Below are 72,089 nucleotides of genomic sequence, written 5' to 3' on the forward strand. Positions count from 1 at the left end.
CATTAAGCTGCATGTGAACTAACTCTGTTGGATCAAGAAGGAAAAGGCAGTTCGAAATCTTTGACATTTGGAAACCTGAATCTCTGTTCCAAGATTTCCAGAACAAAGGTCCACTAGAAAACCCAGCAGTCAGGCTGAATAGATGGCTCAGAGTTTGAGACAACTGTGTGCTCATCTAGACATCTGAGTTCAATTCCCAGCAGCCATATGGTGATTCACAACCACCTATAATGAGATCTGGTGCCCTCTTCTGGCCTGCAGGTGTACATGCAGGGAGAATGCTGTATACATAATAAATGTAAACAAACAAACAAAAAACAACCAACCAAACAAGAAAACCTGGCAATCGGTATCTGTAAGGACAAGCATATGCCTAGCCACCATCTCAGTCCTTCACTCTTCACCATTTGTCTTCCACCTTCACCACTCACCCTTCACCTTTACCCCTTGCCCCTCACTCCTCACCACTCACCCTTCGTTTTAACCCTTCAGCCCTGACTCCTCCTTCACCCTTCACCCTTCGCCCTTCATCCCTCATCCTTCACCCTTCCCCTTTACCCATCACACTCCTCCTTCACCTGGTCACCTTTCACCTTTTACCCTTCACCCTTTGTCCTATGCCCTTCGCTCCTTTCCCTCTCTAAGCTCTACCTAGACTCCTTCTCTGGCTGCTGGATTGTTTAGCTACCATTACTTTCTTGGTGACCTTTCCACTGGCTGAGATTTTCTTCCCTCTCTTCTCTTTCTGCCTTGGAAACACATACCCTTCAGTCAATACAAATTATCCTATTGAAACTTGTTCTGGAGAGAAAGGGAGGGAGGGGTGAAGGGGGGATTGTATGTGTTTGCAGGTGGATATGTATGTGGCTACGCATGCAAGTGTATGTGCATGTGCACATGGAAGCTAAAGGAACGTTGGGACTCATTTCTCAGGCGTTGTCCACCTTTTATTTAATTTGAGATTGGTTTGGTTGTTGCTGGCCAGTTACCACTGGGAATCTGCTCATCTCCATTCTCCCAGTGATAGAATGTAAGTATTCACAGCCCACTCTGCCCATTCCCTCTTTTTACATGGATTCTGAGAATCAAATTCAGGTACTTGTGCTTTCAAGTCAAGTGTGTCTCCAAATGAGCTTGAGATTATTAAATGAAATTAAATACTAGATGTTGAGTGCACAGCTACTCTTTGCATAAAAATTCCTCTGATTTTTTTTCACTTTTTAAATAGGAAAACACTTCATGAGTTATACTTTCTTACAGCTTATTATTTCTGTGTTTTTAACAAATTTTAAGGAATGGTGGCTTTATTTATAAGTCTTTCAAGACTCTCTGACCAGACAAACATGAGTGAGGGCACAAAACCGTGCTTTCAGATGCCAGGAATTGAATGATTTAGATGAATTAGATAGACATCTTTGTAAGAAGTAGTAGCTGTATTGAACATTTGTTTAATTTTTAAGTGAATAATAGATTTACATGGTTCAAACAAAATTAATGAGGGTAAAAATAAGCTCAAAGTTCCTCTTTCATTCGCCCATCTGCTGGTTTCCATACCAACAGTAAAAAAGATAACCTGTGTTATTAGTTTCTTTGGCAGACTTCTAGAGATCTAAAAACCGTTTATGTGATCAAATGCTACACATATTTTCCCACTCTTAAGACCAATGCAATACATAAAAAAGACTTTTATCTGAATCTTCCATATCTTTAAGCACTAATGTACAAAATTTCCTTATTTTCTTTCCTTTTATTGTTTTAATTCTATTAATTGGATGTGCCATAGTTTCAACAGTTCTATGAACTGTTTGATGAACTTTTAGACTGTTTAATTCTATGCTATTATAAAATGTGCTGCTGATTTTCCCCATGTGTGAATATATCTGTAAATATTCTCCTAGATTTGGAACTGCTGAGTCAAGAGTGTATGTATTTGTAATTTCAACAGATATTGCCAACTTGCCTTGCAGCATGATTACACCTATTTACACGCCCACCAAAATGAGTCACTGTTCTCATTTTTCTTAAGGGTTGTCAAATTTTTGGGGTTTTACCAATCTGATAGTAAAATATGGTATCTTGATGTAATTTCAATTTACATTTTCCATGTAGATGTGATTTGAACATCTTTTCATGTATTTATGAATCATTTTACTCCCTTTGCTATAAATGCCTGTATTTACTTTTTAATAAGTTTTTCTCTTTGAATTATTTTTAAATATATGTTAGAGAGCTCAAATATTTTTTCTTTGTCTAGGTTATTCTTATGCTCTTCTTATTGAATATTTTTATTTATATTTCAAATGTTATTCCCTTTCCTGGTTTCCAGTCCATAAACCCACTATGTCCTCCCCCTCCCCTTCTTTTATAAGGGAATTTCCCTCCCAACCCACCCCGCCTTCACACCCGTCCCCCTGACATTCCCTTACACTGGGGGTCCAACCTTGGCAGAACCAAGGGCTTTTCCTTCCTTTGGTGCTCAACAAGGTCATCCTCTGCTACATATGCACCTGGATCCATGGGTCAGTCTAGACATAGTCTTTGGGTAGTGGTTTAGTCCCTGGGAGCTCTGCTTGATTGGTATTGTTGTTCTTATTGGGTTGCTAGACCCTTCAGCTCTTTCAATCCTTTCTCTAATTCCTCCAACAGGGGTCCTATTCTCAGTTCAATGTTTTGCTGCTAGCATTTGCCTCTGTATTAAACATACTCTGGCTGTATCTATCAGGAGACATCTATATCTGGTTCCTCTCAGCATTCACTTCTTAGCTTCATGCATCCTATCAAGTTTTACTGAAAAAAAAATATATATATATGCCAAATGTGGAGCAGGCTCTGAATGGCCATTCCTTCAGTCTGTACCCTAAACTTTGCCTCCATATTCCATCCTATGGATATTTTTGTTCCTCGTTTTAAGAAAGAGCGAAACATCTTTACCTTGGTCATACTTCTTGAGCTTCATGTGGTGTATGGATTGTATCTTGGGCAATTTGAGCTTTTGGTCTAATATCTACTTATCAGTGAGTGCATACCATGTGTGTTTTTCTGTGATTGGGTTACCTCACTCAGGATGATATTTTCTAGTTCAATCCTTTAGCCTATAAATTTCATGAAGTCATTGTTTTTGATACCTGAGTAATACTCCATTGTGTAGATGTACCACATTTTCTGTATCCATTCCTCTGTTGAAGGGGTTCTGGGTTCTTTCCAGCTTCTGGCTATTATAAATAAGGCTGCTATGAACATAGTGGAGCATGTGTCTTTGTTCTATGTTGGAGTATCTTCTGAATATATGGCCAGGAAAGATATAGCTCGGTCCTCAGATAGTGGAAAGTCCAATTTTCTGAGGAACCTCTAAGAATGATTTCCAGAGTGATTTTACTAGTTTTCAATACCACCAAAAATAGAGGAGTGTTCCTCTTTCTCCACATCCTCACCAGCATCTGCTGTCACCAGAGTTTTTGATCTTAGCCATTCTGACTGGTGTGAGGTAGAATCTCATGGTTGTTTTGATTTGCATGTCCCCAATGACTAAGAATGTTGAGCATTTCTTTAGGTACTTCTTAGCCATTCAATATTCCTCAACTGAGAATTCTCTGTTTAGCTCTGTTTCCCATTTTTAATAGGGCTATGTGGCTCTCTGGAGTCTAACTCAGTGAGTGCTTTGTATATTTTGGATATTAGCCCTCTATCAGATGTAGTATTGTTAGACCGTTTCCCAACCTATTTGTTGCCGTTTTGTCCTAATGACAGTGTCCTTTGCCTTCCAGAAGCTTTGGGGTTTTATGAGGTCCCATTTGTCGATTCTTGATCTTAGATCATAAGCCATTGGTGTTTTGTTCAGAAAATTTTCTCCAGTGCCCATGTGTTCAAGTTGCTTCCCCACTTTTTCTTCTATTAGATTGAGTGTATCTGGTTTGATGTGGAGGTCCTTGATCCACTTGGACTTAAGCTTTGTACAGGTCCATAAGAATGGGTTGATTTGCATTCTGACTGCCAGTTGAACCAGCACCATTTGTTGAAAATGGTATCTTTTTCCCATTGGATGGTTTTAGCTCCTTTGTCAAAGATCAAGTGACCATACGTGTGTGGGTTCATTTCTGGGTCTTCAATTCTATTCCACTTATCTACTTGCCTGTCTCTGTACCCATACCATACAGTTTTTATCACTATTGCTCTGTAATACTGCTTGAGGTCAGGGATGATGATTCCCCTAGAAGTTCTTTTGTTGTTGAGTATAGTTTTCACTATCCTGGGTTTTTCATTATTACAAATGAGTTTGCCAATTGCTCTTTCTAACTTTATGAAAACTTGAGTTGGAATTTTGATGGGAATTGCACTGAATCTTTAGATTGCTTTTGGCAAACATTGCCATTTTTACTATATTAATCCTGCCAATCCATGAGTGTGGGAGGTCTTTCCATCTTCTGAGATTTTCTTCAATTTCTTTCTTCAGAAACTTGAAGTTCTTATCATACAGATATTTCACTTGCTTGGTTAGAGTCACACTAACACATTTTATATTATTTGGGACTATTGTGAAAGGTGTCATTTCCCTAATTTCTTTCTCAGCCTGTTTATCCTTTGAGTAGAGGAATGTTACTGATTTATTTGAGTTAATTTTATACTCAGCGACTTTGCTAAAGTTGTTTATTAGGCTTAGGAGTTCTCTAGTAGAACTTTTGGGGTCACTTAAGTATAGTATCTTATCTTCTGCAAATAGTGATATTTTGACTTCTTCCTTTCGAATTTGTATTCCTTTGACCTCTTTTTGTTGTCTGATTGCTCTGACTAGGATTTCGAGTACTATATTGAATAAATAGGAAGAGAATAGGCAGCCTTTTCTAGTCCCTGATTTTAGCTTCAAGTTTCTCTCCATTTGGTTTAATGTTAGGTACTGGTTTGCAGTATATTGCTTTTACTATGTTTAGGTATGGCCCTTGAATTTCTGATATTTCCAGAACTTTAATCATGAAGGGGTTTTGAATTTTTCAAATGCTTTCTCTGCATCTAATGAAATGATCATGTGGTATTTTTTTTTGAGTTTGTTTATATAGTAGATTACATTGAGGGATTTCTGTATATTGAAATATCTCTGCATCCCTGGGATGAAGCCTACTTGATCATGTTGGATGATCGTTTTGATGTGTACTTGGATTCAGTTTGCACAATTTTATTGAAAATTTTTACAGTGACCTTCATAAGGGGGACTTTGTCTGAAGTTCTCTTTTATTGTTGGGCCTTTGCATGGTTCAGGTATAAGTGTCATTGTGGCTTCATAGAAAGAATTGGGTAGTGCTCCATTTGTTTCTATTTTGTGTAATCGTTTGAACAGTATTGGTATGAGGTCTTCCATGAAGGTCTGATAGAATTGTTCACTAAACCCATCTGGCCCTGGGTACTCTTTGTCGGGAGACTTTTAATAACTGCTTCTATTTCTTTAGGAGTTATGGGGTTGTTTAGATGGTTTATCTGATCCTGATTTAACTTTGGTACCTGTTATTTGTCTAGAAAATTGTCCATTTCCCCCAGATTTTCTATTTTTGTTGAATATAGCCTTTTATAATAGGATCTTATGATTTTTTTTAATTTCCTCTGATCCTTTTGCTATGTTTCCATTTTCATTTCTGATTTTGTTAGTTTGGATATACTCTCTGTGATATCTGGTTAGTCTGTCTAAGGGTTTATCTATCTTGTTGATTTTCTCAAAGAACCAGCTCATGGTTTTGCTGATTCTTTGTGTAGTCCTTTCTATACTTGGTGGATTTCAGCCCAGAGTTTGATTATTCCTTGGCCTCTACTTCTCTTGGGTGTATTCCTTGTGTTCTAGGGTTTTTGGGTGTGCTGTCAGGCTGCTAAGGTATGCTTTTTCCTGTTTCTTTTTGGAGGCAAGCAGAGTTATGAGTTTTCCTCTTAGCACAACTTTCATTGTATTCCATAAGTTTGGGTATGTTCTGCCTTCCTTTTCATTAAATTCTAAAAGTCTTCAATTTCTTTATTTCTTCCTTGACCAAGTTGTCATTGAGTAGAGTGTTGTTCAACATCCATGTATATGTGGACTTTTTGTCATTTTTTGTTGATATTGAAGATCAGCATTAGTCTGTGGTCATCTGATAGGATGCATGGAATTCTTTCAAATATTCTTGTATCTGTTGAGGTCTGTTTTGTGACTGATTATATGGTAAATTTTGGAGAAGGTACCATGAGGTGCTGAGAAGAAGCTATATTCTTTTGTTTTTGGTTGAAATGTTCTGTAAATATTTGTTTAGTTCTTTTGGTTCATAACTTCTGTTAGTTTTTCTATGTCTCTTTTTAATTTCTGTTTCCATGATCTGTCCATTGATGAGAGTGGGGTGTTGAAATCTCCTACTATTATTGTGTGAGGTGCAATGTGTGCTTTGAGCTTTAATAAGGTCTCTTTTATGATTGTAAGTGCCCTTGTATTTGCAGCATAGATGTTTACTTTTGAGAGTTCATCCAGGTGGATTTTTCTTTGTCTCTGAGTTATATTTCTTGTATGCAGCTAAATGCTGGTTTCCCTTTATGTGTCCAGTCTTTTAGTCTATGTCTTTTTGTTGGGGAACTGAATCCATTGATGTTAAGAGATATTAGGGAATAGTGATTGTTGCTTCCTGCTATTTTTGTTGTTAGAGTTGAAATTCTGTTTGTGTGACTCTCTTCTTTGGGTGTCCTGGCAAAGAGATTATTTTCTTGCTTTCACTAGGGTGTAATTTCCTTCCTTTTGTCGGGGTTTTCCATCTATTATCCTTTGTAGGGCTGGATTTGTAGAAAGATATTGTGTAAATTTGAATTTGTCATGGAATATCTTGGTTTCTCCACTTATGTTAATTGAGAGTTTTGCTGGATATAGTAGCTTGGGATGGCATTTGTGCTCTCTTAGGGTCTGTATGACATCTGTCCAGGATCTTCTGGCTTTCATAGTCTCTGGTGAGATGTCTGCTGTAATTTTGGTAGGTCTGCCGTTTTATGTTATGTGACCTTTTTCTCTTACTGTTTTAAAATTCTTACTTTGTTTTGTGCACTTGATTTTTGACTATTATGTGACTGAAGGAATTTCTTTTCTGGTCCAACGTATTTGGAGTTCTGTAGGCTTCTTGTATGTTTATGGACATTTCTTATTTTAGGCTAGAGAAGTTTTCTTCTATAATTTTGTTGAAGATATTTACTGGTCCTTTTAGTTGGGAGTCTTCATTCTCTTCTATCTCTATTCTTCTTAGGCTTATTCTTCTCATTGTGTCCTAGATTTCCTGAATGTTTTGTCCTAGGAGCTTTTTGCATTATATATTATCTTTGATGGTTGTGTCGATGTTTTCTATGGTGTCTTCTGCCCCTGTGATTTTCTCTTCTATCTCTTGTATTCTGTTTGTGATGCTTGTATCTATGACTCCTGAGCTCTTCCCTAGGTGTATTGTTTCTATTTATATTTTTATACCCTGGATGGTTTTGTCCATTTCCTTCACCTGTTCATTTGTGTTTTCCTGTAATTCTTTAAAGGATCTTCAAGGGTTTTTGTTCTTCCTCTTAAGGACTTCTATTTGTTTACTTGTGTTGTCCAGTATTGATTTAAGAGTTATTTATGTCCTTCTTAAAGTCCATCATCATCATAAAATGTGATTTTAATTCTAAATCTTGCTTTTCTAGTGTGTCTGGATATCCAGAATGTGTTTTGGTGGGAGAACTTGGCTCCGATGATGCCAAGTAGTCTTGGTTTGTGTTGCTTAGGTTCCTGTGCTTGCTTCTTGCAATCATGTTGTCTTTGGTGTTGGCTTGTCTTGCTGACTCTGAAAGTGACTTGGCCCTCCTGTAGGCCTGTGTGTCAGCACTCCTGTAGACCTGTTTTCTTTCAGCCGGAACTGAGAACAGAGAGCTCTGCTTTCAGGTGTGTATATGATCCTGGTGACTGGCTTTCAGCTCTAGGTGTAGGCAGAAATGGAAGGGTCCTGCTCCTGACTGCTACTAGGTTCCTGTGCCCAGGGGACATAGATGGCACTAGGTGATTTCCTCTTGGGTCAGGAATGTGGGCAGAAAGTATTTGTCTCCTTTGGGTTCTCAGGAGTGTCCGGTTTCTGCTGCTGACTGTTCCTTTCCTCCTGTTTCCAGAGGCACTATGCAGTTTCTTTTTAGGCAGGGAACGTGGGCAGAAGTGGGCAGAAGTGGGGGACTATCCTGTAGTCTCAGGATTGTCTGCACTTCTGGGAGTTCAGCTCTCTCCCAACAGGATTTGGGTGCAGGGAGCTGTTGGATTGGTTCAGTTCAGTTCTGGGCACAGCCAGAAACTGGAAGTGTGCTGTCCCAGAGGACCTCTGCCTTTGTGTGTCCTGGTGCATGAGGCAGGTCACTTGGAGCAGAACATTTGGTCTTACCTCTGCTCTCAGGTGTGTAGGCTCTCCCAGCATCTGGCTTTCAGCTCTCGGGTGCAGGCAGAAACACAAAGGTCCTGCCCCTGAAAGAGAGAGAAGAGGGACAGAGAGCTGAAAGATTGTAAATGCATACAGAATACTCTTAATGTCTTTTTTTCAGTATATACAATAATATGCAAATAATTCTCACAACCATTTTGAGGGTTATTTCTATGGGCAAAGGGAGAATGTAAATGTGTTATATAATAGAAATGTTTATTAATTCACTTATTATGCACAATGTATGCAAAATTCTCTAAGGAAAAGCTTCAACTATAAATAACACTAGTCACAAGGTGCATTATTCTTCTTTAGGAAATTCAGGGGCAAAGAATGGAGTAGAGGCTGAAGGAAAGCCCATCCAGAGATTGCCTCACTTAGAGATCCATCCCATATACAGACACCAAACCCAGACAATATTGATGATGCCAAGAAGAACTTGCTGACAGGAACATGGTATGGCTGTCCCCTGAGAGGCTCTGCCAGAGCTTTACCAATATAGAAGAGGATGTATGCAGTCAAACATCAGACTGAGAGACCCCAGTGGAGTAATTGGAAAGGACTGAAGTAGCTGAAGGGGTTTACAACCTCATAGGAAGAACAACATTATCAACCAGATCTCCCCAAAGCTCCCAGGAACTAATCCACCAACCACAAAGTACACATATGGGGAACCCATGGCTCCAACTGAATATGTAACAGAGGATTGGCTTATCTGGTATCAGTGGGAGGGGAGACCCTTGGTCCTGTGAAGGCTCGATGACCCAGAGTAGGGGAATGCTAGGGCACTGAGGCAAGAGTAGGAGAGCACCCTCATAGATGCAGGGGAGCAGGGAGGGCATAGGGAGTTTGTGGAGGGGAAACTGGGAAGGGGGATAACATTTGAAATGTAAAGAAATAAAATAACCAATAAAAATATGAAAAAAAAGAGTCTTAAAGAATAATTGGTTTTAGTTCAGTTACTGTTATTTAGAAATCACACTACATCTTTTTCTCTCTTCTAGTCTTGGTTCCTCCTTTTGGACTTTCTTCCCTGTATCTTCCTGAGCAACTATCACACGCCAGACTCATTCTTGAGTGGTTGAGATAGAACCCTTTCTGGAGAGGCATCTGCCTTCAAACTTTTCTGGTGTTTATTCAGTAATGTTTTCATGATGTGACACACATCTCTCTGAATTCTAATTTGAGCATGGGGTCTATGGGGCAGCAAGCTCCTTTTATTTCTGTCCATACAAAGAGCCATGGTGTAGGTCAGTTTTATCCACGAGGCAGAATGTCAAGCAGACTCTCAGTGTCTGAGGCAGTCAGCTTGGCTTCCATGTTTTGTATAGGATTGTTCACATGTTCACAGGCCTTAGGATTTCACGTCTGAGAAAACAAAACAAAACAAAACAACCCCTAAAAATCAACCAACCAGCCAAACAGAAAAAACAAACTGCAAGGCTAGCACTGGCTTTGAATTGCTCTGGGATATTCAAGTGAACCTAAGCACATTAAGGGGACATGACATTTTCCTGAGTGGAGGCTGAATGCCTGGTTCTAGATTGTGCCTGCCAGTGATTTTTGTGGAGCTAATCTAAGTTTTCAGGACACTATCATGTTTTAAAGTTTTCCTAATGAATTATAATAAATTTTCTGTAGTTTACATCAAATTGTGTTGAATGGCATTTTTAGCAAATTGTGTCACATTGTGATTTTCCCCCAAAATTTACAAAATTTCTTGTGCCAAAAAATAATCAGTGAAAATGATTTTGTGTGAAACTTTTTGAAAGCCAAATTTAGCTGATTTTGCTAAACAGCACCAGCAAACAATTTACTCAATCTTTCTCCAAGCCCCTTTACTGCGCCTTGTACTGTTTCCAGGCCCCTCTGCTCCCCGTCAACTTGCCTCCTTTCACTGTTTTCTGGCCTTTGTTTCTGCTCAGAGTTCATCTTTCCCTAACATTATCAGCCCTCCTTACATTCCCCCAACCCCTAACTATTCCAAGCCTTGGGCTATAGTTTTGGGTTGAAGGTCAGAAAGGTCATGGATTTTCCACTGAAAGGAAAAAGAAACAAAGGGGGAGGAGGGACGATTACTTTTGCTGTCTCTTTTGCGCTTGGTGCTGAGGAATTTATTCTCCAGGCCCACGGCAAGGGTGGGTTGGTGCTGTGGGATTGGATTGGGAGGGCCAATTCACCATAAGAACCACAACAGTGCTGCTTTAGACAAAGGAAGGGCTCATTTACATATGCCTGACACCCGTGTGCAGCTTTCTGCTTGTGGGTGGGTAGATTTTTGAGACTGCTTTTTTTTTTTTTTAACTGACTTGTTTCTCTGAAAGAAAACACAGAAAGCAGTAGCAGAGACTATGGTTTTAAGATAGAATTCCTGGGTTTAAAACTGACCTTTCCAGGCATTTAGTCTTCGTGAGTGTGTTATGAAAGGAAGTAATCAGTATTTGATATGGCAGTGATTAGAATAATAGTTATCATTAGCAACTACTGCATGCTACTATGAATTTATATACCCTACATTTGTCCCTTTACAACTCTGTCAATTCTACTGTCCTCATATTATGAAGGAGATTGTTTTAGGGGACTTGGCTAAGCAGCAGAATGGAGGTGTTTTATTTTTGTTCTGTGATTTTTATTTCTGATTTCAAAGCCCACTCTCTGAATCACTCTACCAGGTAGACACGAGTATTGCATGATATAACACACAGCACCAAATATAAGGTATTATTCTCCTGTTTTAAAACGTTTTAAGGGTAGAAATTGTAGGTGGCAGAAACACAGCCCTGCATCCTCCCTTGACTTCGCCAGAAGTTCTTCCACATGATATGAACACATAGGATACCAGATATGCTGACTGAAGTTTATGGCTTTAACCCTGAAGTCACTGAGTCATGGCCTGCCTGCTTCTTTGAAAGTTGTAGAGGACTTGCTGAACTTGTAGCAACATGCCACACCAGACTTTAACTGGGAAGTTGTCTGGCCTCTAATTGGAGGAGAATGGTGTGCCCAGTAAGATAAAACGGACTGAGGAGTGAGAATGAATCCAGACAACCCCTTATCACTACTTGTCCTCTCATTGCAAGACACTAAAACTTACAGTGATCATCAGGAAAAGCCACGTAGTTATAGAACAGGATTCAATGGTTTCCATGCGTATTTTGTGAGTCTAGCTCGAATCTAGACCATGTGCTAATGTCTACCTGCTGAACACAACTTGATTTGCAATAAGTGATCTTTTCAAGAACTTTCTTGGCAGTTCATTTGTGATCAGGGTTTTGAGGTAAACCTTGACAAGCAAGAAAATGCTAAAGAACATCTGACTGGTAATTTCTGCTTAACAGTATAGAGTCTTTTGCAGGAAAGATCATAAAAGCCTTAATGTGTGACAAATACTTTTAGGTATGTCTTTAAATTTGGGCCTTTGTGAATTTAGCTGTCTCGGTTAGATCACAGTTTGTGAAATCAGTGTTATTTTTGAGGTTTCAAACGTCTATTTTTTCCATTATTTTGTGACCTTTCCCTAAATAGCACCCATTACTTTGATACATGAATTTTTGAAGTGCTGAGAAGTCTCTTGCTATTCCGGATGTCTAGGCCAACACTCTTGTGATCTCTATTTTAAGATGAAACACAGAGACTTTAAGTGAGTTGTCTATGGGGTCCCAGCAAGCCAGCGTTTGCTCGGGACACAGACTTCTCAAGCTTTGGGCTTCGGATTAGTTCACTGAGCCAAGTATTTCCCCCAGCAATTATTTATACACATTATGCATCTGACCTGGATATTCTGCTGCCTCTTTCCCATTTGCATAATGAGCAGTACATCAAGCATACAAGAAGAAAGATGTTCTTACCACAAAGAACTGAGTCTCAATGTGACTCTTCCTTACAGATTTAGGAAGAGTCAGAGAACAGACTGACTCTCTCCTTGGCACACACATGGAAATGAGGGTTCTTACATGGGGAGGTAAGCCAGGGAGCTGACAGCGCCTCATGGAAGAAAGACAAGTGCAGATATATTTTTTTTGTTTGGGCCTCTTTAATTTAGCCATGAAATGCTGGCTTACTTTTAGGTAGCTTAGGGATTGTCAAGAGATACTCTGGATAATGGAGATGTGTTCAAGTACAATGGGATCTTGGAAATGAAGAGACTTTCCTCCTCCCACTGTACTCAGGGCACAGAGAATGAAGTGTATGTGGAAAAATAGTGTGTGTGTGTGTGTGTGTGTGTGTGTGTGTGTGCCCGCGCGCATGTGCACGCGCACGCACATGTGTTTGTAACTAAATATTTTTGAGCTATTTCTTCAGAAGTAATTTTTATTTGAAATTAAAGCAACATAGTCTTATTATGTGTAGTCAGTAAGTTTTAGAGAATATAGAAAACCAAAGGAAGTAAAATCATCTGCAAACACTACTTAGGGACAAGCTTCATTAAAGTCAAGATATATTTCCCTCATCAAATTATGGGTTCTCTCTATCTCTTCAAAAGATATTTGTTATACATTTAAATGCACTCTGCAATTTTTCAGTATGTATTTTATAAACACAGCATTATTTTATATACATATTAGGCACATTACCTTATAATCTCCTTTTTAAACTTTAATCTGTTTTGAACTTCTCTGGTCGTTATTTTTTGCATATCACCCTTGACCGTTGTGCAGCAGCATCTCATTGTGAGACGGTATCATCAGTTATTTAACCAATCCCCCATTGCTAGCCATTCATATTGTTTCCAATTTCCTTTGTTAGAAAAGGGCTGTGATGACGATGTAAATCTTATATATAAAAGCATTACATCAAACACATTTTATCTGGATCACCTGGAAGACCTAAACCGAAGGACAGCAAGCATGTCACTGATTTTTAACATCTTTTAATGGCAAAACTGGAAAGGAGAACTAAGGTGGTAATTCATCAAGCTGTAAAGTGCTAGTTCACTAGAAATAAAAGGAAGAACAGTAGTCAAAGATCAGTATTGTTGTGTGTGGCTGAAGACACATTTACCTCATACAGCATCTACAGTGGTAGAATAGCATTTAATGAAGCCCAAAGAATACAAAAATCTGAAAGTGTTAAAAGGTAAGAAACACTTCTGTAAAGTCATCTGTAGGTTAAAGTAGTTTTCCAGGGACATGAGTGTGTTTGTCTGTAGTTTTTGGAATAGCCTTCCCAAGGCACATGTTTGGAGGAAAATAAAATGCAGCCCACCAGTAAGCCTGTCCCTACAGCCCAGCTCACCTTTCATTCCATATTTTACATTAACTACATCTGCCTCGCCTCGACTTTCCCAAAACCTGTGCATTTCACTGGATGTTTGTAGGAAGGTCACACTGTCTCACATGTTTTAGCTTATGTGGACTTATAATTGTAAGGACACAAACCTAATCTTTTTGTGTTTTTGCTTTCCAGTTATAAAATCAAGTAGTTAACAAACAAAATGCACAGCTTTTGAAGACATCAGAAAGCACAACTACTTTATAGATTTTTGTTGTTTAAACTCTACATTTTTCTGTGATGTTTTAAAGGAACAGTGATAGGAATTTGGTAGACAAGGATGTCTGGGCTAAAGGAACATGTGGTTCTTAGCAAAAGGCTGTGATTCTATAGACTGAAGTAATCAAAACCATTCTCTCTCTCTCTCTCTCTCTCTCTCTCTCTCTCTCTCTCTCTCTCTCTCTCTCCTTACAGATTTACAGTTTGTATCTCCTATACCAGGATCTGGTATATAATGATGTTAGCTTCAGATGGCTCTGTGAACAAGGCTGAAGAATAACACGTTTTGTTTTCCTTCTCCTTGGGGTGACCATTGTCTCCAGCTAGTCCTGTGCTCAGTGAGTCATTAATTAAACCCAGAGTCTTTATAAGTGACCTGTTGCGGCATTGGGGTTTATTCCCAACTTATTCTGCTTCACTGCATAATGTTTGCCTAATGGGCCTAGTTTTTATTTTTCTCATCCTTCTGCACACCATGAGGATTCATTTCTGAGATGAAGAGCAAAGACTAGGTTAAGAAAAACACAAGTACCTCCAGAGTGTAAAAACTGCAATAAACCCATCACCTTTAACAACAGCAGAGTATGAAAAGATAAAAAACAGCCTGCCAAGAATGTAGTAACCACCCATTCACTTTTAAATGCTCACCACACTTCAATGCACAGACCTAATTACTTTTCTGCATTCCCAAATCCACTTTGCCCGAACTGCAATCAGAAACCTGGCTTTAAAATATTTTAGACTTGGAGGCTCAAGACTAATTATGGGCCTTGCTGCACCTTTGGTTGCTCCCCGCCCCCTCCTTCTCTTCACTCGCTTACTTTAAAGCACGCTCCACTGGAAGCAAGGCTGCCCAGTCCCAGTTGGGGGTGAAACAGTGGGAGAATAAAACAAAGAACAACTCAACTCAATTCAGTAAGCTTCAATGAGGCTGGGATATTGAATGTGAGCCCAGGGTTAGCCCACAGAATTGTGGCAGAATGCAATATTCTCAACAAAAAAAGATGTGTTGAAGGTCGGGTAAGGCCCCATAAGGCTGTTGTTGGTGTTTAAGCAGTCCACTGAGGTATTTAGCACTGAGGGTTTCTAAACATTCCAGCTGAGAATTAAACTGAAGCTTTACAGTAGCTGCTTAAAGGTTTTGGGGGCAGGGAGCGTCCCCTCCCCTCGTATTGAAAGGTCAACAAACAGTAGGGAAGATCATGTCATAACAAAGATGAAGTCACCTATTATGGAGTATAGTGACAGCTAATAGCATTATCAGAGAAACTAATCCAAGGTGTTAAATAGTGTAATTGTTCAAATGATATCATGGTTATTAGAACACCCAAGCATGAGACATTCTTCATTTCATGCAACATGGCAGAATTGCAGGTGAGCTTCCTACCATGACAGTCTCCTGTTATAAATATGTAAATATTAGAAAACCGGCTCAGTACTGCAATTTTCCTGCTTCATAAAGAATACATTTTTGATACACAGATGCTACGTTTCATGCATTTACTGAGCTACTTTGGGATAATTTTTCTGAGAGTTACACTCTTAGAAAGCTTTCATTCATGTGAAATATTTTACTGTGGAAGTTGATGCTAATGTTTGACTTAGTTAGGAATTTGTGAGTTTCATGGACTTAATAAAGACAAACCTGAACACTCACAAAAAGCATCATTTCTCAAAGGTGCATTCCTGAAACAGACAGAGGAGGCTGAATTGGAGAGAGTTAATGTCAGGTCCAAGTTTGCGTTGTAGTGTTAGGAAAGTGTATCCGAGCGTGCGGATCTTAGGCTCACAGAAATCTTATTTATATATTAGATTGTATTAGAAATAGGCTCTTCTACACGGGGGTCCAAATATCTCCCAAATGGAACCTCACCAGACTGTAGAATTACTCCTTGTTTTAAAAAAAAATTTTTTAATGGTCAATAGTCCAAACCACAAACTATCCTGTAGGGGGTTCAAACTTGAAGAAGTTTCAGATGGTCAGACAATAATACAGGAGCACGTCTGTTGGCTCACAGCTACCAATTAGCCGTGCTTCTTAGGTAATTTATTCCACTCAGAGGCATCAAATATCACAGAAATCATGGGCCAAAACAGTAATTATCTGTAGGGAATTCAAAAGCTTGAAAGCCAATGATCCCAAAGAAATGCAAACAGAGTTCTTTTCATTGTATAGACTCATCTTAAAACAAGTAATAGGAGGCAGGCCCTGGCTGTGAACCTTTACACTTCAAGGTGAGACGTGGGGCTGCCTAGGAGCAAAGACAAAGCTCAGAGCTTTTCTGCATTAAACCCTATTGAAGGAGGAAGCCAAAGACCAAAGGCTGAAGGCACTCCTCGTGGAAATGAAGGGCTCTGCAGGCTGACAGGAGGAACGGGGGACAATATCAAATCATAGTGCTAAGCAGAAGGACAATAAAAGGCCTGGCAGTTTAATTTGAAGTTTAAAGCCCGAGTGAAATAAAATAATCTTTCCAAGGATAAAAATGTAATCACGGAATTTCTTAAATTCCATGGCAAATTCTTCTTAAGAAAAGTTATACTTGAAATCTCATTTCCTTCATGCTACATTCATATTTTATAAGGCTGGCTTTGGAAATGTGGAGCTGCTGGATCTGGCCTTTGAATCTGACAATTAAGCTCTTCCTCACTTACATTCTCACTTAGTTTCTTTCTATTTTTTTTATTTTAACCCTTTATATTTTTTGCTATGTTAAAAAGAGAAATAAATATACAAATGAACAACAGAAACAAACACCAACTTAAAGCAATTCTATATTGTCTAAGGTGTATATATTCTGTGGGTTGGGAACTGGGCATCTGGTACTGGTATTTCTAACTTTTGAGAATTCTACCACTGAGCCACCCATGCCCTTATTTCTAACTTTTGAAACACTTGACTTCATAGTATTGTGTAGGGACCTTGACTCTTATATTATACATGCCCTGCAAATTTCATAGATAGTCATGGTATAACACTGACTTTTCTTCATGTCTAATTTAAATGATCCCCACCCCTGTATCATAAACCAATCACAGGTGTTAGAAGGAGGAGCATAATTCTCTCACATTTTTCTTGCTCTGACCTCTGATGATTCTGCTGTGGACTGAGTAAAACACATTTGCATATAATGTAGCCGATTTTCCAATAGTGACCAGCTTCCCATATTTTTGTTCTAAGTTAGGCTAATTCTGCAACTAGCATAGCAGGATTATTTAGGACAAATCCGAGCACTGTGAACTTTGATAAACTAATTAGAAATATGTGGTGACTATTGATAAGATCTGTGCATTGATAATTACGTAGCCCTGTAGACATCTAATAGTGGCCTTGTGAGCACCTCCAGGGATATCTAAGGGATTCCAACTCGAAGAAGCTGGATCAGATATTTTAATATTTCCCTTCAATTTCTAGTGTATTATGTCCAGTTCAAAGTGTGACATATTATCCTACTTAAGAGAGCATTTTGTTTTCTGAATTTATGTGTGCAAGATCTTAAGAATTATATTTATTTTAGAAAGCACATATAAAAGTGCCTGTATTTGAGCTGGCAGGAATATTGAATCCTTACACAGTCAATGCGAGCATGCCATTTTTAGCATTTCAAATTACTTAGCACATTTTAATTCTCTCATGTTCCTTTTTCAGGGGTTTCAATGAGGAAGTAGTGGTGACTCCTTTCCAAAAGTGGAAGGCGAGGGCACAGATGATGAGAGTACCCCCACTTTTGCCTGGAGCTCAGAAGTCAGATGCCAAGATGCCTTTTGATGTATTAACTGTCTTTGTCATATTAATTGAGAAACAGAGAGGAAAGAATGAGAGTGGGCAGGGGCTGAGAGTAAAGTGAATGCTATACATTTGTGAAATTGTCAAAGAACAAATTTAATCAACAATCAAAACAGAGGAAAAGATGAGCAAAATGAAACCTGCCTCTTGGTGACACAGACAGTAGAACATTGTGGTGACTGATTTAATAACTCACTTTCTGCAGTTTTCTTCTGATCACCGTCTTCTACGTTGGTGTTTTCATGACCGATTACTTGGCAATTATTAATTGGTCAAATAATTATTTACTTTATTAGTTGGTTAACTAATTAAATGGCCATTAATAATTAATTCTCTCGTGCAGTTCAAAGCATGACCTATTATTCTATTAAAGGGAGCAATGAGTTCTGTAACTCATTGGTGTTTTCTTTCTATTAAAGGAGCTCAGGGTTAGAAGTAATCTTAGATGGTCCCTTCTCTTTCCTGTCTATTCTCTCTCATTTTTCTCCATTCCAAAGGCTTTATCCCGGTCTTTCTAGGACCTGTTTGTGCCTGTGTCTCCCTGTTTCTGGGTTTCCATTTCCAACATTATCCCGATTGTCCATATTCTCTAGACTCACAGCCCAGAAGGCGTTTCTAATGCAGTGCTTTTCTTCATGCTTCTTAATTATGTCCTTTACATTTTCACTAGGTACTGGTGGCGTTAATTTCTTTGTATCCCAGAGCACACTGTACTCTAGTGAACTCAGGAACTCTCCTGCCATTCCACTCACATCCACTCTTTCTGATTCTGCTTCTAATCAAACATCTGTAAGATCCCTTGTCAAGCCTGCATTTCCCCGAGTTCCCTATAAGCACACATAGACTTGGACTTGGTGCTTGCAGCGGAACAGCAGGGCTATCGTTCTGTCAATCCCACGGTTAGCCTGTCTACCTTTGCAGTCCTGCTCACTGTCCTTCTCTTCAGCTTTGGCCTCTGGCCCTTTCTTTTGCTCAGGTCTTAACCACTTTCATTCTTCTCTCCATGAGATCTTTCTCTCTTTGTCCACATAGATCCTATTCCTTTGAGCAAACCATGCCGTAAACCTTACTTTCTCTTGGTATTGTATGATTGCCTTGACACTTTGGTAGAATGGAAATCGTCCTGTATTGCATAAGGTAAATTTGGTTCTTAAGTAGTTCTAACAACAAATCAATGCTGAATCTGATCTCTGGAGAGTGAATGTTTGTCTTATGTCCAGTCCCTCCAAAGCCTTCCCCCAGGCTCTCCTGTAGGACTTTGCTGCCAGTAAACACATATGGAATAAAATTTCCATTGTGAAACCTTGGTCTTGAATGTTCTAAGCATGCTCTAATCTTAAAGTTAGCTCAATCTCAGGCTTTACATATACCCAAAGTATAAACCAATGAGCAAACTCTGACTGCCTGAGCTGCTGTCTATAGAGAAATCTCAGCCACACTGAATTATTTAAGCAGAATGTTTCTTTGCCTAAGATATTAGACCTTGCCATAAGTATAACTGGATTGTTCACTTCTGTTTCTCATAAACTAGATCTATTAGTTTTAAAGGAATAAAGATTTGAAGATTCTCTAACCCACCTCTCCCTAGGACAGTTGCTCATGAATAGTAACCATTTCTTTTGATTATTTTTATTTAGTTATTCAGTTACCAGTTACTTTTGTTTGTTATTTAAGAAAATACACATTGTTACAGTGCTTTATTAATATTAATTCATTTCATTGTCTCTTTCCCCTATAAAGTAGGCAGTGTACTATTCATCACCATCATCACCACCACCACCACCACCACCACCACCACCACCACCACCACCACCATCATCATCATCATCATCATCATCATCATCATCATCATCATCATTTTTCTAAGGAAACTAGTATGTTAAAGACCACAGAGGAGAAGGGCATTTGGAGAAGAATATAAAGCCAGGTAAGTAGTTAGCTCCCTTAGTCTAGTTCTCTTAGGTAACACGCGGTCTTCCTCTGAACTCATTTTGGGCCCACTGTTGTGGCTTCTGTGAGTGTCTATGTTCAGCTTCCTCATTGTGAGCAAAGGACTCTGCTCTTTTAGGTGCTTGCACTCTTTTAGCGCCCTCTTCCTCTGTGATTCCCCAAGCTTTGGGTGACAGCATGGGATACAGGTATCCTGCTTAGGGCAGAGAATTCTTCAGAACCTTCTCTGCACTTTAACTAGCCTTGGGTCTCTGTTAGTCACGGAATACTGCAAATAGAAGTGTAAAAGAGCTGGCATTCCTAGAGCAGTGTCACTCTTGGGAGGGCTTCGCTACAATCCATCGATATAGATTGCATCCCTTTTTATGTTAGGCCGCTTCTGCATGCTCTGTTTCTTACTGTGATGGTCATTACAGAGAAGTTCTGAGCACTTCTGATCTTTGTACAGCTTAGCAAGTTTGCTCCCCCAGCTCTGTGGTATAGATAAAGGGTAAGCTGGGTTATTATTGTTCTGTGTCATATTTATATATTCACAAAAGAACATTTCTTAATCAACTATATTTTATATAAGGAATTTCATAAATATAAATAATTATAATTGTAAGGATGACTTTAAGACAAGATTCTAACTTTGTTAATGTTTGCAAATGTAGACTAAAAGTTTGCTAGCTGATATTTGCAAAATCCACTTGTTGTGACAAGTTCTTGGAAGATTTTCAGCGAGGCCCTTGTGTCACCCCCTTTGCTAAAGAAGTAGGCTGACACCTCCTGTTCTGCACATGAACAGGCCTTTATGTTCATTAACTAAGTAGGATATAGCTACCTTAATTCAGAAAGTGAGGTGGGTGTTATGGCAAACATAGAAGGTGTGATTATCATTGCACGCACTCAGCTATGTAAGACATGCCACATTTCTTTCTTTTTCCATTTTCTAAAGATTAATTTATTTATTTTTACACTCCAGATTTTATTCCCCTCCCAGTCCACCCTCTGTCTGTTCTACATTCCATACCTCCTGCCATCCACTATCTCCCCTTCTTCAAGAGGATGTTACCACCATACCTCAAACTTCCTGGGTCCTCCAGTCTTTTAAGGATTAGGTGCATCTTCTCTGACTGAATCCAGACCTGGCACTCCTCTGTTGTATATGTGCTGGAGACATCATCTCAGCTGATCTATGCTGCCTGGTTGGTGATCTAGTGTCTGAGAGATCTTGGGGATCCAAGTTACTTGAGACTGCTGGCTCTCCTACAGAGTTGCCCTCCTCCTCAGCTCCTCCTAACTTTTCCCTAATTCAACCAGAGGGGCCAGTAGCTTTTTTTTGGGGGGGGGTGCACATAAATGCATCTGACTCTTTCAGCTGCTTGTTGAGCCTTTCAGACAGCGGTCATGATAGGTCCTTTTTTATGAGTGCCCACATAGCCTCAATAATGGTGGCAGGTCTTGGGGCCTCCCAACCTCCTTGAGCTGGATCCAACTTTGGGTCTGTCACTGGACGTTTTTTCCCTCGGGTTCTTCTCCATTTCTATCATTGCAGAACTTGCAGACAGGAAGAATTGTAGTCAGAGTTTTGATTGTGGGATAGCAACTACATCCTTTGTTTGATATCCTGTCTTTCTGCTGGAGGTAGACCCAACAAGTTTATTCTCCTCACTCTAGGGCATTTTATCTAAGGAGTGTTGAGAGTCTCTTACCTCTGGTACATTCTGGAGGGTCCTCCCAACCTCCTTCCTCCAAAAGTAGCCTGTTTCCATTCTTTCTGCTGGCCCTCAGGAATTCAGTCCTTTCCCCCCACCCAATACCAGATCATGTTCCCCTCTCCCCCTACCTGTCCCCTTTTCCTCCCAGGCCCCTCCTTCCCTTCCCCCTTGTGGTTCCTTTTTCCTCCCTCCCAAGTGGAACTTAGGTGTCCTCACTTGGGCCCTTCAGCTTGTTGACCTTTCTGAGTTCTGTGGACTGTATCTTGGGTATTCTGTACTTTTTTCCTGGCTAATATCCACTTAGTGAGTACATACTGTACATGTCCTTTTGAGTCTGAGTTACCTCACTTAGGATGATATATTCTAGTTGTATCCATTTGCCTGCAAAACTCAGGATATCCTCATCCTTAATAGCTCTGTAGTGTTCTGTTGTGGAAATTAACCACATTTTCTGTATCCATTCTTCTGTTGTGGGACATCTAGGTTATTTCCAGCTTCTGGCTATCACAAGTAAGGCCCCTATGAATATAGTGGAAGATCAATCACAAAGCCATCTTGATGGTTTGGTGATACATTAAGTTCCAAATATAAGGCCTCTTATAAGCCTCTGAAGTAATTTTAGGTTCCTGCTCTGCCCATTAGGATGCTTATTTCTGGTCAGGAAGTTTGGTTACTTTTTCTTTTTCTGTTATTGGATATTTTATTGATTTATATTTCAAATATTATCCCCTTTCCCAATTTCCCTTCTGGAAAGCCCCATCCCTTCCTCCCTCCCCTGCTTCTATGAGGGTGCTCCCCACCCACCAACCTACTACTGCCTCCCTGCCTTGGCATTTTCCTACACTGGGGCATGCCTTCCCAGGACCAAGGGCGTCTCTTCCAATTGATGTCCAGCAAGGCCAGTCTGCTACATAGGTGGCTGGAGTGATGGGTCGCTCCTTTGTGTTCTTCAGTTGGTGGTTTAGTCCCTGAGAGCTCAGGGGGTTCTGGTTGGTAGATATTGTTGTTCTTCCTGTGGATTCAAAACCCCTTCAGCTCTTTTAGGATTTTTCTAAATCCTCCACTGGAGACTCTGTGTTCAGTTCAATGATTGTCTGCGAGCATCTGCCTCTATATTTGTCAGGCTTTGGCAGATTTTTTTCAGGAAACAGCTATATCAGGTTCCTGTCATCAAGCACTTCTTGGCATCCGCAATACTGTCTGTGTTGGGTGGCTGTATATATATGGGATGGGTCTCTAGATAGGTCAGTCTCTAGATGATCTTTCCTTGAGTCTCCTCTCCACCCTTTGTCTCTACATTTCTTCCTGTTAGTATTTTGTTTCCCCTTCTAAGAAGGACTGAATCATCCATACTAGTCTTTCTTTTTCTTGATCTTCACCTGGTCTGTGAATTGTATCTAGGGTATTCCGAGCTTTTGGGCTAATATCCATCTATCAGTGAGTACCTACCATGTGTGTTCTTTTGTGACTGGGTTATCTCACTTAGAATGATATTTTCTAATTCTATTTATTTGCCTAAGAAGCCATTGTTTTTAATAGCTGAATAGTACTCCATTGTGGAAATGTACCACATTTTCTGTATCTATTCCTTTTTTGAAGGACATATGGGTTCTTTCCAGCTTCTGGATATTATACATAAAGATGTTATGAACATAGTGCAGCATGTGACTTCGTTGTATGTTGGAGCATCTTTTTTGGTATATGCCAAGGAGAGGTATAGCTGGGTCTTCGGGTAGTGCAATGTCTAATTTTCTGAGTAACCTCCAGATTGATTTCCAGAGTGGTTGTACAAGTTTGCCATTCCACCAACAATGGAGGAGTGTTCCTCTTTCTCCACATCCTCAGCACCATCTGCTCTCATCTGAGTTTTTGATCTTAGCCTTTCTGACTAGTGTGAGGTAGAATCTCAGGGTTGTTTTGATTTGCATTTCCCTAAGCTATGTCCCTCTCTGAACTTGGAGCTCACTGATTCAGGTACTCCATCTAGTTATCTTGTACAAATCATCTCCTGTCTCCACCTCTCAATTGCTGAGATTTTAGCTGGGCCATGCCTCAGCCGATACCTAGTTATTTACATGGGTTTTGGGGTGATCTGAATTCTGGTCCTAGTGTCTCAACTGCAAGCATTTTGTCCTCTGAGTCATCTTTTCTTACTTTTTGTAAGTACTCTATTTCTTTTAGGTGCAAATTTAAATAATATCTCCCACCATATTACTTTAATTGGCAGAACTCCCTTTAATATTTATTAGAATGTAGGTTAGATCTCTGTGTCTTTCTTTCTGTCTTTCTGTCTGTCTGTCTGTCTGTCTGTCTCTCTCTCTCTCTCTCTCTCTCTGTAGAATTAAAAGACTTTATATCTCTTTTGGTTTTGAAAAACATTTTTCCTGGAGCTATGAAAGTGTTGGTTGATTTAAAACTTCTCTTTGCTGATGCCTCACTTATTCCCTAGATTTGCCAATTTCTGAAGGGAAGAATATATTGTTCCTAACTGTGTAATGGGCTTTTTCCCTCTGGATACTTTTGGGATTTTATCTTTGATTTTGATGGTTTGGCCTTCCTCCTCCTCTTCCTCCTCTTCCTCCTCTTCCTCCTCCTCTTCTCCTTCTCCTTCTTCTCCTTCTCCCCTCCCCCTCTCCCCCTCCGTTTCCCCCTCTCTCTCTCCCTCCCCCTCTCTCTCCTTCTTCCTCTTCTCCTTTTCCTTTACCTTCACCTTTCTCTGCCATTATCTTCTTCACTATTGATTTCCAAGTATCTCCTTTGCATTATGTATGAGCATGTATATTACATTTGAATCTGTGGTTTGTTATTATTTATTCTTGGGGAAATTCTGATCTATACAGATGCTTCTCTGTTTTAGTCTCTTCTTTTCATTAGGACTTTATGTTACATATGTGTGGGACTCTGATCTTTCCTCACAGCTCCTGAATCTTCACTGTTAGGTATTTCCTCCTTTCATTCATATTTTTCCATCTGTTTACTTCTGTTTACTTTGATGGAAACATTTTTCCTGGTGCAAACACTGAAAGTATCTGTATTTCCACGTATTTTAATTGAATCTTCAAAAAAGGTATTATTATTTCACCTGAAGTTTCCATGAGTCCATAAAAATTGTTTATCTTTTCCAATAGATCTTTAAACTTGATAGACATTGTTTTAAAGTTCTTATCTAGTGGTTCCCATGCTTGAGTCAACTCTAGGTCTGTTTCTGAATCTTTACTTCTTGACAGTGCATTTTTAAACTTCAAAAGCTTTTAATCCACTATGTTTACTATATACAATAATGAGTTTCTAGATAAGATTGATGAAGCTAAAAGGTCCATGCTGAAAGTGACTGGATATGGATGTCTCCTGAGGGACACAACCAGAGCAGGTCAAATGCAGAGATCAATGCTAGCAGCGAACCACTGTACTGAGAATAGGACCACCTTTGGTGAAATTAGGGGAAGGATTGAAGGAGCTGAAGGGGCTTGCAACCCCATAAGAGCAAAAATGCCAACCAACCAGAGCTCCCAGGGACTAAACCAATACATGGACTGACCCAGGGCTCCAACTGCATATGTAGCAGAGAATAGCCTTGTTGGGGCACCAGTGGAAGGAGAACCCCTTGGTCCTCCATGGTTGGACCCCCAGTGCAGGGGAATGTCAGAGGGGGGCTGTAAGGGGGAGTGGGGGGAACAACCATATGGGGGAGGGGGAGGGGAGGGGAGTTTATGGACAGGAAACTGGAAATGGGGATAAGATTTGAAATGTAAATAAAGAAATAAAACTAATAAAAAAATTCAAAAAGAAATGAGTTTCCTGGTGGCACTTCCACATATCTATATAACGTAATTAGTCATATTCATCTTGTTACTCTCTCTTTTTCTGGAGGCACTGCTTCTCTTAAACACCTTCCTGCAGTAGCCTGTGCTTTTGTCTGGAGTCAGGACAGGAAGGCTGCTCTCCACTGATGTGATGATGGCATTTTACGGGAAGAGTTTCCTGTTTCTTCCTTAGAGACAGATAGCTTTTGGTTCTCTCTCTCCATTAATGACAAATCAAACAACCAAACAAATCAGGACTGGGAAATGCACATTTTGGGCATCTGTCCTGGAAGCCAATGGGAGAGATTTTTCTGTCACCTGAGGGAAGAGAGAGTTTTTTGTCTCTTTATCTAGACACTTGATAGTTTTGATTCTCAAAAGAAAGAGGGTCTGGGGAAGGGGTGGGCTCACAACTCTACATCAGGATGTCTTACTCTGCTTTCCTATTTAGTCCTCAGTCTCTTTGTGAGCATGAGGCAGGGAAATAATCTTCAAATGAATGCTGACCCCTAAACCTTTGCACCAGTCACAACCACATCTTTACTCTTTAAATGCTGTTCTTTCTTTACTCAGCTTTACAGTTGCTATGACTTTCTCTTTTATACTGCTGACATGTTCTAGTTACAGCCTATCACCATTTGTAGGTAAATCATCCAGCTGGATCTCATTAGACAGGAATACTAGTCATCTTTTCTTCATGGTTTTATGTATCAACTTAGACTGTGGATTGAGATTTTGAAGACTGGGATCACTAAGTAGTTGGGAGTAGGGGGAAGAAATTGGAAAGGCAGCCTAAATAGAAGAGTAATGTATGAAACTGGAGGTCAGCATGAGCATGTCTGTATATACTTGTATGAGTCTTCTTTCTAATCTATTTTGAGATTCTATAGCAAAGTAGAACTTATTTTATAATTATCTTCCCAATGACTAACTTGACAAGTCCATAACTATTCTGTCATGAGAGAGAAGGCTGCAAAATTTTTACTGGAGAGTCTTTTAATTTAAACATACCTGATTTTGATTAATTTTGGGAACTAGGTGATTATGGAGTAATTAACTTGATAGCTGGGTATGACTTATAGAATCAGTCTTGCAGTTCTGAGCAAATAAGTTACACTCTGAAAACTCTCCCAAGCTTAAACAGAAGTTTTGACAAGGCAAATTCGCTTCCTGAAGTGAAGTACAGTGTTTAGCTATAGTCTTTGGTTTAATGGACTGGTACACTCATGTATGAACAGAAATCACCAATTTCTAATGCCCCTTCAACAAACAAAATAAAATCAGTATCTGAATTCTTCCAATAGAATTCTGAATTCTGTTGTTTTGTTCAATTTACTTTTAGATTGGTATCAGGGTATATATGTTCCATATATACAGTTTGTTCCTGTATTTAGGTTTTTCTGTCTTCTATTGCTATCCTATATTTTATTGGGAGAATAGAAACTGGTCCAAAAATGAAAAAAATTTTTTTAAAGGATGTGGAAGAAATTCTTCCTACTGAGTGGTTGGTCTATTTCTATTGGCTTTGCATGTGGCTGAGTACTTTGACTCTTTTGACTACCAGAACTTGCTGGAGCATCAGTCTTTACATGTAGATAAATGTAAACAGTCTTTACATGTAGAGGTGTGGTTTACACTGGAAAGCATACCTTGGGGCATACTCAGTTCTGGAGGTCTGCTCCTAACTAAGAAACCAGGATGCCTTGCGAATGCTCTGCTACAAGCAAGTCTAGGTTAGACAACTGGGAGATAACAGAGAGAGAGACCAGTGCTGGCCACTATCTATTATCCCTTTCCAGACTCCATGTCTCTGTGTGAAAAATCCAAACAAGTTCAGCTTCTAGCTATAAATTACCATATGACTCCAGATAACTCTAGATAACTCCAGGAACAGATTGCCCTGGGTGAAACATGCTTTAAATCCCAACTCACGAAACATGAAAAAAATAGTAAAACGGTAAGTTATACTTCAGTGATGCTTGGCTACCTGGCAGTGGAGAAATGGAAATCTTAAAAAGTTTACTTTAAGGGTTGGGTAAATATCGATCTTGAAAACTATCTAAGATCATATAGCATTAATTTCTCATAAAATCTGCAACCTTCTAATAGTGACTTATAAATTTAGCATTCAGCTTAAATATTTTAAGCTATCTAAGAAAATAAATTTCTTCACTTATATCAAGAGTAAATACTGAATTTTTTCAGTGAAAGGATATTCTTTGATGTCTTTTTGAAAATAAACTAAATGTATTTTAGATATATTATTTAAATAAAAATTAATACAGTTTTCACAAAATTAAATGCAATTATACTGTAAACACAGATCCTTAAAATCTATAATATGTTTAAATAAAAAATTGTATAATGAATAGCACATGATCCATGTGGATAATAAGAAAATGTTGCATCTCATTTGTAATGTTTTTGACTCAAAGCAGATAATTTTTCCATTTTTGTATGATCATTTTATAAAGTAAAATATCCAGACATGTGGAGCAGAGAAAATAATTCTCCCTAAATCTCTATCTTGGAATAGAAACATGAAGTATTATAGATCAATTGATGTCATATGTCTCTACCAGTTATTGTAAATTAAAATGTTCTTCATTATAGAATTGTGATTTTACAAAACATAGAATACTTTTCTCCTGTGAATTGGGAAATTTCTACATTCTTTATTTGAAAAATTATTAAGCATATGAGAGCTAATGAAACAGAATGTTTAATAATATATATTTTCTTTTCTGATGTCTTACATCACTGGAAAGACCCCCCTCCAAAATAAAAAGCAGCCCCCTTTATCCTGCAAACATGATTGCAGGGCACACTTCCCAGTCTTAGTCACTAAGTTCATGATTTGATTTTCATCCTTTTTACACTTCACCATGATATTGCTCTGGCTTTGAAAACATTAAAATGATCTTTGTTTGATACTCGACATACAATTTCAGAAAGCTATGTTCACTTTAAAAATTGAAACCAAGTGTGAGAAAGAAAGGAGTTTCTTAACAAGGCTTAGGAACACAGCCATAGTTTCTAAGGGTTGGATAAAATGGAGTGATCGTTAACAGAGCTCAAGCCTCTGTCTTTCCATATGGGTGTGAATGTTTGTATGTGTGTGTATTGTAGAGGGATTTTATGTATGCACACCCAATCCCACTCTCTTCTATGGAGTAGTGATAAAATATTACTTAAAAGCCAAGACTATTGTTAAATCTTTGACCTCTTATAGCCTCTTATAACAATAATCTTTTAACTTTGATATACTGGAAGACAATTTCTTCCAATAGGCTGTTTCCAATAAAGAGATATCAGCCCATATGTTCTATGACAAATCAGACTTGTTTTGGCAATGTACATTATGTGACCTGTTTTGAGAGTGTCTGAACACCAGGAGATTAAATACCACCTGCCCTCGGATAACCTACCCCTTCTGTGGGGGAGAAAGTTTCTAATGCTAAATCCATATAAGAATAACACAACTATGTTTTCAAAATAGAGATGAAGTTAACCTTGTAATAAGTGTGCCTGGATATCATGCTGCTTTCTGACATAGCCAGTGAATTTTTGTTCAATTTCTATAGATAACTCCTGCTGTAGAACGAGCTGCTGTCTTTATTTGATTTCTTGCTGTGGGTGTTATGAAGCATGCTGGTCTGATGTGTCTCGTATAAGTTTCTGATGGCAGGGGTTAGGGACCACTTGGATGAGATGCTAGAAATCTCGATGGTCATGACAGAATGTTTAATGGGAATTAATGTTTTAATGTTTTAATAGGAAAAGTTTGTTTGTTTGTTTGTTTGTTTGTTTGTTTGTTTTAACAGGAAGACAATCTAGACTCACCTTGTAGGAAAGACACCCCATGCTAGAGGTTACCGTGTCGATTGTATAGAACTTAATCCACATGAGCAGCATCAATTCTTTTTTTGGGTGGGGGTGAGTAAATAATCAATTTAACAACATTTTGAAATACAAAATTGATGTTTACTATTCCTACAGAAAGTCATCACATACAAAAGTGAAATAGATGATCACCTTGAACTTTCTTAGAATTACCTAGAATTTCTTAGAATGATACTGGCATTTATGAAAAACCCCATTTATTGGGAGTAAAAGTCTTTGTTATCAGGTATCTTTAATAAGTTGGTGATCATTTTCAATAATTCTGCCCTGGACTAAGAAGTTCTTAGAAATATCTTGATGACATATCTTTGAGAAGCCCACAGTGAAACTCCTTGGTTTTTAATCATATTAACCCAATTTCCTCCTGTTCTCACTTTGTGTCTCCTCTGAGTGTACCCCATAACTTTGTGCTGGCAGGATCAATCCTGGCTGTGGTCATATAGTCAGATGGCTGCTGCCTTACCAGCCTTCCTTGTCAGGACTTTGCTCCAGGGACCAGTAGCAATGAAGAATTTGGAAGGTCATCACCGCTGACCTAGAAAACCAAGAGGTTCTAGATTTTGCCCGTGGCTTCAGGCTGTGTCACAACTCTGGTAAGCTAAGCTATGTGTTCGCAGCCCAGGACTGAATACATCAAGACTAGTATTAGGGTGCATAGTCTATAGTCTTCAGTTTTATATAAATGACCCAGGTAACACATGGATGTTACCCCCCACACCCCCTTATTTTTCATTTTCTTTTTCAGTAGCACAGCTGAACACAGGGATTGCATTGTGGAAATAAACAAGCCAATTTCAGAAATTATTTTACTGGAGGTAGAATTGAGCAAATGCCACACATTGCTTAAAGGAACACAGCCATTGAATGTGGTTTCTTATTTTCAGTTTTCCACTTTGATAGAAAAATCAACTAAAGAAACACAGACAAGTTGGTTCTCTTGTGCCGCTGAGCCGCAATCCTTCCTGGCTATGGTTCTCTATTGAGTTTGCACTAGCTGCTGACGTTTTAACGTCTTAATGAAGGGACGGGGAAAATTGCCACTCACTGATTTGTGTTTTTAAATTTGGAGTTTCTAAATTAAGACTACTTAACGATACAGTCATGCCCATTTCCAGGACTGGGCCTGCAGCTTCTTACTTGATGTGTAACCTTAAGGGCTTCCTGTGAGGTAATTATCGTGCTGGGATGAGCTAATCTCCCATCGAAGAGTACACCTGCCTCATTCTGCTAACAAATAGGCCCCTGCCTTCTCAAGACTGTCTGAGCTGACTTATTATATCTCCCCATCAGCAGAAAGACTCATATCATCACTGGGCCAAAGGTGAATTGCCTAGAGACAAACTCGGAATGAATTTTTTGCAGTCCCATTTCACCAGACATTCAAACCACTTCATTCTGAAGAGTGGAGACCTTTAACTCTGTCACATATTTATATATGCTTATAATGCCAGAGAAGGGTCTTACTACAGATCTGCTCTCTATGAATGTTTCAAAATAGAGTTCTGTAATAAACTGGCTGCCTCGCAAGCCTTTGTTTTCCATTATTATTACTCAGTGTTGACGGGGCTACAGCATTGATTTTTAAGCTTACTTGGAAGTTGAGTGAGCTTACATCTGTCATGCAGTAGTCAATGGGCATGAGATTCTCAGTCCAAACATGTATAGTATTGAACCAGAGTAGGAATCAGGGGTACATACCTTTCAGTTTAATCCCAGGGGTAGGGGGCGTTTTTAGCTACTGTCTGTTTTCTGCATAAAATTTGGCTTTAAAAAAATAGTTTTTCTTATTCCTTACAGCAAAAGAGGGTGATATTCATTTAAAGTCCAATAACAATTTAAACCCCCAATAACAATTAAAACTTACAATGAACAACTGCTCTAGCTTTATCTATTGCATGCATGCATAATCATACTTCAATGAACATGTTAGTATCTATGATCTCTTCCCTGATAAGAGTGGCCTCGAGACTGCTTGCTTTGGCTACTGTAAATGTGACATGAATTATGCTCAGGAAAATGTGTCTAACATGCTGGGTTTGAAGTAAATTATTTTCTTCTAATATACCTACACAACTGTCACAAGGAATTACACTGCAGATTTACTGATGTTAAGTGTCAATTGTAATTTGGTGACAGCCATTTTATTGGCTATGCACACTGCTCTGCTAGAACTGTTTCTCAGTATGGAGGCCACCGTATCATTAAAAACCAGTGATCCTTCACTGATGACATAATTTGACTGGCAGAGAGAGGAGCAGAGAGGGGCTTGCTTCCACCTGCACAGAATCTGCTGTGTGTCAGAGATGAATTTGCCTTCAAATTAGAAACAGCACTGCAGATGAGGGCTGTGATTTTGCTTGAGTTCTTTTGAGGCGTGTTTCTGGAATGGTTACCAAGCAGCTGATAGAAGTCTCCTTTAATATGTCAAACATATATATTATGCAGCCTGTAAACATTTCAAATATTTTTAGTCATAGCTTACAGTGAGGTATCAATGAGTTACTATCAACTGAGCAGAGCCACATGCTTTTCTTCACATTCACCCACCCGTTCTCATGTCTGTAGCTGTCTTGGCATATGGTCCAGAAACACAATTAGTGTAATAAAATGTCAACAACACCATTACCAAGAACAAAAAGTCTAACCATACAAAGGCACACACACACACACACACACACACACACACACACACACAAAACATACCCCCCCACACACATGCACACTCCCTACCCCAAGACACCAGCCAAAGTCTAATATGAGCCAGTATTTCCCCAGGTAGAATAAATCATCAGAGTTATGTAAAAATTTACAGTAAGAACAGAAGTATAGCCATACATTCTGAAAATTTTATAAACTGACAATTCAAGTTATGTGTTTTATGCTAATATACATTGTGGTAGGTTCTAATAAACTATGACTTCTCATAAATAGTAGAAAGCTGACAGCACTCACACGCCAGCACATACACAGACTCACACACATTCTGCACTTATGCAGGAAACAGGAAATGGGTTCCAAGACTTGCTTAGTGAATTTAAATCAATATAGCTGCATTCCATTTTCAGTATTTAAATTAACTTTTTTGCTGCAAGGCACCGCAAGGAACAAAGCACACTACCTTAAAAGAAAGTGTATCACTCATAATGCTAGCTCATTTCACACCTATTTGACACCTTCTCTTAGCCACTTGGTTTCATTGAAATGCTGACAGTGTTCGCCTATTAGAGGTCTGCCTTTCTAGGTGAAGACCATGCCTCTCAGATATCCATTATTAGCTTCCAGAATGCTCTTACTACTGTCCCTGCCACAGTTTCCCCTTCTTTTACACAGCTTTATTTACTTAGTGTAACCTTCCAGGACAATAAATTGGATAAATTATTCAGCCACATACATCATGATGAAGCAGTCAAGTTATTTCTGTCCTCTTTCTCTCCTTGTGAAAGTAGTGTGAGCATTTTTGTCCACCGTAGAGAGAAGAATATTCATAAAAGCATACCTTTCTGAACTAAAATTTAAGAGCTTGGCAGATGTACTCCTGAAATTATATCTGACTGTTGATCTCTTAGTAAATGTTCACACAATGAACCACAGACTCTTATTTTTTTTAGTCTGGTCAGAGTGTCTCCCCATTGATCCAAACTAAACCATTTGACAACAGGTAAGTCCAGTCAAAGTAGCAGATGGGAAGCTACTTCCTGACCTAGCATTTATTCTTCAGGTTTCTGCAACTTGACATTTTTTTATTATTTTTAATTTCAGGTATCCTCTTTTACTTTATTATTGATATAAATGGGACTCATAAAAATGTTTTATTACAGCACAGTAGGCTAAAATATGCCCATAAAAGACTTTTTCCTTTTTTTTTGTTTTTGGTAAGCTTTAAATAAACGTAACTTTTGCTCCCAATAAGGAGACTATAGTCTTAGTTTCTCTAATATTGTAACTGCTGACATTTTAATTTTATCTTTATTTTTTCATGGTATAGTTTTTGCTTTTGGACAATGGAAGGCTTGCCACATAGGGAAGATATTTGGAAATGTCTTCAGTGAAAATGGTCATGATTGAGTAAGGAATACTAGTCTCCCAACTTGGGTTTAGTGGGGGTGTGGGTGGAGGTGTATATTCTCTAGTTAAAATTACTGGGGATGTTCAAGAAGATAAGATAGCTAAGAATGACCAAGAACTTAGGCATTGTAGTCTGAGATCTCAGAGGAAGGTTAAATGTCACAGAATTGTCTGTCCCTCCAGCTTCATTTCTGCTGCGAGTCTCAGCAGCCCAGTTCACCCCAGGATGCTAGTGAAGCCGGAAGGAGGGGAAGCTTGATTTCTCTCAGGGTGTGTTTGCTGAAATAGCTTCTGGTCTCAGTCTTGCTTACCTTACATGCTCTGAGTGAATTGTGGCGCAAACAGATGTGGATGTGGCCACGTGGCAACATATTCCTTCTGATATACATGTGGTGTTTTGCCATAAAAAGGAACAGCACATGGACCTCCTGAGGAACATGCATCAAATTTATTTTCTGACTAGTAAATGAATAAATTTTTCTGACTCAATTGGGAATGAAAGAAAATAACCTGCCTTTGGAGCTATCCCAGGATATTATTCCTTTGGATTGGTTCATGTAATTTAACAACAACAACTCAGTCCTCAGTGAACTCTGGTGTAAGTCTATAGTGAACCATAAGCCTTAAAGATGAGGGAACTGTGAGCCTCTTAGGACTCAGGCAGAGGGAGAATTGAACAATTCTGAGAGAATTTAGTGTAGACAATGCCAGTCTGGTTCTTGGTGTCTGTTCTGGCAGGTTCATTCATTCAATTTTCTAAGTTTTGAGCTGTGAAGGTGTGCTACACTCAGAGATAGTTTCATTATGATCAGAGCCTACTCAGGACTTTTGGTCACTAGTTGGATTTGTCAACCATGTTCAAGTGCTGTAGTAAACGGATAAGGACTTGAGACTATTCTCCAGAAGCCTTGAGAAGAAGCTGAGGTCTTCAAGTACAGGACTGAGGCCTCACACCAATAGCATGGCAGAATTTCTAGATAAAAAGGAGATGCAAAGCAGTATAGATTTTATGATGTTCCTAGAGAATAACTGCCAATCTGAACCTACATTTTCTTGGACCAATTGTAATTTCCTGGATGTAGTGCTGATCTTGGTCCTAGTGTGTTCACAACAACTAGTTAGGATAGATGGTGGAGAAGACATAATGGTTAAGAATACTAACTATATTTATCCTCAGAAGTATTTTAATTTGGGAGGTAAATTGTTACTTTAACCATAAGTGAATCTTCTTTTAAAATACATAAATTAGAATAAAAGAGGAAGGCAGACGTATTTGACATGGGCTACATGTCTAGTTTTCTTTTCTTTTTTTTTTTTTGTTTTTTGAAGTTTAAATGTTTCTTTATTCAGAATTCCTCACGATTTATTAAATCAACATCCAAACAGACTTTTAAGATTCCGGTTAACTGGACCATGTACAAGAAGTTCAAACTGACTTTCATAGTGGTGCACCAAGAATAGATTATTAAGATTTTGTAATTGCGGTCTGTTGTTCTTACCAAGGCTCAGTTGTGCACATGTCTGGGGTTTACAGACTTATGCTGACACATTTGTAAAGACTGTTTAAGACTGTCTTGTTTTGAGTTTGCTTAAAGCAAATTAGAACTGTAGAGATCTCACTTTTTCTTTAAAAGTGAAATTGTTCCTTTTTTCCTTATTCTTTTTAAAACGAAACATAATCGATTGATAATTTCATACATGAAAGTCAATATATATACATATATACATACAGATACATACATACATATGCATTCACACCTCTCTTACCTCCTCCCACTTCCTCTTGACAATTTCGCGGGATATTTCCTATTTTGACCTCATCTCTCTGCCACGCCTCTCCCTTACCCCCTCCCTTTGGAAATCCCCTTCCCAAAATATCCTTCCTCTATTTTCATATTTATCTTAGAAACCTGCTGAGTGTAAGCACAGTTGCTTTCTTGTACACCGTATGAAGCTATTCACTGGATTGTGGTCAACTTACCTGTCTCTACCCTTGTAGATAAATAACTCCTTTCCCCCAGCAGCTACTAATTATGAGTAGCACATCAGCTAGGGAGGGATCCCAAGCGTTCCTTCCCCATCTGTGCTCAGATGTTGACAATGTAACCTTGTTCGTATTCAATCTCCTTCTACTACCCTCTTTCGTCCCTTCCTCTCTCCAACAAGCACTATTGTGTTAGAATGGTGGCTTGCATCCTGACAGATCACACCAGGCCAGCACAGTTCCACGGGAGGGGTTTACTGGGGGAGAAGAGAAAAAGAGAAAAGGACAACATGGGTGTGTGATGAGGAATAAGAAGGAAAGAGAGTTAAGGTTGGGGGAGAGTTCTGCCTTTTATTTGGGCCGTGATGTAATCACACACACTGCTATGCACAGGTAAGAGCAAGCTAGCAGGTGAATGCCTGGAATGCATGGCGGTTGCCATGGCAAAAGGTGTGCTTGCTCCTGTACATGTCACTATGGGTGACGTCATCACTGGATTCAGAGGCTGTAGGATCTGATGCTTCTAATTAAATGATCACATGGTTTTTATCTTTCAGTTTGTTTATATAGTGGATTACGTTGATGATTTTCTATATATTAAATGATCCCTGCATACCTGGGATGAAGCCTACTCGATCACGATGGATGATTGTTTTGATGTGTTCTTGGATTCAGTTTGCAAGAATTTTATTGAGTATTTTTGTGTCGATTCGTCTGAAGTTCTCTTCATTTGTTGGGTCTTTGGGTGGTTTAGGTAGAAGAGTAATTGTGGCTTCATAGAAGGAATTCGGTAGTGCTCCATCTGTTTCAGTTATGTGGAATAGTTTGGATAATATTGGTATGAGGTCTTCTATGAAGGTCTGATAGAATTCTGCACTAAACCCGTCTGGACCTGGGCTCTTTTTGGTTGGGAGACCTTTAATGACTGCTTCTATTTCCTTAGGAGTTATGGGGTTGTTTAACCTGTTTATCTGTTCCTGATTTAACTTTGGTACCTGGTATCTGTCTAGGAAATTGTCCATTTCCTGCAGATTTTCAAGTTTTGTTGAATATAGGCTTTTATAGTAGGATCTGATGATTTTTTGAATTTCCTCTGAATCTGTAGTTATGTCTCCCTTTTCATTTCTGATTTTGTCTATTTGGACACAGTCTCTGTGTCCTCTGGTTAGTCTGGCTAAGGATTTATCTATCTTATTGACTTTCTCAAAGAACCAGCTTTTGGTTCTGTTGATTTTTTGTATGGTCCTTTTTGTTTCTACTTGGTTGATTTCAGCTCTGTGTTTAATTATTTCCTGCCTTCTACTCCTCCTGGGTGTATCTGCTTCATTTTGTTCTAGAGCTTTTAGGTGTGCTGTCAAGCTGCTGATATATGCTCCCTCCTGTTTCTTTCTGCAGGCACTCAGAGCTATGAGTTTTCCTCTTAGCATAGCTTTCATTGTGTCCCATAAGTTTGGGTATGTTGTACCTTCATTTTCATTAAATTCTTAGAATTTAATTTCTTTCCTTACTTCTTCCTTGACCAGGTCATCATTGAGTAGAGCATTTTTCAACGTTCATGTATCTTCCCTTATTGTTATTGAAGACCAGCTTTAGTCCTTGGTGGTCTGATAGGACGCATGGGATTATTTCTTTCTTTCTGTATCTGTTGGGGCCTGGTTTGTGCCCGATTATATGGTCAATTTTGGAGAAAGTACCATGAGGTGGTGAGAAGATGGTATATTCTTTTGTTTTAGGATATAATGTTCTATAAATTTCTGTTATGTCCATTTGGTTCATAACTTCTGTTAGTCTGTCTATGTCTCTTTTTAATTTCTGTTTCCATGATCTGTCCATTGATGAGAGTGGGGTGTTGAAATCTCCTACTATTATTGTGTGAGGTGCAATGTGTGTTTTGAGCTTTAGTAAGGTTTCTTTTACGTATGTAGGTGCCCTTGTATTTGGAGCATAGATATTTAGGATTGAGAGTTCATCTTGGTGGATTTTTCCTTTGATGAGTATGAAGTGTCTTTCCTTATCTTTTTTGATGACTTTGTGTTGAAAATTGATTTTATTTGATATTAGAATGGCTACTCCAGCTTGCTTCTTCAGACCATTTGCTTGGAAAGTTGTTTAGTAGCCTTTTCCTCTGAGGTAGTGTCTGTCTTTGTCTCTGAGGTGTGTTTCCTCTAGGCAGCAAAATGCTGGGTCCTCATTGTGTATCCTCTTTTTTAATCTGTGTCTTTTTATTGGAGAATTGAGTCCATTGATATTGAGAGATATTAAGGAATAGTGATTGTTGTTTCCTGTTATCTTTGTATTTGGAGGTGAGATTATGTTTGTGTGCTTGTCTTCTCTTTGTTTTGTTGCAAAATGAGTAGTTTTTTGCTTTTTCTAGGGTGTAGCTTGACTCCTTGTGTTGGTCTTTACCATTTATTATCCTTTGTAGGGCTGGATTTTTAGAAAGATATTGTGTAAATTTGATTTTGTCATGGAATATCTTGGTTTCTCCATGTATGTTAGTTGAGAGTTTTGCTGGATAAACTGACCTGGGCTGGCATTTGTGTTCTCTTAGGGTCTGTATGACATCTGTCCAGGATCTTCTGGCTTTCATAGTCTCTGTTGAGAAGTCTGGTGTAATTCTGATAGGTCTGCCTTTATTTGTTACTTGACCTTTTTCCCTTAGTGTTTTTAATATTCTTTCTGTGTTTTGTGCATTTGGTGTTTTGACTATTATGTGATGGGAGGATTTTCTTTTCTGGTCCAATCTATTTGGAATTCTGTAGACTTTTTGTATGTTTATGGGCATCTCTTTCTTTAGGTTAGGGAAGTTTTCTTCTATAATTTTCTTGTTCATATTTACTGGTCCTTTGAGTTGGGAGTCTTCACTCTCCTCTACACCTACTATCCTTAGGTTTAGGTTTGATCTTTTCATTGTGTACTGGATTTCCTGTATGTTTTGGGCAAGTAGCTTTTTCCGTTTTACATTATCTTTGACAGTTGAATCGATGATTTGTATGGAATCTTCTGCTCCTGAGATTCTCTCTTCTATCTCTTGTATTCTGTTGGTGAGGCTTGTATCTATGGCTCCTTGTCTCTTCCTTTGTTTTTTTTTTATATCCAGGGTTGTCTCCCTTTGTGCTTTCTTCATTGTTTCTATTTCATTTTCAATTCCTTCATCTGTTTGATTGTGTTTTCCTATAATTCTTTCAGGGATTTTTGTGTTTCCTCCCTAAACGCTGCTACTTGTTTACTAGTGTTTTCCTGCATTTCTCTAAGGGAGTTCTTTATGTCTTCCCTGTGGTCCTCCATCATCATGATCAAATATGATTTTGAATCTAGATCTTGCTTTTCTGGTGTGTTCGGATATTCAGTATTTGCTTTTGTGGGAGAATTGGGCTCTGATTATGCTGTGTAGTCTTGGTTTCTGTAGCTTGGGTTCCTGTGCTTGCTTCTCACCATCAGGTTGTCTCTGGTGTTACCTTGTTGTACTATTTCTGACAGTGGCTTGACTGTCCTATAGGCCTGTGTGTAGCAGTGCTGTAGACCTGTTTTCCTATGAACTGCTTTCAGCCAGTTAGGGAACAGAGTGTTCTGCTTTCAGGCGTGTCGTCATTCCTGTCCACTGGCCTTCAGCTGTCCCTGTGGATGGGAACCAGAAGGGCCTGCCCCTACTTCTCCTGGGTCCCTGTGCACAGGGGGCCTAGACGGTGCTGGGCGGTTTCCTCTAGAATCAGAAATGTGGGCAGAGAGTAATCTCCTCTGACTTCCCAGGTTTGTCTATCCCTCTGAATATCTGGATCTCCCTCCCACGGGATTTGTGTGCAAGGTGCTGTTTAACTCTGTCCATTCAAATTCGGGTGCAATCTGGACTGCAGGGCTCCCACAGCTTGACTGTCCCTATCTTCTTGTGCCCAGAGGCCCTATACAGTTTTTTCTTGGGCCAGGGATGTGGACAAAGGTGGGCAGAAGTGGTGGTCTCTCCTGCCCTGCAGTCTTAGGATTGCCCACACATGTGGGCGATCAGTTTTCTCTTTCACGGGGTTTGGGAGCAGGTTGCTGTGGACCAGGAAGTGTCAGGTCCCAGAGAAATTTTGCCTTTGTGTGTCCTGAGTCTACCAGGCAGGTCACTTGGAGTAGAAAAGTTGGTCTTACCTCTGCTCTTGGGCCTGAAGTTGCTCCTTGGGGCTCGGTTTCTGCTCTCTTGGAGGGCAGCAACCAGAAGGGCCTGTCCCTACTTCTCCTGGGTCCCTGTGCACAGGGTGCCCAGATGGCACTAGGCATATTCCTCTCTGGTCTCGGGCCTGAAGTCGCAAGTCTAGTTTTCTAGAGATGTGAGGTAGGTGGACAGGACCATGGAAACAAGTGTAGACTTGTTTAAATGAGGAAGTAGAGAGAGCCTTCTGATTTTACTTTACTTCACGACTAGAATTACCTAGTACAAATTATCCTTTGCATCTTCTGAGGTCAATTCGCAATTGGGTTTGACCAAAACAGTGCACTGAGGGCATTCTTTGTTCTGTCCAAGTCAAAAGAAGCACGTAACACTGACATGCCCTGTAAACACGGACAATTCTCTTCTTAAAATATCTAAGTGAGATTTTTTCTTAGCATTTTAGATTTTAGCTAATCATATTACTTATGTTAATTTAGAAGTTAAAAATGACACTTCATTGCTTGACAGATTTTTATGATTAAACACATGCTGACTAAAGTGAGGTGAATGTGAAGAATGATTTTTTTTGGTATTTTTCTTTGCATAGCATGCATTAAATTAATTACTTTAAAATGTATACATGAAATGGTATACTCAAGGTCTTTGGGAAAATAGGAAATATAGAGAATTGCTCTGTTTTGCTAGGAATATTATCTTCTATTTTGACTTACTTATTTTCATGTAACAGAAGTCTAAATTGTTAATTGAGGAAACACCTGTTTTACCTGACTTTCTTAAGTGAACTGAGTGGATGTGAGATGCCTGAAGGAAAACTCTCATTAAACCAAGGATTCCATGATGGGGCTACAATGATTGCATTATTGTGTCTAGGAGAATATTATCCTAAAATTTCACTGCACCAAGGTCCTCAGGGCTTTGCTATAGAATTACTTCTAAATGGAACCGTTTTATAAAAACATCTTTTTGATGCTTCAGAATTTCACAGAAGTAAATGAGAAGAGATACTTTGGTATAGAAAAATGATTTGGAGAAGAAATATATTAGAAACAAATGGCTTTCTTGGATTGAAGAAAAGTAAATATACGTGATATAGAGTTGATTTTATTTAATCCCTATAAACTACCTAGAGAAACTTAAGTAATAGGTTAAAATTGTGCTATTGCTTTCCTGGCTTATTCAGTGTGGTTTTCTCCTCTTACTCCATTATTGGGGCCCAGGCCAGCCAGCATGACTTGATCAGCAGGCTGCAAATACTTTTTCTTACAAGTCTGTGCCTTATTTACAGAGGAAACCATCCTATGCTTCAAGGGAAGACAATTCAGCGAAGTTTTAGGCACTGTTACGATAATAATACTGACAGGGCTGCTGTGCTAATTAAATAAGGAATGGTACAATGGGAAAATTTCAAGCTTTGTGATGATTTTCACATATGGATTTCTGGTCAGTAGAAAGGTAAGCTGGAGCCCAGACCCCGTGGGAAAGAGACCTCACCGCCTGGTCAGGTGGGCACTCCTGAGGCTGCAGAGCAGAAGAGACCACCAACACTGCCCACCCCTGCCCACATCCCTGGCCCAAGAGGAAACTGTATAAGGCCTCTGGGCTCCCGTGGGGGAGGGCCCAGGAGCGGCAGGACCCCTGCCTGAGACAACGCCGGAACCTGAAGGAAACAGACCGGATAAACAGTTCCCTGCACCCAAATCCCGTGGGAGGGAGAGCTAAACCTTCAGAGAGGCAGACAAGCCTGGGAAACCAGAAGAGACTGCTCTCTGTGCATACATCTCGGACGCCAGAGGAAAACACCAAAGGCCATCTGGAACCCTGGTGCACTGAAGCTCCCGGAAGGGGCGGCACAGGTCTTCCTGGTTGCTGCCGCCACAAAGAGCCCGTGGGCAGCACCCCGCGAGCGAACTTGAGCCTCGGGACCACAGGTAAGACCAACTTTTCTGCTGCAAGAAAGCTGCCTGGTGAACTCAAGACACAGGCCCACAGGAACAGCTGAAGACCTGTAGAGAGGAAAAACCACACGCCCGAAAGCAGAACACTCTGTCCCCATAACTGACTGAAAGAGAGGAAAACAGGTCTACAGCACTCCTGACACACAAGCTTATAGGACAGTCTAGCCACTGTCAGAAATAGCAGAACAAAGTAACACTAGAGATAATCTGATGGCGAGAGGCAAGCGCAGGAACACAAACAACAGAAACCAAGACTACATGCCATCATCGGAGCCCAATTCTCCCACCAAAACAAACATGGAATATCCAAACACACCAGAAAAGCAAGATCTAGTTTCAAAATCATATTTGATCATGATGCTGGAGGACTTCAAGAAAGACGTGAAGAACTCCCTTAGGGAAACACAGGAAAACATTAATAAACAAGTAGAAGCACATAGAGAGGAGACACAAAAATCCCTGAAAGAATTCCAGGAAAACACAATCAAACAGTTGAAGGAATTAAATTTGGAAATGGAAGCAATCAAGAAAGAACACATGGAAACAACCCTGGATATAGAAAACCAAAAAAAGAGACAAGGAGCTGTAGATACAAGCTTCACCAACAGAATACAAGAGATGGAAGAGAGAATCTCAGGAGCAGAAGATTCCATAGAAATCATTGACTCAACTGTCAAAGATAATGTAAAGCGGAAAAAGCTACTGGTCCAAATCATACAGGAAATCCAGGACTCAATGAGAAGATCAAACCTAAGGATAATAGGTATAGAAGAGAGTGAAGACTCCCATCTCAAAGGACCAGTAAATATCTTCAACAAAATCATAAAAGAAAACTTCCCTAACCTAAAAAAAGAGATACCCATAGACATACAAGAAGCCTACAGAACTCCAAATAGATTGGACCAGAAAAGAAACACCTCCCGTCACATAATAGTCAAAACACCAAACACACAAAATAAAGAAAGAATAGTAAAAGCAGTAAGGGAAAAAGGTCAAGTAACAAATAATGGCAGACCTATCAGAATCACACCAGACTTTTCGCCAGAAACTATGAAAGCCAGAAGATCCTGGACTGATGTCATACAGACCCTAAGAGAAAACAAATGCCAGCCCAGGTTACTGTATCCTGCAAAACTCTCAATTAACATAGATGGAGAAACCAAGATATTCCATGACAAAACCAAATTTACACAATATCTTTCTACAAATCCAGCACTACAAAGGATAATAAATGGTAAAGCCCAACATAAGGAGGCAAGCTATACCCTAGAAGAAGCAAGAAACTAATCGTCTTGGCAACAAAACAAAGAGAATGAAAGCACACAAACATAACGTCACATCCAAATATGAATATAACAAGAAGCAATAATCACTATTCCTTAATATCTCTCAACATCAATGGCCTCAACTCCCCAATAAAAAGAAATAGATTAACAAACTGGATACGCAACGAGGACCCTGCATTCTGCTGCCTACAGGAAACACACCTCAGAGACAAAGACAGACACTACCTCAGAGTGAAAGGCTGGAAAACAACTTTCCAAGCAAATGGTCGGAAGAAACAAGCTGGAGTAGCCATTCTAATATCAAATAAAATCAATTTTCAACTAAAAGTCATCAAAAAAGATAAGGAAGGACACTTCATATTCATCAAAGGAAAAATCCACCAAGATGAACTCTGCATCCTAAATATCTATGCCCCAAATACAAGGGCACCTACATACGTAAAAGAAACCTTACTAAAGCTCAAAACACAAATTGAACCTCACACAATAATAGTGGGAGATTTCAACACCCCACTCTCATCAATGGACAGATCATGGAAACAGAATTTAAACAGTGATGTCGACAGACTAAGAGAAGTCATGAGCCAAATGGACTTAACAGATATTTATAGAACATTCTATCCTAAAGCAAAAGGATATACCTTCTTCTCAGCTCCTCATGGTACTTTCTCCAAAATTGACCATATAATTGGTCAAAAAACGGGCCTCAACAGGGACAGAAAGATAAAAATAATCCCATGTGTGCTATCAGACCACCACGGCCTAAAACTGGTCTTCAATAACAATAAGGGAAGAATGCCCACATATACGTGGAAATTGAACAGTGCTCTACTCAATGATAACCTGGTCAAGGAAGAAATAAAGAAAGAAATTAAAAACTTTTTAGAATTTAATGAAAATGAAGGTACAACATACCCAAACTTATGGGACACAATGAAAGCTGTGCTAAGAGGAAAACTCATAGCGCTGAGTGCCTGCAGAAAGAAACAGGAAAGAGCATATGTCAGCAGCTTGACAGCACACCTAAAAGCTCTAGAACAAAAAGAAGCAAATACACCCAGGAGGAGTAGAAGGCAGGAAATAATCAAACTCAGAGCTGAAATCAACCAAGTAGAAACAAAAAGGACCATAGAAAGAATCAACAGAACCAAAAGTTGGTTCTTTGAGAAAATCAACAAGATAGATAAACCATTAGCCAGACTAATGAGAGGACACAGAGAGTGCGTCCAAATTAACAAAATCAGAAATGAAAAGGGAGACATAACTACAGATTCAGAGGAAATTCAAAAAATCATCAGATCTTACTATAAAAACCTATATTCAACAAAACTTGAAAATCTGCAGGAAATGGACAATATCCTAGACAGATACCAGGTATCGAAGTTAAATCAGGAACAGATAAACCAGTTAAACAACCCCATAACTCCTAAGGAAATAGAAGCAGTCATTAAAGGTCTCCCAACCAAAAAGAGCCCAGGTCCAGACGGGTTTAGTGCAGAATTCTATCAGACCTTCATAGAAGGCCTCATACCAATATTATCCAAACTATTCCACATAACTGAAACAGATGGAGCACTACCGAATTCCTTCTATGAAGCCACAATTACTCTTCTACCTAAACCACCCAAAGACCCAACAAATGAAGAGAACTTCAGACGAATCGACACAAAAATACTCAATAAAATTCTTGCAAACTGAATCCAAGAACACATCAAAACAATCATCCATCGTGATCGAGTAGGCTTCATCCCAGGCATGCAGGGATGGTTTAATATACGGAAAACCATCAACGTGATCCATTATATAAACAAACTGAAAGAACAGAACCACATCATCATTTCATTAGATGCTGAGACAGTATTTGACAAAATTCAACACCCCTTCATGATAAAAGTCCTGGAAAGAATAGGAATTCAAGGCCCATACCTAAACATAGTAAAAGCCATATACAGCAAACCAGTTGCTAACATTAAACTCAATGGAGAGAAACTTGAAGCAATCCCACTAAAATCAGGGACTAGACAAGGCTGCCCACTCTCTCCCTACTTATTCAATATAGTTCTTGAAGTTCTAGCCAGAGCAATCAGACAACAAAAGGAGATCAAGGGGATTCAGATCGGAAAAGAAGAGGTCAAAATATCACTATTTGCAGATGATATGATAGTATATTTAAGTGATCCCAAAAGTTCCACCAGAGAACTACTAAAGCTGATAAACAACTTCAGCAAAGTGGCTGGGTATAAAATTAACTCAAATAAATCAGTTGCCTTCCTCTATACAAAAGAGAAACAAGCTGAGAAAGAAATTAGGGAAACGACACCCTTCATAATAGACCCAAATAATATAAAGTACCTCGGTGTGACTTTAACCAAGCAAGTAAAAGATCTGTACAATAAGAACTTCAAGACACTGAGGAAAGAAATTGAAGAAGACCTCAGAAGATGGAAAGATCTCCCATGCTCATGGATTGGCAGGATTAATATAGTAAAAATGGCCATTTTACCAAAAGCAATCTACAGATTCAATGCAATCCCCATCAAAATACCAATCCAATTCTTCAAAGAGTTAGACAGAACAATTTGCAAATTCATCTGGAATAACAAAAAACCCAGGAGAGCTAAAGCTATCCTCAACAACAAAAGGACTTCAGGGGGAATCACTATCCCTGAACTCAAGCAGTATTACAGAGCAATAGTGATAAAAACTGCATGGTATTGGTACAGAGACAGACAGATAGACCAATGGAATAGAATTGAAGACCCAGAAACGAACCCACACACCTATGGTCACTTGATTTTTGACAAAGGAGCCAAAACCATCCAATGGAAAAAAGATAGCATTTTCAGCAAATGGTGCTGGTTCAACTGGAGGGCAACATGTAGAAGAATGCAGATCGATTCATGCTTATCACCCTGTACAAAGCTTAAGTCCAAGTGGATCAAGGAACTCCACTCAAACCAGACACACTCATACTAATAGAAGAAAAACTAGGGAAGCATCTGGAACACATGGGCACTGGAAAAAATTTCCTGAACAAAACACCAATGGCTTATGCTCTAAGATTAAGAATCGACAAATGGGATCTCATAAAACTGCAAAGCTTCTGTAAGGCAAAGGACACTGTGGTTAGGACAAAACGGCAACCAACAGATTGGGAAAAGATCTTTACCAATCCTACAACAGATAGAGGCCTTATATCGAAAATATACAAAGACCTCAAGAAGTTAGACCGCAGGGAAACAAATAACCCTATTAAAAAATGGGGTTCAGAGCTAAACAAAGAATTCACAGCTGAGGAATGCCGAATGGCCTAGAAACACCTAAAGAAATGTTCAACATCTTTAGTCATAAGGGAAATGCAAATCAAAACAACCCTGAGATTTCACCTCACACCAGTGAGAATGGCTAAGATCAAAATCTCAGGTGACAGCAGATGCTGGCGAGGATGTGGAGAAAGAGGAACACTCCTCCATTGTTGGTGGGATTGCAGAGTGGTACAACCATTCTGGAAATCAGTCTGGAGGTTCCTTAGAAAACTGGACATTGAACTGCCTGAGGATCCAGCTATACCTCTCTTGGGCATATACCCAAAAGATGCCTCAACATATAAAAGAGACACGTGCTCCACTATGTTCATTGCAGCCTTATTTATAATAGCCAGAAACTGGAAACAACCTAGATGCCCTTCAACAGAGGAATGGATACAGAAAATGTGGTACATCTACACAATGGAATATTACTCAGCTATCAAAAACAACGAGTTTATGAAATTCATAGGCAAATGGTTGGAACTGGAAAATATCATCCTGAGTGAGCTAACCCAATTACAGAAAGACATACATGGTATGCACTCATTGATAAGTGGCTATTAGCCCAAATGCTTGAATTACCCTAGATCCCTAGAACAAACGAAACTGAAGACGGATGATCAAAATGTGAATGCTTCACTCCTTCTTTAAATGAGGAAAAAGAATACCCTTGGCAGGGAGGGGAGAGGCAAAGATTAAAACAGAGACTGAAGGAACACCCATTCAGAGCCTGCCCCACATGTGGCCCATACATATACAGCCACCCAATTAGACAAGATGGATGAAGCAAAGAAGTGCAGACTGACAGGAGCCGGATGTAGATCTCTCCTGAGAGACACAGCCAGAATACAGCAAATACAGAGGCGAATTCCAGCAGCAAACCACTGAACTGAGAATAGGTCCCCCGTTGAAGGAATCAGAGAAAGAACTGGAAGAGCTTGAAGGGGCTGGAGACCCCATATGTACAACAATGTCAAGCAACCAGAGCTTCCAGGGACCAAGCCACTACCTAAAGACTATACATGGACTGACCCTGGACTCTGACCCCATAGGTAGCAATGAATATCCTAGTAAGAGCACCAGTGGAAGGGGAAGCCCTGGGTCCTGCTAAGACTGAATCCCCAGTGAACTAGACTATGGGGGGTAGGGCAGCAATGGGGGGAGGGTTGGGAGGGGAACACCCATAAGGAAGGGGAGGGGGAGGGGGATGTTTGCCCGGAAACCGGGAAAGGAAATAACACTCGAAATGTATATAAGACATACTCAAGTTAATAAAAAAAATTAAAAAAAAAAAGAAAGGTAAGCTGGAGAGACTTGAGAAATATTTTTATAACCTAAGCAAAGAATCTATTGCAACAAGGGCTTAATAAATATTTGTTTTGTTACTCCATTGCTGTTCACTGTAAGATAACTGATTATATCTCCATCCTTTCACAGTTTTTATATAAAGGATAGTTTTTTTCTCTAATTCCATGGCCCAAGAATGTCTTAAAGATCAAGAGCCATGGGAAAAACCCATTATTAATCTGTGCACCTTCTGTGGTTGGTGGGTGAACAGAACCTGTCTATCCCATGCCATTACATAGGGATTTTTGTTTTGTTTTGTTTTTATTGTTGCTTATCACAGAGTAGTAGCATACACATTGTAGCTGGGCCCACATTGTAGCCTATCTAAAATGACACAGTATTAACCAGGTTCAGGGCACATGCTGGTTATTGAAAATAACACAGTAATATTTTCATTTTAGTATGCTCTTATGCAAATTTATCTCAACAAAAAGTAGAGTCTGTTTCTTCCACATGAAGCTTTCTGTCTTGATTGTTCATGACTGTCTTAATTAATAGAGTCTGGTGCTCTCAGGTAGTGGTCCTCAACCTTTTTAATGCTATAACCGTTTAATAAAGCTCCTCATATTGTAGTGACCCTGCCAATCAAAAAATTATTTTCATTACTACTGTTGGAAATTGTAATGAAAATATCTGATATGCAGGATATCTAATATGTGATATTTGTGAAAGAATCTTTCGACTCCTTTAGTGATACATAGATTGAGAATCACTATTCTAAGGTTTATAGACCTGAGATTAAAGGAGAGGGATAGTTTCCATGTAACTTACTCTTTGAGGATGTTTTCTTTTAGAACTCTGCTGGAGTGCTGAGAGGAAGCCCAGACAACTGGCACGGAACTAAGTTTCTTCCCAGCAAACAAACTGTATTGTACGAATGTGTTACTCCCTTCCAGTGCATTATGGAATAGAAATTGTAGAGGAATTTTAATCCAACAACATGGCTGCTCTGGCAAGGTATGATACTCAAAAGCCTTCCAGGTCTATATGACCCAACCAGAATGCAGGCATACCTTGCATTACAGTAGGATCTTGTTGGAATACAGACATGCTCTTAGTATGCCTCTTTAATCCCTAATGATGATGGTAAAGTTAGTTTGTAGAAGGAAGCAGCCATGTTAGAAAACTATGTCTAACTGAGGGGCAGACAAAGTGGTGAATCAGAAAAAGATTTAACAGAATGAATCAGAGATAGTATGCCCAACTTATATGAGAACAGCACAGGAAAGAGAGGCTTCTTATGAGCATGGGAGAAACAGGAAAATTGTGTGTATGGTGTATGGTGTGTGTGGTGTCTGATGTATGTGGTGTGTGGTTTGTGGTGTGTGGTATGTAGTATTGTGTGGCAGTTTACCAGGATGACTTTACAGAGGCAGGTGGTAGAGAGAACAAGTTAGACACATATGAAGACAGAAAGAGTCAGAATGAGTAGGAGCCAGATGATTAGAACAGATCATAATGGTTAGTTTTTGGTCAAGCAGAGCAATTCAATCAGCATCAGGAAGAAGCTGGATTGAATAAGTTAGCTTTGAAGATTAAACTGTATGGAGGCTAGAAGCTTCCTGACTTAAGTTTAAGGGTAATTAGAGAAGGAAATGATCTGTGCTCAGCGCAAGCCAAGTATTTGAACATCTCCAGTATGTCTTTCATCTCATCAGTTCATCTCAGGAAATAAAGGTGACATTTCTAAGAAATGAGCTTTTTTCTTGCTAAGTGTTGTTCAAATTGATGACTTGTAAGCAAAAAGCAAACACTTGTTATTTAAATAATTATTTTTGGTAGCCCCTCATAGGCTTTTTCTCTCCCTTGGTGACACAGATATAGGACAGATTAGGCCAGATTAAAAGTAGATAAAGTCAGTTTATTAGGAGGCAGATCTATGGCAGGTTCTCTGATCTAACAGGAGGAGCCCAGAGGAGTTGCACATCTGGGATAAAACATGGAGTTGGTTTTATTAGCGAAGGGGCAGTTTGATATTCTGTGGCCCACTTGCCTCTTATCAGGGGATGATATAGTGAGAAGACTTTTTCAGATGCTGGAGCTTCAATCTTGGGCCTTTAAGCTCTCTAGAACTATGAGAAATACTTTTATATCTTCCTTTATGAGTTGTTGAATTTCAGTCATTCTAACAGGATAAAATAGAAAACCAAGGTGATTGATCTGTTGGGAATCTTTAAAGATGGAAGGGGCATTTGTGCTTCTGCTGGTACTACAGCCTCACTGTAGAGTACCTCACTGCTTGTACTACAGCCTCACTGTAGAGTACCTCACTTCTGGTACTACAGCCTCACTGTAGAGTACCTCACTGCTGGTACTGCAGCCTCACTGTAGATACCTCACTGCTGGTACTACAGCCTCACTGTAGAGTACCTCACTGCTTGTACTACAGCCTCACTGTAGAGTACCTCACTTCTGGTACTACAGCCTCACTGTAGAGTACCTCACTGCTGGTACTGCAGCCTCCCTGTAGATACCTCACTGCTGGTACTACAGCCTCACTGTAGAGTACCTCACTGCTGGTACTACAGCCTCACTGTAGAGTACCTCACTGCTGGTACTACAGCCTCACTGTAGAGTACTTTCACTGCTGGTACTACAGCCTCACTGTAGAGTACCTCACTGCTTGTACTACAGCCTCACTGTAGAGTACCTCACTGCTTGTACTACAGCCTCACTGTAGAGTACCTCACTGCTGGTACTGCAGCCTCCCTGTAGATACCTCACTGCTGGTACTACAGCCTCACTGTAGAGTACCTCACTGCTGGTACTACAGCCTCACTGTAGAGTACCTCACTGCTGGTACTGCAGCCTCCCTGTAGATACCTCACTGCTGGTACTACAGCCTCACTGTAGAGTACCTCACTGCTGGTACTACAGCCTCACTGTAGAGTACCTCACTGTTGGTACTACAGCCTCACTGTAGAGTACCCTCACTGCTGGTACTACAGCCTCACTGTAGAGTACCTCACTGCTGGTACTACAGCCTCACTGTAGAGTACCTCACTGCTGGTACTACAGCCTCACTGTAGAGTACCTCACTGTTGGTACTACAGCCTCACTGTAGAGTACCTCATTAGATTCATGGTTTGGTGTTGTCAAGGTCTCAACAATATGCAGCTAGCGAGTGCAGAGCTAAAACAAAGACATCCCAAAGCCTCAGTGTGTGTCCTGTACTTTGCTCACCTTGCTGATTTCTTTTCTTTCTTTTCTCTCCCTCTTCCCACCAGTAATCCTCTGCTCCTACTTACATGTAACCAAGTGAGGAAGAAACTAAGATTTTCTTCCAGCGTTGTGGTCAGTGAAAGAAGGACCAGGAAGGACTTTTGTTTTCCTTCAACTAGACTTTTATAATGCAAGCTCTCTGTGACTAGCTCAGCCTGGTGCATCTTCGAGCTTGGCTTGTTCCAACCCTCCCACACAACCCTGCTGCTGTCTTTTCCCATAGAAGGAATGGCAGGACATTGCCATGGAAAGGCTGGGATGCTGGAAACTTCCCCAGCCACATGGCTGAGCTATTTACATGGCACTTTCCTCAATTGACTTAGCCTAATACACCCATGTATTTACTTCTACTCAGTTGTAAGAGCCTTCGATTTCAGGGAAGGGGACCCACAGTAACATCCTTCTGTGCAATGACCTGTGTATCATTTGACAGGGATTTGTTCCCAGTTCATTTAAATATATTTTTGTGGAGTGTTGGTGTGTTAGATACAGTCACCCAGGTGGCAATACTTGATTTCATTTTAATGCATTACAAATTATGTGACCACATTTTCAAAGTGTTAGCGACAAATGTAATGAGATAATGGGATAAAATGCTTTCTAATTAAAAGTGCATGTGTTGGCATTAAACGATTGAAACACATTCAGTTCTGCTACATGAAAAGGTGAATAAAGCTACTGCATTCTTTTTTCTCATACTAGATGATAGATCTTATTTTCTTTAGTGCTTTTTTTTGCCTCTTCCCACATGGAGATGAAAATAGGAATGAGGTTAAAGAAGATTTTTTGATTTATTTATCTTTATAGCCATTCTTTGGAAATAAATACAATAAAGTGTGCTTATGAAACATGCACAAATGGCTAAGAGTTAAGTCCCTTCTACTGCTAGACTGAATTAAATCAATGAATAATTTTGACTCTGGGCATCAGAACCTTGATTTCAATAATTCTTCTAACAGATGACATAGACTGTCAATGACTAAAGGACTGTGAAACTGCATGCTTGGAAAAAGAGCCCCAACATAATACTTCATGTGCATATGCATACATACATATATACTGAATATTGAGAATTTCAAATTCTCTCTATTGGTAAACACTAATTAGATGTACTTTGGAGATCTTTTTTTTCTTATATTAACTTCTTTCTTGTTCTACTAAAGTATATTCAAATAGCAAAATTTATAACCAGTTAAGATGTGGTAACTTCTATAAATGCAGAATACTGAGAAGTCACAGTGAAGGGATCACTGGCTTGACCTTGGGGAAATCAGAAAAACTTCTTTCTGTAGATAAATTACTGGTTGAGTCCTAAGAATGTGAAAGTGTTACTGATTTGGTGACTTATCTACTGAGAAAACATTGACAGTCTTTCTTGTTAGACACTGTGTCTTATTCTCTGGAAACAAAAACCCAAAGACATGGTAGCTTGGATCAGTGAGGAAACAAATAAGAACAGATAAACAATGAAATAAGATTGTGAGTGGTGTGGAGTAGTTTTGCTTACTATCTCATTGAAGTAGACATAGGATGTTGAAAGAATGTAATGCAGATGGCATCAGTATGGTTTGTTATTAGGATGACAAGCTATGAGGATGTAGAGTACACTCAAGGGTCAGGAACTTCTAGCTTGTATTTGATAGGAAAGTACTGATTAAGGTGACAGAGCTAAATTGGCTCTCCCTTAGACTATTGTAGGAGCTCAGGAAAGAGGTCACATGTACCAGGACTGGCACAGCAGAGGAACAGCAAACATAATTTTATTTATTTATTTTCTGATTTGATGATGAGGGATGTGATGGTTTGAATAGGTATGGCTTCTATAGACTCATGTGTTTGAATGCTGGACCCAGAGGAAGTGGCACTATTAGGAGGTATGACTTTGGAGAAAGTATGTCATTGTAGGGGTGGGCTTTAGGATCTCTTATACTCAAGTATGCACAGTCTCCTTTTGCTGCCTGTGGATGAAGATTTAGAACTCTCAGTTCCTTTCTCTAGCACCATGTCTGCCTGTGTGCTACCATGTCTCTTGCCCATGATAACGGACTAAACCTCAGAAACTGTAACCTAGCCCCTATTAAATGTTTTTCTTTATAAGAGGTTTTAGGGTCATGGTGACTCTTCCCAGCAATAGAACCCTAACTAAGACATGGGAAAAAGATAAATTTATATGTGTATGTGTATGTATATGTATGTATGTATACCACTGAGATTTCATAGTAAGTGGGAGATAGCGTATGTAGACTAAACACAGTTCAGAAGAAAAGCTGATGAGTCACCACCTGTTAGCATTTTCTGATAAATGTTATCAACTTAGAAATTAGATTTAAGAGGCTGACAATCATAATAAATGCAATGGGAAAAGTAGGCTAAGAAAACAGAAGAGAGATGGCAGTCCATGGTAGGGCTATTCAAGGGGGTAAATAGGATAAGAAGAAAGAAGAGACAAGGATATACTTTTTCAAAAGTTTCAGGGCTTCAAAAGCGATACAGAGAAGATAACCTGAAGAAGATGCTGGGAAGAAATAATGGAAGGAGGGTTAGCTAGCAGGGGAAGCTACAGAAATAAATAATTTCATGGAATAGTGTCTATGAAATGCAAAATGCTTTACGAAGAATAGAGTAAGAATAGTATAGTCCAGAGAAATGAAGTAAAGAAGACCCTGGGAGCTACGCGTATTTGGACTTTCTAGATTAGTCTTTGTTTAATATAGTGAAAGAATTTCCTTCATAGAGAAAAAGAGGTATCTCACTTTGTATCAATGAATATGCAAGGTGCAAAGCTGAGAGTCTGAAAATGAATTTTTCTTGAGGGAGAGCTGTTAGTGAGCAGAAGAGCATATTAAGAGTGTGGTATTTATAGACTGTTTGTAGAATTAAAGGAAACCCTTAAAACTTAGTGATGGTGGTCATAGGTAACTCACCAAGTAGAAGAAGCCAGGGCAGAAGGGAGTCTAACAATGAAAGAAAGAATGGAGATTCATAAGTAAACAACTTGGGAAAGGCCTGGAACTGGAGAGAGAAATGGGTCACTGATACTTTTCTGTCCTGCCTAATCTCTGTTGTCTTTGGCACACTGCTTCAAGAAGTATATGTGCTATCTGAATATATAATCCACATATGCTCTAATCTATTTATTAATATTGAATTCAAAGAAGCAGTGCAATTTGATGTGGAAACTTAAGGGTTCTTTGGGAAATCAGTTGTGCTGGATCGTGTTTTGCTGGGCAAACAAGAAGAAACATTTCTCTGAAGTGGACACAGGTGAAAAGTAAGGCAGACTCGTGAAGGAGAGTTTCACTGAAGCAGACACAGATGAAAGCATGTTCTGCTAAAGCAAGCATGTGAAAGGGAATGTGATGAAAAATTCCTTGCTAATGACATGCACGTATTGGTCTGCCTTACACTGTGCAAATGAGCTCCTTTTGTTGTGTCTCTCTACAGAGAGATGCACCAAAAACTTCTTGTGCTATGCTGTGGTTTCTTGACATTTCTACAGACTTGGGCAGGGCGATGTCAGCTGAGACAAACTCGTATACTGAGGTAAGACATGTGGTGAGGTAAAATCCTGTGGACATGTGATGTTTGGAGGGAGTATAAATAGGACTCCTTGGACTATGAGAGGGTTTTGCTTGTAGAGCTAGCTGTAAAATGTTTGTTGGTCCTGAGTCTTTCTTGATCTTTGCTTCACTGAGAGATGCACCCATGAGAACTTTTCCTGGCATCCCTGCTGTTTCAAATGCCCGTGGATTCTGTTGAGGCTTACCTGTCTCTGCTAGGTTGTGCTACTGCTCCTGACTGATGTTTGCTATCCCAACTCTATGGAACTGTACTGTTGGTGTACCTGTGAAGTATTTGTGAGTGGATTGAACTGCACTGCTGCCTGTGTACTGAACTGCTGATTTCTTTACAATGCAGATGGAATTTGCTCCAAAGAACCATTTCTAAACAAGTTCATGTCCTCTATATCCTTCCTTTTCTACTACCTCTGGTAGGTGGCAGACTAGAAGGGAGGTTAAAACATTTAAGAACCATCATTAAAGGTAGACTTTGAAAGAAGTAAAATTAAAATAATTGGAAAAGAAAAAATTTAAAATATATGATTAAACATACATGTTCCTCTAGTAAGTTTGGGAAGCAAGGTAAGGATAGTCACATCACAATTTTAAGTTAACTTTCTTAAATCTCTCTTTTGATGTCTCTTGTGCTTATTTAAAAAAATGTATGCCTGTAATTTCTATATATTTCCCATAATGTACCACTGCAGAGTAGAAACACTAATGTTCCTTGGTCAACCTTTTCCTGCTCCCTAAAGTCGAATATTTCTGAAACAGGCATAACAGAGATCAGGAAGTAAAGTTACATTGCATTGGGGGATTTTTTTTTGTTAAGTAGATTTTATCTACTCTTGTCACACACAAGTGATATTATGACTATATTAACCTCATCCAGGGTAAGAATCACTTCCCTTTCTTTATGTGTTCCATAACATGGTACTGTAAAACTTAAATAAAATGCATTTAAAATAATAATGCACAATAAAATGTATTTAAAATAGAGAAAAACATCTACTGTAGCCTTTGTTCTTTCCAAAAGGAGAGCAAAGTATCCAGAAAGGATTGGTGACCAGGTAGAGGAAAGCAAGAACCATGTGGAGGTATAAGAAGGGAAAGCACCTTACCCTTCTCGAAGCTCACTACTTATCAAAAGCCTTTGGGCGGCATATTGAAACTCCAATTGAAACCCAGGGTTTTGCGAGGCAGTAGACTTAGGTTGAGGTACGAAAATTTGCATAACTAAGTTCTTAGGGCAAATTAGCTTAAGGACTTCACTTGTAAAATCACTTCAACTCATTAGCATAATGTGTAGCAAATCAGACTTGGAATCAATGGATGAATATTACTAAGACCTTGAATGAAGCACAGATTTTATTAAAGGCTAAAAATGTCTGAATACTTGGAGATATGAAGCAAGACTTTCTTGATGCTTAGTTACTGACCTAGGGTATTGTAGTATTCATGGGAACTTGACTGGGACTGTGATTTGACGAAGGAATACATATAGAATAATGAAGAGGGGAGGTAATAATGGGATTTTAGGCATCCAAAGACAGCTGGAAGAAGTGTTTACAAATAAGAAAAAATGGGTTAATGCAGCAAAAAAATTAATGTGACAACTTTTTTCCTAAAAGATCTCATAAGTTTTATAATTTCATCAGGATCAGGGTTGCAGCCTTATTCCCCCCCACCCCCCAAAGCCCTCTATGTGAGGGCTTTTCTTGGTCTATATTGCATTGATGCATGTGTACTTGTAAATACTCATTCAGAATAGTGCATGAATCTAATGAATATGATAGCTTTATCCAGTACTGAAATTCCCCAATGAACTTAATCTTTGCAATTATGTATAATATCAGTGTATGAAACCTGGGCTGTGCAGTCCTAGGTCAGATTTAAAACACTAAATTTTTGTATTGTTGAGTGACTAAATAAAATTTGTGCTTAAGATATTCTTTAAGAACTTCTTAAAGTAAATTTTACAATATTATATTCTACAGAAAGCATTGATTCATATCCAGATAAAAAGATGCCAAAGAATGGAAGAAATAAGTATTCTCATAAATTCTAATATAATTTTAGCATAGATACGAAACCAAGTCCCACTTCCCCTAAGCTTTATCCCTTTTAAAGTAAATAAAATTTATAATTATGCACCATGTTTATATTGTTTATTGCTATGCAGTTGAGCAAGTTAGAATGTGAGGAAATATCAGCATTTGTGAGAAGGCAAAAACAACTAACACATAATCACCTGAACTTTGGACAAACCTCTGAAATGGAAGCCAGTATAGCAATGAAATCACAACGAAATTATAAATTTATGGAGGAAAAGCTGGGAGGTTAATTTTACTCTTTAAAACCTCAATGAAGCACAAAATTCAGGGGAAAACTAATAATTATGACTAAGTATTGTAAGATTTGGAACATCAACTCAGCAAATGAAGACATTACCACATGGCAGACATTAGCCAATAAAAGGCATCCAATCACTCCAAAATGAGCCCATCAGGCAAAATGTGAGCACTGCAGATTTCCAGAGATATGGTGCATTTATTAAAAGAATCCATTTATTGCTTCCTGCTACTGATCTCAGTCCCCACACATTCAATGAGCTCAGACAATGCCTGGAGGTTTGAGGGAGGTGCTGAAGATTAAAAGCAAGTTGGGTATATGCCCTGACCTGAATGAGCTTACAGTTTAGTTAGAATTTATGATGAAAGGGAAAACAGATGAGCGGAAAAGAGACAGCAAAATAGAAATCGCTGAGAAAGCAAAGAGGGAGAGAGATGGGGAAGGGGCTGCAGGGAGGATCATGAAGGAGGAACAGAAATGAAACAAAGACCTATTTGCACAATATCCTTTTTCTCTTAAAACTGATCAAGTATATACTACATCACAAACAAGTCAACCTTGCCTGACTTGTTATCCTAGCAACATATTTTATTATGTTAGTCAAAATTAAACCTAACATTATAGATCTCAATGATTTGATCACACAATAGTCAGTGTAGATCTCAGTGGGTAGGGATCATACACTACTCAGTGCAAACTGCCTTATATGCTAGTGGCTTAAAATAAGGACAGTTATTTCCCACCTATATGAAGTTCTGCCAAGGCTAGAACATTAGAGAGTTCATTGCGACAACTCAGTGCTCTGATGTGGAAGTGATCTATGAGACATGACATAGTTGATTGGCCACATTAACTGCTTGGGTCTGAGTATTTTGATGTGTTCAGCAGAGGCCAAGTAGGGTGGATGCAGGTTAGATGTGTTACCAGATGAGGTTGGAAACTTAGGGCTTAATCAGATGCATAAAGATTTTGCATATCTTTACAAAATTTTTACGTTTGCCATATATGTAGTAGGAAAACAAAGATTTTTAAAGTGGAAAAGATATGATAGAACATATACAGAAAATCATCTGGCCAAAACAGCATACAGATGTCAGGATATGTGGGTATAGGAGCCTTCAGAAGATTTCTGGGGAAATGGAGCAAGTGTGAGCCAATGTTGGGTATACGGTTGCAACTTCTGAGGCAGACTCCAGATTTTTCACATGTTCATGGGACATTTTTGTCAGAGCTGAAAAACAAGGAATAAATTACTATGACTTGTCTGTATAGCTTGGTTGATTGGGCAGATGGGGATGCTAGTAACTGGCAAGATATTATTTGCTTAGAAGAAGCAGCAACACGGGGGGCGGGGGAGGGTGGGTACACCTGATTGTCCTACTTGAGGATAAACTAATCTGTTAGAAATACACACTTGAGTCAAAGAAGACAGTCTAGATGTTGAGGTTTGTGAAAAATTGGTCTTAAGACAACTGTAGAACTATGAGACAACTGAGGAAGGAAAGTTTGTCAAAAGGTTTCAGAGACCAAGCTTGTCCTCCTCTAAGATAGGATTTGTATTACTTTCCTTGGACCAATGTAGGAGAATCCCATATGGCTTCAACACTGGCGCCCATTGTCCCAAAGATATCGAGGCTAGAGTCTTAATCAAAGTGTTATTGGCTTGGTTGTATTTGATAACTGTGATGGAGTCTTTCACGAGACTCTTGATTCATCTGGTGAATTCCATATTTTATAGCATTACTTCCTTGTGTGTTCCTTACTGTCTTTCTATCCAAGGTCCTTTTATTTAGATAAACTTATTACATTGGGAATTGAGCCCATTATAATAATCTCATTCTATTTCTACTATTTGCAAAGAGTATATTTCTAAGTAGCTCAGTAGGTCCTAAGAATTGAAACTCCAGCATCCATATATTGTATGAAAAATTCAACACATAGAAAGCTTCTTTGACCCACTTCTCTGAGCATGATTTGGAAAAAGGATCAAGTATCAAACTGCAATAAGCTTAGAATGAAGAGGAAATAAGAAAGACAAAGCTGTGATTATAGGTTATTTCATTTGAAAATACATCAACTTGAGTGGGAATGGAGAAAGCTAGAAGTCCATGGACAATGAAGTTTCAAGAACTACTTTACCGTTTGTCAAAGAATCATTCAAAAATCCATGGCATCCTGATGGCATGTGCCTTCTGCAAGACTATTTCTTCAACCTAAACCATGTGGGCTGCTCTGCTTGCCTGGTAAAGAATGGCAGTCATCCCTAGAATGTGAGTTAACGTCATTCACTTTGCATCTAGTGTAATGTTCTCTTCTCTGATGAAACTTGGAAGTTGAGGTTGAAAAATGATGTGTCTAAAGAGTACGGACTAAGCAATTTTAGATATGGCAAAACAATAAAAACCATTCTTGCCATGGATTCACTGGAGGTGCAAGGACACAGATTAACCTTGTGGGTGTATTATGCCATTTATTTTTCCAAAAGAAAGGAATGACTTGATAGTTAATTTCTCACTTTCACTTAGAGAGGGAAAAATATAAATCTTGGGATGTCTAAAAAATATTAAAATGTTCACAGAATTACCATCAGTGATAATACTAAATGTCACATTTCTACTTCATTACATGTTGGGAGAAACTGAAATAAGTAACCAAATAGTGGCATATCAGACTTTCCTTCTCCTGGGGATGTGTTAATTTTGTAACAATTTTTATGGTAAAAAAATATGTATACATTTTTTGTTTGGGACTTAAGCAGGTGATTTGTGATTTGCAGTAGAACTTAAAGCCTAAGGAATTGTTTTTGGTATCAGAATATCAATAATATTTATCTTTTAATTATGATTGTATTCCTGAATCAAAAATAGTATGAGTTGAAAGAGTAGTCAGATATATTTCCTAAATCATATGCATCAAAATCAGTGATGTTTCCATAACGTTCTGATCCAAAAGAGTAGTTACATATTTCATGATCCTTTATTCTTTTTCTAGCAGCTTAACAGATAGGAGGTAGTGTTTCTGGGAAACCAATGAAAATGTGAACAGATATTGAATTTCTTTTTACCTTGTAAAAATTGTAGCCTTTAACTACTTATTAATGGCACAATTTTTCCGATAATTGGGCTCAAGTTGACCAGAGTGGTAACAGCTTATGAAGTTTCAGTTCTCAGCACCATGTCCCCACTGTGCCTGCTGTCTTTCTCTTCTCAGATTGGTTGGGTGATGTTACTATTGCTTTGAATCTGCTATGTGACCATAGGTATTGAACTCTTTATTATTCCTCTAGCAAGTAGAACATCTCTTATCATCTCTACACCTCCATTGTTTTGAGGATGAAGGAATGAACCTTGTTTTGTGTGAAAACACTAAAGTTAGGACATCAAAATAGAGTCTATAAAATGAACACTGGATTCGAAATCAGAAGATAGGACAGTAGAGACTTTCTTTACTTCCTTACCTAATTAATAGCTGGGGATACTTAAACATGATATTTAATTTCCTTTTTCAAAAGTGTGTGTGTGTGTATGTGTGTGTAAGTGTGTGTGTGTGTGTAAGTGTGTGTGTGTAAGTGTGTGTGTGATGGGTATGTATGTGGTATGTTTGTAGGTACATGCATTCCTCATTTTCTGCTAGTTATTAATAACATCCCAGATTGTAGATTACATTTTTCAAACCAAGAAGAATTTGGAAATGAATTTAAACACATGTGGTAGTAAGTGGAGTAAGGAAAGAAAGACAAAAGTTAAAAACTTTATTTCCAAGTGTGTTTCAGAAGGGCGGAAGCATTTCAGTTATGTGAGAAGGTAAGGTTCTAGCTTCAACAGTGGAGGGACTCTTGATTAGCTGAAATATATGGAAATATTAAATCATAATAAATAATGTTTCTGAATTTTTGTTCTAGTATAAATTATAGATAAATCCTAGCTCAGAGAAGAATAATTTTGTTAGGCAGTTATGATTATTAATAAATAGTACTCTATAAGTCTAGTTTAAATGCTTTACAAAGATAGTTATAAAAGAATCAACTAATGATGTCTATAGTTGTACTTTGTTTAAATATATTAGAGATCATTTGATTGACATATTTTCGTGTATCAGCCAGTGTTTAATCAGACAACAGAATCCACTTAAGCAATTCAAACTGAGTTAATTTAGTTCAGTGAATCTGTTTCAAAGTAATGAAGGGGCTGGAGTCACTAACTGGATAAAGATGTAGAGTGATGTCTCTTCTAAGACACCTCTACCTCCAGGCCTGAAAGCCCAAAGGGTGCTACCTGGAATTCTTGTGTTCTTAGCTCTGGTGCAGTTTAACACAAGTTATCTTAGTAGACCTCATAACCACACTTACTGGAACCATTGCCACTGCTGACACTACTGTTAGAATATAGAAAAAAACCCGTGAATTTATTTCCTCAGTTTCCTTTCAGTGTCACTGATTGGGAACATGTAAGAGAAAGTCACAGGAAACTGAGAAACAGGATTACAGGTGCAACCAGACAACCAGAAATCTGTAATAGACATTGCAAGGGAGAAGCTGAGAGACACGGCACTGTGCTGCCTTTTCTCACCTTGATATCCTGATTAGTCTTTGAAATTCTTTCAATACTATTGATTCAGTGAAGGCACAGTGCACTGAAATGTGTAAAGGGGAAGTTCCTATCAAAGAGAAAGGATATTAGCTGAGCTTAAGATGAGGGGTAATACAAATGATGCCAACAGCAAGAGGTCAGATGTGGTTTTGCACTCTTATTCCATGAGATTCAGATCCTTTTGGCAGGATTAAAATGAATGTAGAAAATCTGATTGAAGCTGTGCCATTTATGGGTGGAGGATAAAGACCAGCCCGAGGCTGTGGAAATGTCAAGTTCCTTAAAGAATTTTCCTGTTTATCATGGTGCAGCAGCAACATGGCACCACACAACTAAACATGAACAACGATCGGAGAGAACGCCCACTTTCTAAGGTAGGGTTGGCATGCTTCTGCTCCCATGGCTATGGATGCAACTATGCATCCTGAAAATTCTTATAAACAGATTAGTGCAATGTACACACACTGGGATACCAGGAGACTGGGACACACTCTAGGTGCTTTGAGCAGAATGCCAGTGTGGCCCTTCTGTGCTCCTTCCGCAAAGCTCCAAGTGATATATTAGCTAGCATCACAGGATATGCAATAAACCTGTAATTGGGGAACAGAATAGTAGAGGTCTGGAAAGCCAGGTTAGAGTCCTTTTATTCAACCCATAGGACACACAGTCATTTTATACTCAGATAACATCTAGGCAGAAAAGATTTAGAAAAAGCCTCGATAATTTAAATAAAACAATTTCAGCAATTTAAAGATCTCAGAGGAATGTAACAAGATGGGAGAGAACTCATAAGAAGGTGAAGTTTCTCCATACAGTTCATGCTTATTCTCTTGAGTATTATGTTCAAATGGTTATGAGGAATGATAATAAAGTGTCTCCATCCGAAGGATTTTCAAACTATACATGACATAGGCTAGTGTAGGAAATTAGTTACTTCAAATCAACACTTACTGTTTAATGGTTATAAAATAGTTAAAGCTAACAGTTAAAGTTTTAGACTTTTCGATCACAACTTTCCATCATTATAGACTGCTATAGAGAGAAGCTGTGGTCTTCTCATGAAACTGTAGAAAGCATGATCTTCTGTCCGTGTATAGGAGAGTCATACCAAAAAGTGATCCATGCATTTGTAGAGATTGGGTTATTGTGAGAACAAAAGAATACTTTATAGAGTTTATAAGCCAAGGGAGATGAGATTGTTTCAATTCATCCCTATCTTTCCATAATGCTTTTGTAATGGGTACAAATATTAAAATGATCCATTTTTGTCAAAAAGAGTCATAACAGAACACTTAGGTTACCCACCCACTGCAGGACCATGAATCCCAGAGGTGTTCCACCACCTTGAAGCAACTCTAATGCTCACAAGTTTGTGAAATATTTTAGTCATATTTACATGAACTATGGTATCAAATTACATTAAATACCCACTTAAGCAAAATAATAATTCAGAAGTAAAATTGTTGTATGTATCTGCTTAAATTCTTGCATGAGCCTATCCACACGGGTCTCGGTGTTTATGGTATGTGACAGTGTTGTAATGAGTTACTTTTGTTTTAAGCATTAACTGCTCAGAATGCTTGAGCATCACTTTCTGCTGGGTGTTCCATTATTAGATCACCATCATGCTAAACTGGGGGCCATTTTAGCCAATAATTTCTGAAAAGTGCTTACTTTTGAAATGAAAAGCAAAGCCAAAAATAAATAATAAATAAAATGGAACCATAATGCTGACTGAAAAAATATTTATATTTATATTAAACCCCTCAGCTAGAATCTCAGACACATCACTGTTTAAAATGCAGTCACCTGACAAAGACCGTTCTAATTATTACCCCCTTGGGCGAACATTTTTCAGAGTGACTGGCTAAAATGCACTCCAGCTCATAATTTCTGCCTGTGACAGTGGAAGACATAACCTAGTTTCCTCTAATGCAAAAGTCTCTAATCTAGAGGGCAAGACCCTGCCGGTATAACACTGAAGGGAGAAAATGCAATTTGAGCGCAAGGAAATTGCACACATACTTTGATAGTTCCACCACGCTCGGGTTTTTTCTCTCCTCGGGTTTAAATGTCTTGTTTTATTTTATACTAAATTATGACCTGGCTGAAATTGCTATGTTTTCCTTGTCATATTCTAGAAACCTCTTACTATAAAAGTGAAGGTTATACTATAGTTCCATACTTTCATTTTTTTGGGGGGGGGGGTTGAATGTTCGCATTTTGACAGTTCAGCAGTGGAAACATTAAAACTTACTGTGCTTGCTACAGCAATATTTTCCCCCATTGAATAATAGCACTTTTGTTTTGGCATATATACTGCATTAGAACAAGGTAATTAAATTGGTTTGGAATGACAAAAGTGCAGATTTTCAATGTAGACTAATCAGAAACAATTTCATTGTTGAATCTGTGAGTGAACAAACTTTATGATTGCTGGGAGAGATGAATTAACCTCACATGGTTCTGGTTCACTTCACAGATGGTGGGCGAGTAACGCGTTGCCCTGCAACTCATAAGCCAGAAGGCAAAAGAAGGTTCAAGGAAGCTAAGTCACAAGTTTTTGGAAAGAACACAGCCATCAGACTCCATTACTGGGGATTTTCATTAACAGCTTTTCTGTCTTCGAGCTGGAGAGGTATCGCTGACTTGCTACTGCTTTCTGCTGACAGCTCCTGCTTAACACCTTTCTTCCAGTGGAAGGGCAGCATGGACTTGTAGGACAGATGCAAATGCAGCTAATGCCAGAATGACTCTTCAGTGAGCATCCAGGACACCAGCCTTCTCCTGGAAATTGCATGTTACCCTCACATCCCATGCATGTCCCATCATTTATGTGAATACATTAGGGACTCAGGAACAAGGCAGTAGGCTATGAAAGTGTAGCTAACCACTGACAGAAAACAAAAGCCACCTTTAGCTTCTCTTCTAGGGTGAAGGATGGTTCTTTTTCGTGCAAAATGAGATTGAATCTGAAAAGACTACTACATTTTCTTATTCAGAAAATGGAAGTGAAAAGAGCATAGAGACAATTATATTGGTAATTGATTTACATGGTCATCTGTAGATAATGTTATATAATAGCCCAACAATGTTACCAGTAAACCTGTAATTTCAGAGGTGTATGTCTGCAGTGATTTGGAATCATAACACCATAACTTGTTACCAAATCAACAGCTATCCCTCAGAATACATCATGAGTTTTCCAATACGATCACTGAATATGGGTACAAGTTTGGATAAAAGTAGGGTGAATTATTTGAAAGCTGGTATGACTATAACAGGTACCTAGAAATATTTTTCGTGGCTTAGTTAAGTAGTTTAATCTAGTTAATAAAGGAAATCTATAGTTCACTTCTAGAAAACTGAAACGTTTTTCAATTATTAAATATCATTAGAATATAGATGTCAACATACTTTTTAGAAGAGCCTGATTTTCATAATACCGGATAGCATTTTTCTCTGGGGGAAGCAAATCAGAATATACCAAATGGGACTGGGAGATAATTTGTCCTTAAGTCAGCCATATCCCCATCCTAGGCCCATTGAAGGATCTGGTCTCTTACCAAGTAGCAGTGAAACTGCAGACTAAGAGCCCAGCTGCCTATGATATCCGTCCTCGGTACAAGTGCACACAAGCTCTAGTGGACTTTGAATGCAAGAAAACACAGCGAAGAATGACCATATACTGAACATAATATCCTGAAAACATTATGATATTAGATGCATCTTATTAATAACATTTATAGGACCATATGACCATATCATACTACAAACTATTCTTTTCTTTCAACCTCACAATATTTTCCATTAAATAATTCTTAAAGTGGTATATAAAAAGCTTACTCTTGATGTTTTAGTCAGGCTTGTCACACATTAATTGAAGAGTTTTTTTTTAATAGTTTTGAGCTAGGTGTTGGGTATTATCATAATTCTGGAATACTTTCAGCAACATCATGTTAACGAGCCCTCTGATATTTTAAAAATATAGTTTTACTAACTTGCTTTTAACCACGTAAGCTACTAGATACAGACAGAAAGGTTAAAAAAATAAATATTTATCCACTCAAATTCATCCTTGTATATGCCAAGTATTTAAGGTTTATTATGTGCAGAATACTTATGTTTAATATTGTTCCTTCATTATTTCCATTAACCTTTAAAACTCTCCAGTGGAAAATTTACTATCATTGGTTGAATTTTTACAGATAATGAAACTTAGGCAGAGGCAGGAAGTAGAACTCACTCAAAAGTTTTGTAAGTAGCAGAGTTAGTGTCAAAAATGAAGGCATCCTGGTATGGTGTCCTTTACCTTTATATTTTCTTACATTGCCTCCCAATATTTAACACTGACTCAAAGCTATCTTAAGATTCGAGAGTGTAAACCTCAGTGCTAGGTCAGAAGGAAGCTGTGTCTGCGAACAGTGGCGTTGTCATCCCAGGCATGTCAACAATGTGAACACTGCATCATGCTTTTGTGAACAGAACCACAGCTATGTCAGTTTCATGAGATCCTAAGGCAGAAGACATAAGTAAAATGCCTCAACAGTTCATATAAAATGGACAATTTTATATTTTTGTATTGATGAGGAGTATGTAATGTAGCTAATAAAATACTGACTCACAAATATTAAGTATTAAGATTGCTTAAAATTACAAATTAGAAATAGAATTCATAACTCCCTGCCTCCTCACTGGAATTTTACATTTTGTTTATTTGTTGGGGTCAGGTCTCACGTAGCCCAGGCTAGCTTTGAACTTCTGGTCTTCCTGCCTCCTCTTCTGAGTACTGGAGTTTCACATCTTGATTAGACTAAAAATAAATTCCTCTGATGAAAATTATTTTCACAAAATTGAATTAGCATATAATTTGAAGAAATATGATTTGTGAGTTTTCTAAGAACAGTTTTATTTTTACTCAGATGATACCCAATAGATCTACTTAAATTTTGATGCATTTTTAGCATAACAGAAGCATGTTGGTCTCTCAATTGGCATCAGAAAAAGAAAACATTTTGTCAGGAGTTTTCTTTTACCCAGTTAGGCTCCATACACAGCCTTTGCCTGAGGTCTACTTGTTCTACCTCTGATGTTCTGTTACCAGAAAAGATTGTATGCAGAAACAGTAGACTTTTCTTTGGAGTATTCGTTTACAGATTTTACAGATGTCAGAAGGTTAGAGTAGAGACATTCTTATCCTTCGTACTTTTCTTTTTTTCTGGATAGTAACATACACAACTGAATCACGGTAAAAAATGCTTAGCGAACATGAAAAGTAATTTAATCATTTCTCTCACTTTGTTTTGAATTTGTTTTCTCATTAGAACTCATAAAGTAAAATCTCACCAAGATCCCTGCACATAAACACGTGCAAACTTACAAAAGGGAAATTATTTGCATGAATTTCTCACAAATCTAAAGTCGTGTTCTGCAGCATGTTTTGTATTTCTTATCAAATGTACATGTTCTCAGGTGCGGATGTATATTTTGTGCATATTTCATGCATATCCATAACAGAAAATGCTTTGGGGTTTTAATTAACAAATAGAACTGAGGCAGAGATTACTTTTTCCCCTCAGAATTTTACTCCAGTTTTCTGCTTTTTCCTCACTTCTGTGTAGACCACAGTAAACATTTGGAAGGCATTTTGTGTGGCAAGTTTGTGCCTTGCAGTTTTTGAGCAATGCAAACATCCCATTAAATAAATGAAAACAGACCTTAGACGGGGTGCGCTTCCAACACATTCCCCTAAGATCTGAGCACCGCTGTGCATTCTTCCTCAATTTAAACAAAGTAAACTTCAGTTAGTCTCCCTCCCCTAATGGGCACCCCCACTGGGAACATTGTTAGGTTACCACCATGGACAAGGCCTGAGTACAGCTGGATATGTAAACAAGACCATAATCCGCATGAAAGACTCTCAGAGTTTTGGCAGCGCTCTTGATGTTGTTAACATATTGTGCCAAAGCAATAACAAAGCCATCATTTTTAAGTTTGTTCACGGATTTGTATTAATCAAGAAATTTTCCAGAAATTACTTCTAAATGAGGAAACTTCCAGAAAGTTACCATTTGGCAAGAAGGCTTCCAGATGCTTCATTCCCTCCGCCCCCGCCCCACCCCCACCCTGTTTTTTCTGCTATCTTCCACATATTCTTTCAAATAAATCACAGGTTTGTGGAGGTTCTGCTGAAACAGAAAACACATTGCTGCTGTGTTGGCAAAAGGAGGCCCACTTCACGCCCTATTTCATCAAAGCCTGCCCAGGATTGAATCATTTCTTCCTGTTAGCAAAGAGGTGGCCAGGGCAGCTTTCTTGGCATTTTAGAGATAGATATTAAGTATTGATAGAAGTATTAAGTATTGATCAGAAAAAAATTATTAGATTATTGTTAGAACTGCAAACTAAGCATGCAGGAACAGATAAAAAGAGAGTGTAAATTTAGTTGCCAGTTTTTATTAGCACGGTAAGTGATTAATTCAAATTCATTTATTTTCAATATGAATTCCATTTTCATTGGTTTTCCAGAACTGAGTCTCCTGAGAACTCTTGTGACTAATTGTAGGGGAAAGCACAAAGGGTATACTCAGCAGTTAGAGACCCATGATGGTACAAACCTAAAACTGTTTTACATTACTTCGTTCCCTAACTTTCCACAAAAGCAGTTTTTTCATGCAAATTCAAAATATTCAAAATAGCCCAGGCAAAATATCTTTTTAAAATGTATTAATATTCACAATACAGGAAGGTAGCATGCTCAGTCGCATGAAAACCATGCGTGGCTGGGTGCTGAGGGGTCACAGGTGGATTTCTGTGAACTGCCATGGCTATTCAGGATGTCCTTGTCAACTTATTCAAAGGTAATTCAAGCCCTACTGGCCACAATAACTCCAACACTGTGAGGGTTGGTCTGGTCGAGCTTCAGGTCGGCCAACGGGGTCTTCAGGCAGTCAGTCCCAAGAAGGAGCTTACCTCACACCTTTATTGCATCTTATCAATCTCATCAATAACTTGTCTTTGGTATCTGATGGATGATATTTATTTTTATTATAATGAAGAACACTTCTTTGGGTACCACTAACATTAACTAAGCCGAAGACTACTCCTAACTCTTGCCAGTTTCCTTGTTCCTTAGTTTTTATTTTTCTTTTTTCTCTTCTTTCTTTCTTTCTTTCTTTCTTTCTTTCTTTCTTTCTTTCTTTCTTTCTTTCTTTCTTCCTTCCTTCCTTCCTTCCTTCCTTCCTTTCTTTCTTTCTTTCTTTCTTTTTTTTTTGAGCTGAGGATAGAATCCAGGGCCTTGTGCTTGCTAAGAAAGCGCTCTATCACTGAGCTAAATCCCCAACCCCCTACTCTTAACTCTTTAATGAATTTGGAACTCTGGGACTCTGTCTCTTGTTTACTCCTCCGATGCATTATGGATGCATTATGTAAAGCATGAACGTCATATTCTGTTTGTTCTAAGGCAGCTCCAGTTCATTCACCTTATCTCTGACCATCTCCTGTAGTGTCTATGAGGATGTCACACCACAGACTTCTCTAGCACAGAGCATGTTGGAAAATACTTTAATTCGCCAAAACTGCCAGCATCCTCCTGTGGTAATTATGGTTACAATTGTATTCAGAAGCTCCCTGGAAGATTACTTCATGAATTTATGGCAAGATCTATAGCTTATGGTGACTAATAAACACCACAAAGACAAGAAACTACAAAAAAAATCAGCTTCAGAAAAAAAATCCCTGTGAACGTTTGATACTTTGGAACCAGCATCCTTTTTGCAGAGAACATGGACTTGATATTTCTGAAGATCTTTGACTATACATTACGGTTGTTTAGATTTGGCCTTTGGTGTTGAGCATTTTTGATACAAATAATTGATTATTTAAGGAGTATGTGTTTATCATCTAGTTTTAAATTAACCATTTGCTGGTTTATTACCATAGAAGACTAGACTAATTTAACACCACATTCTCTTCTGAAAACACCTTTTGAACCTGAGCTGTGGTGGCTTATGAATGAATGAATGAATGAATGAATGAATTTTTGTATTAGTCAATGGCTCAGCTTACTTTCTTGTTAGGCTATTTGTGTTTACATTATCAAGACTTTAAAAATATGGATAATGTTATGTTTCAAACTTAAAAATAGGTAAGAACAAAGAGATGGTTTGGTGTAAGAGTGCTTACAGTGTGAGTTGAGGGAATGGGTTTGTGCCCAGAAGCTCTGGTGGAAGGATTGAACCAACTCTCAGAAGTTGTTAACTTCCCTTCACAAGCATGTCTTAGCATATGCACGTCAATACACACAGGAGCATGTACACAGACACACAGGGACAGAGACACACAGACACAGACACACACAGACACACAGGGACAGAGACACACAGACACAGACACACACAGACACACACAGACACAGATACACACAGACACAGACACACACAGACACACACAGAGAGACACAGACACATACAGAGAGACACAGACACACAGAGACAGAGACACACACAGAGAGACACAGACACACATATAGACACAGGCACACACACAGAGACACACACCCAGACACACATACAGACATAGGCACATAGGCACTCACAGACACATACACACATACACATATACAGACACACACAGACACACACAAGCTGTCATTTTCTTATCTGAAAAGTGAAAATTGAAATTTCTTTAGGACCAACAGAGAAAAAACACTGAACAGATGGAAGGCTAGCCATGCTAAGAAGGCAGTAGTTAATCTTGTGCTGGGGGAATGAGAGGCGTCTAACTTCACAAATTCAGGTCTATTTTTATGTTGTCCATTTTTTTAAACTAATGTGAGAAATTGCAGACTAATCTGGAGACATAAAGTTAAATTTCAAATGAAGTATTTTTATGGTCACTAGTCTAGCTCAAAATCCTGCCTATTTAGTAAATGGATTAATATATGCTTATGTACTAGGTACTTTGCGGGGGTAATGATTAGCCAAAATGAAGAAGCTTCTGCCTTTTTGGAATACGCAAACAGGTGATGTGTAGTTAATTGTAAGCTATGATAAGTGCCAGTTTCCGAACTTTAACTCTACTTCTCATGCCCAATATTATCTGTGGTACTTATTCTTATGGATGTCAGCTTCTTTCCAATTTTTATCACTTACTACTAACCAGTACTTTGGAACACCATGGAAAGGTGCTTTATGAACTGCGTTTCAATTTAAGTGTTAATATATATTATATACATATAATATAACATAATTATAGAGTTATGCAAAGTTATGATGATATTGCTAATTGGAGTAAGGATTGGATTAAAACCTAGGACTATGAGTCTATAAATGTTTTGGTCTTACCAGTTCTACTATCCCGGCTCTTTGTTCAGAGGCAAAACCTAGGATCCAGTATGCTAATATTTCTCATTGATTGCCAGTTTGTCATAAGCATTTAAATCTATCCAGCATGCACAAAGAATCAGCCAACTGAACCAGATTTCCCTACCCAGGGTCATCCTTTTAGCACTCTTTCTCTCTTATCACACATCTGGGCTGTTGAATGTTGCTATTGAAAATCACAAAGCTATTCTGGCTTGATCTGTACAGAGTCATACTTTCTAATTTTACTGCTGCTCACAATTATTTTGCTGACTCTCTATCACATCTCTTACTGCAGCTTTTCCTCCCTACCCTCCATCTCAGCAAAGCTTTACTTCATATTTGACTGAAGATGAACATTTTAAAGTGAGTACTGTTGAAGGTCTTCTTTCTGAATGTCTTGTTCCTGTATTGTCCAGGAAGGAACTGCATTAGAACATCACTCTGCCCCAACTCTCTCCTTACTCTTACCTTTGAGGATGAATGATTCTGCCCATTGGGTACCAGTGGAACCTGATCTACATATTTCCCTCCTCTCTTGGGCATGTTGGATACTTCTGTTCATTGTCTCTATTCGTCAGCTTCTTTTATGTGCTTAAGACTTGCATGTTCTCATTGCATTTTGTCTTTCGTGGGACCATTTCTGAGGGCAGGTATATACTATATGCTATATGTAATATGTTAGTACATCATTTATTATGGGCAGTGTTAGTGCTGCAGCATCTACTGGTCTAGTCTCTGAAGAGTCTGTAACGTTGTCTAGAACAACTATGGCCTTCAAAGTCACTCTACACTGGTTGACAAATTAAGACTGGTTAAAAGCAATTGCTAATACATGTTTGAAAGTAATATTGTTTAAGGGAAATGTAAACAGTATGCTCAAATAATTCTAGAGTAGTTGGAATATCAAAGGCAATGGTCACTTTTGATGGAATAATCAAGAAAAAATACAAATTCTCTATAGTTAAAACAATACACACTTCTTAATCTTATACACTAGCACTTTTTCATGAGTCAAAGAAATAATGCCTTCATGTTTCAATTAACCTTTAAAATATGCTACCATGTGGTGTGTTCATGTCCTGTTTATAGACAAAGATTATCAGAGAAGTTAACATTCTTAGATATTGAGTAGTTTGTTCAAAGTCACATGGTCAAAAGTTACAATCAGAGGAACAAAAAGTTTACTGTGAGATTTTATTTTTCTCCTAGAAGTGCCAGAGAAGCTGCAACCCATAAAAGCTCACCAACATGGCTGCCAATGTCCAACATAAACAAGGATGACCCACAAGGGAAAAAATATTTTAGGCTTGAAATTTTTAAGGATTTGAACCTAAAAATGCAAAACCCAAACCAAAGAAAAAAAAGGGCCAACTACACATACTTATGTTGGTAATATGCATGCATTGCATGCATACATACATACATACATACATACATACCACAATTTTCATTTTATTTTACAACGTTTCAAAAGTGATACATATATTTTGAATGTTGTTGTCCCCAACCCCACCCCGAGGCTATTACTGCATGGGTGATATTTGAGAATTTGAGTAGCAACAGTGAATCCATAGAATCAGCTGTATAATCATAATAGTGTAATATCCTGCTAAGTTATGATATTGTCTAGATTAGGCATGATAAAGCCTAGGTTATGATTTGCATAATTTACAATAGGTTTATTGGAATATAACCAATCATAAGTCAAGGAATTTCAAAATTCCATTAGCACTTGAAAAAAATATGTAACATTGAATGGAGTGTTCAACTGTCACTTAGATTCTGTCCATTGATTGTGTTGATTATTTAATTGGTGGTGTTGAATATTTCTTTATTTTTGTTGACGACTTCTCGAG

Source organism: Rattus norvegicus, chromosome 2, assembly GCF_036323735.1.
Source record: "Rattus norvegicus strain BN/NHsdMcwi chromosome 2, GRCr8, whole genome shotgun sequence".
NCBI lineage: Eukaryota > Metazoa > Chordata > Mammalia > Rodentia > Muridae > Rattus > Rattus norvegicus.